This window comes from Marmota flaviventris, chromosome 7, assembly GCF_047511675.1.
Source record: "Marmota flaviventris isolate mMarFla1 chromosome 7, mMarFla1.hap1, whole genome shotgun sequence".
NCBI classification, from domain to species: Eukaryota; Metazoa; Chordata; class Mammalia; order Rodentia; family Sciuridae; genus Marmota; species Marmota flaviventris.
Window position 1 is genome coordinate 38,696,269 of NC_092504.1, and position 72,089 is coordinate 38,768,357.

The following is a 72,089-nucleotide window of genomic DNA, read 5'->3' on the forward strand; positions in this document are numbered from 1 at the left end:
ATTAACAAAATCAAGAAGGCAACACAGATATATCCGTGAAAGGACGTGAAATTTCTGAACAGGAACCACAGTTAGGAAAGGACCACTTGCTCAAAAGCTCATTGTAGTGCTTAAGAAGCCAGTCAAAAAAGAAAGAAAATCTGGCAAAGAAGAGATAACGTAAGATGCAGTGTCTGCTCCCAATCTAAATTGGATTTCTGCAATCTCAGCCCAGATGACTGTTGCCATGCCCAAAGATACTAAAGCCACAATACTTTATTTAAAAAAAAAAAAAAATAAGTGGTTAGCAGATTTTTATGAGATGGCACAATTTACAGGGATTCGGGCAGGCAAAAAGAGTGGTTTGGAAAAATACTGGCCAAAAAGTAACAAAGGCAATATCAACTACATTCAGATAAAAGGGACTGAAGAAAAGATGCCAGAACGGTCTGAGAAGTGAGCCCAATAATAAACTTCTTTGAAGGAGAATAAAGAAGTGAATGACAAAGAGCGAAGGCGGAGGCAGGAAAAAGCGTTAAGCATCCAGGTGAGTCTGAGGACAGGAGCCATTCTCACCAGTGGCCACAGAAGCCTGCGGTGCTTCAGGTCCCACGGGGCAGCCCCCCGCCGTGCTCGCGGCTCCTCCGGGGCTGGCATGAACTGCACCCCCAGACCCTTTCTCTCGCCCTCCTCCCGCGCCGCGGAAAGGAACTCCATTTCCTGGGGAGGGGGCGGCGGTGGCCCGTCCTCGGGCACGGCCTCGGCCACCGGCCACCTGGCGCCAGGAAGCTTCCATCCCTGCAGAGGAAAAATAAAGGAGTGGAAAAAGCGTCAAAACGACGGGTCCCGCGGAGGAGGAAAGAGGCAGGGGGACACGTTATGCTAGCGGCTGCGTATGGAGGGTCCCAGGGCAGGGTCCCGGGGCGGGGCCGCGGTTTGAGAAGGTCGCGGCCCTGTCTCTCTGGGAGGGCTAGTCCTCGCTAAGCCCGGGCTTGGGAGGTGGACCGAAGAGGGAGTGGACTAGGTGGAGAAAAGGACCGCGGGGCAAGGAGCGCCCAAAGCCGGATAGGAAAAGCCGAGGAGACAGAAAGCGCCTTCTCAGCCTCAGTAGAAGCACGATGAAAGAAGAGCGGCAGACTGACCCGGCGGCTTTCACCGAGAACCAACTACAAGAACGGACCCCACGGAAAGCTACGTCTCCTTACCGACGGCGCCCGCTCGCAACGACTACAATTCCCAGAAGCCCCCACCGGCCGGCCGCAGAACGCGTGGCAGCGCTGGCCGCTTTCTCGTCTGGAGTCCTGGGAGGGGCTCAGTGCGCGTGCGCTCACCTGACTACGCCGACCTTTTGGGAACTACAATTCCCGGCGTGCTCAGGAGCTCGGGAAGGGTAGCGGCCAGAAAGGACGCATGCTGGGGATGTGCTCTTGATTTATGGAAGTCGCTGCCCGGCCATCGCCCTGATTGCCGCTAGGGGTCAGGATTCTGTGCAAGTAGTCCCAGTTGGACTTCCGCTACATCCTTGTTTTGGGGGCTTGAGGGTGTCTTTTCGCTGCCAAAAAAAAAAAAAATAGAAAACACTTCGGAGTGGCCGATTAGAGAGGGAAGGAAAGTTAAGGAGTGGGAACATTTCAGGAAAGTGGCTAGAGTTGAGAAAGTGCCCTTCTGAATTTCTAGAGCGCTCTCAAAATCTGACGCCTATTATTTTCCTAGTTCATTAGAGTTTGCAAGTTGCTTTTTCTGGAGCAATCTGACTTTTTACTTTCAAGACGGCTCCCTCAAGTAGGTTTTATTAAAGAAAATAGTTGAGAGCCAGGACCTAAATCTTGTTACTTTGCTGAGTTTTCTAACAAGATGTACTGAGATATGTAGATTTCAAAAATTAATTTTGAGGTCTGGGATTGAAAAATATATTGATTAATGTTTGGGATTATGCAATCCTTACGCAACACCTCAACATAATTAATTCTTCTACCTTAATCTCAAGTATCAAATATTTAGATAGCATTTATTTAATGGCAGGTACTGTTCAAAGTATTTTATAGATACATGTGTTAATTGATTTGGCACAGTAACCCTGATTATTACCTCTGTTTTACACTGAGGCAGAGAGGCTAAGTGACTGCCCCTGTTCATACAGAAAGGAAAAAGGTGAAAGTAAGCTTCAAAAGCAAGTAGTATGATTTATTGGAAATCATGCTTTCAACCTCTTATACATAGGTATTATAGTATTGCCGGTACATTATCCAAATACAAACATGGTCCTAAGAGTATAGTTTCATTGGCTAGAAATTAACAGATATGAAGCAACAGCTTAACATTGTACTTGGATAAAGACTTTTAGTTTGAAGCTTTAAGAATGGTTACTAGGGGCTGGGATGTGGCTCAAGCGGTAGCGCGCTCGCCTGGCATGCGTGCGGCCCAGGTTCGAGCCTCAGCACCACATACAGACAAAGATGTTGTGTCTGCCAAATACTAAAGGGTAAATATTAAAAAATTCTCTCTCTCTACCTCTATCTCTCACTGTCTCTTAAAAAAAAAAAAAAAAAGAATGGTTACTAATGAGGGAGACTCAGTTGAAAATAATTTTATATGCCAGAGATCTGAATGAGCATGTATTCAACAAATCTGTAGGCTAAACGTCCCCCACCTTTTTTTTTTTTTTTTTTTTTTTTTACTACTGGGAATTGAACTCAGGGACACTCTACCGCTGAGCTGTGCTAAACCTTCTTGAGAACAAATTTCTTCCATTCCCCAAAATTAATAGCTAATGACAATATCCGTCAGGCATTAAGTGCTTTCTGTATGCCAGCATTTTTCTAAACCATTTTTTCTTTTACTTATCTAATCTTTTCAAAAATCCATAATTATTGTTACCAGAACCATTATTAAAATTAGGAAATAAAGGCATGTAAAAATTGTCTTATTCAGCATTCTAACAAAGCCAGGATTGCAATGGGACAGTGCAACTACTGGCCAGTACTCTTTCAACCACCATGATATGATGACTATATAAAGGAATTTAATGTCTACCTGAAAATTTCAATTACTTTAAAATACAGGCAAAAGATTCCTGTAATCCCATTTTTTCCCTGCCACGTTATGCAGAAAATAGTCACAATAATCACTTTGGAATCAGAATCTTGCAAACTCTCTGAATGAGCAGTCATTGAACATATTTTCAATATAAATTTTTGCAGTGGACAACTGAGTGTAATATGAAAGCACATGGAAGTGGAGAACACCTTTTCAAAAATATCCATTGCTGTTATTTTTCCTTTGAAATTTCAGATAATATTTGGAATAAACATGGTTTCACTATATTTATCAAAAGGGACATTGGGTTAAAGGTTGAGAAATATTGTACATTTATAATTAATATTAATTTGCTTAAATGTATCACAAGAATAGCCTTAAAAGAAGGACTGGGGATATAGCTCAATTGGTAGAGTGCTTGCTTTGCATGCAAAAGGCCCCAGGTTCAATCCCCAGCACCAAAAGACTGACTGAATACCAAACATTGACAAGCAATTGGAACCCTTGTACCTTCTAGTGGAAGTGGAAGTTGGTGCAAACACTTCCCCAAAAATTGTGGCAATATGTGCCAAAATTAAACAAACCTTGATACTGAAGTACCATGACTAAGAAATCCCATTTCTGGATATATAACCAGAACAAATGAATGCATACTTCCACAAAAACTCATGTTCATAGCAGTTGTATACAAAATAGCTGCAAATTAAAAATGACCAGTCTTAGTGTATATTTTGCTGCTATTAGCAGAATTATCTGAAACTATATTTGGATCTTTGGTATTCTGGGTAGTTATAAATGACTTAGTGATTTTTATAAAGAACATTCATTTTTACACTTCTGGAAGCTGTGATGTCCAATATCAAGGTACTAGCATCTGATGAGGGTTTTCTGACTGTGTCAAGGCATGTTTGAGGCATCACAGGTCAAGAGAGCAAGCAATAAAGCTCAGATCTCTCTTTCCCTCCTAAGTTCATCTAACTACAATTACCAACCAAAGGGCCTGCCTCCAAATACTATCTGCATACTAGCTCTGGCTACAACAGACTAGCAAACTTTTCTACTATCCAGTGTGTTGACTGATCCCCTTTCCAATAAGATCTAAATTTCAGCCTTGGGGAGGGGGCAATTTGTCCTTCCTTATATACTTTCCTTCAGCTTTAAAATACCATATACAGTTTCCTTGTAATCATTCTTTTATCAAAGTTTAATAATTCTTTATATAAAACTTAACCAATGTAGTTTCTAGTTTTGTTTGGACCCAGACTGATACAGACACTGTATACATTTTATGTCAATTTTCCTTCAAATACTGACATGACCTAACCAAACTGTAGGAGGGAAAAATGTTAAGGAGAAAATAAAGAATAAAACATGCCATCAAACACTGACATTATGAGCCAATAAAATTTTAAAAGCTTTTCTTCTATAGATGGAGCAGAGGAGAATTAGGAACCAGGTTGAGATATTGTTAGACCAGGACGCAAGAAAAGACCACTGACTCCAATTAAAACTAAATTAAAGCAAGCTTATTATTTCGACCGGCCTGGGCTGCCTCTCCCACCCAAAACTGTGGGAACAAGATAGCAGCCGCAGCTTTCCTGCAGCCCAGCTTTATAGCTCATAAAGTTACACAAAGGGGGTTACAAATAACAAAACTCTGACGAGCATAACACTAATGGTAGTTTACATTTTTGCTGGCCCTGACATCAGAATTTATGAAGGTCATTAGAGCCTCAGAGAGGGTCGTTATCTGGCCAGGGAAGGCCAAGATTTGTGAGGCTTCACTAAAGTTTCAGAGAGGGCTGCTATCTGGCCAGAGAGCCAGGCATGGGTGAGTTCAAGGCAGGGGCAGGCATTCCAAGCAAGGTCAGAATTTGCAGTAATTTATAGTAAAGCCAAAATTATCTTTTCATGGCTTTGTGGCAAGATGGCTCCCAATTTTAAGAAAAGATCAGGTTGGGTCTATCAATATAACTTTAAGAAATAGGTCCTATTTTTATGTACTTAGTAAAACTCAGAAATGAATGATTATGATTATCTACTAGGCTATCATTTTACTTTTTCTAGAAAAAACCTGAAAACAGAAGCTAAACCAAACATTCTTCATATTTAATGTAAAATTTTTCAGATTTCCAGCTAAATAGTCTATCAATCCATAAGTGAGGCTAGCAGTTAGTCAATACTGTCAACAGCAGACCCACCTTATACTCAGAGATGAGAAGGATTTGCTGTTTTACCAGGGTAAGAATGAAGAGGTCATGGATGCTGAGAACTGAGAAAGGTAAGATTTGAATGCGATAGAAGAAGGCATGCTGAGAGGTAGGGACAGCATGAACCAAGTGTTAGAAGTGAGAATAAGCATGGCATATACTTGGATCAGAAAGGAAAAAATAATAATAATAAAATCTGTTGCATCCTAAGGCAAAGATGATAAAGCTGAAAAGTTTGGTTTCAACATTGACAATAAGCGGTCACAATGAGGTTCAAGAGAACAGAGATGGCATCCTAAGCAAGATTTTTCAGAAAAACTAATTTAGAAATAATAGGATGATTTAAGATTGGAAATGGCTTGGATACAATGGCCACCTAGTATTAAAATTGCTGTACATGTGACTCCTAGTTTAGAAACTTGGATATGCAAATGATCACATTTTTGTAGTCATAGTCATTCAACTTAATTGAACTCTGAGTTTTATCTTCCCAGAATTGGTTGGGAAATTCACCTGTCTATTAATTTAGTCAAGAAAAATTATTGAGACCCTATTATGTCCCAGGTACTTTGTAGGCAATAGAAATAGAGTAATAATAATATGGCCGGTTATCGGTGATGAGTTCAGCTCCCTTAGTGGTTGAAGTATAATATTAGAGAAGCAGGCCGAGGCAAGCATGAAAAGCGGGGTTTATCTAAAAAGGGATAACATAGGCTTTCCCCAGGAGGGAGAAGGAGGCCATAGCTGGTATCCTGGTATCCCAGGAAGTGAAGGTGTTCTGCCTTTTTATATGACCTAGGCTTCCTTTGTTCTCCTGCACTCTTCCCCCTTATCTCTCTCCTTCCTACTTTTGTGACTAGGCCCAGGAAATGCTTGGTGGGACGGCCAAAAGGTGGGAAACAGATGGGCTGGAGGGGCCATGGAGGAGTGATCCAGCCAGGAAGGGGGCCCAGAGCGAATTAATCAGCAGCTCAGAGTTGCTTCATTAACAATTCTTTAGGATGGGCAGTATAGGCCAGGCTTTGGGGACTTTAACATTTCAGTCTCCCATGGGTGCCGCAGTCTGTCTGGGGCGAGTGACAAGGAACTTGTGAAGGTTGATACAGCGGGAGCCGCTTTATTGTCGGACAGTAGAGTTATATATACACTTAACTGATTATACACAGCTTGTTTCAATTAACATCCAGAAACATCAATTGGTCATTAAGGAATCCTCATCATCTTAATAATTACACACAGCTTAACTTAATTGACATAATCTAGACACAGCAGTCAGTCATTAAGGAATCTCTATCATCTTAAAGGCTCACTGGCGTTACTTCTCAAACCACTCCTCTTAGCAAAGTGCCAGGCACCATCTTGACTTGTCTGTGGCTCTCAACACATGGGCATAGTTTTAGGCTTTGGACCCAAACTCGTTTGGTCTATTTTCTTCATACTGGCCTGTCAGGGACTAGAAGGAAATTCTCCTTCAAAGATTAGCCTGACAGCCCCCTGGGAGACATCCTGCCTGGGAGGCATCCTGCAGCTACTTATCTCACCTGAGACATCCTGGGGCCACCTATCTTCCTGAAACCTATCTTCCTGAAACATCCTGCGGTTATCTCACCTTGTGCAGACATCCAGCAACTGCCGATAAGAGAGCTTCCCCATCCCCAGCATATAAATACCCCTGTGTGAACAATAAAAGTTTGCAGCTTGATCAGAACTCTTGTCTTGCTGTCATCCTTCTGTGTCTCTTGTCCCTTCATTCCTCCCCATCTAGGTTCGCTGCCCACGTTGATGTGTCCTGCCGGTCGGGACACTGGCCCGATTTATCTATCTACATTGACTACTTGGTTGGTTTTTTTTTTTTTTTTTTTAATTCTGGCTTCAATTAACTGGGTACAGTGGTGCACACCTGTAATCCCAGTGGCTCAGTAGACAGAGATGAGGATCTTGAGTTCAAAGCCAGTCTCAGCAAAAGTGAGGCACTGAGCAACTCAGTGAGATCATGTCTCTAAATAAAATACAAAATGGGCTGGAGGTGTGGCTCAGTGATTGAGCGCCCCTGAGTGCAATCCCTGGTACCCATCCCACCACACCAGAAAAAAACAAAAAGGAAAAAAAAAAGGAGTAATAAATGAAATTAAATACCTGTCCTAATATAACTTTCATTTTAAGTGGAGAAAACAAATCAAAATATAATATCGAGTAGTTTTCTGTGCAGGCAGATAAGGTGATAAAGGATTGGATTCAGATCAAATAGTCAGGGAAAGTCCTCAAAGGGGATGACATTGGAGCAGAGTTAAATGAAGAGACAACATTAACCATTGGATACTGTGGAGACAACTTCCCAGGAAAGGAAGAGGAAACTACAAGGACCCAGAAAATGGGAAATGGAATGTATGTAGTGTATTCAAGGACAGTAAGAAGGCCAATATTATTGAGAGAGATTGAGTGGGTAGAAGAATGCTGGAAAATTAAATCAGAGAGGCCAGGAGCTACTTGATGTAGAGCTATGGTGAAGATTTGGGATTTAATTTTAAGCAAGCTAAGGCCAAGAAGTCATGCTCTGATTTTGATTTTAAATGATCACAGTGGGAGCTGGGGATATAGCTCAGTTGGTAGAGTGCTTGCCTCAGGTGCACAAGACCCTGGGTTCAATCCCCAGCACCACAAAAAAAATAAAAAATAAAAAGATCACAGTCATTACTGTATGGAAATGGACTATTGTGTGCAGAGGAGCAAGAGTAGAATTACAGAGACCAAGTAAGAGGCTACTCTAGTGAATATTATAGCTACAGGACCCTGTGATAATTAGATCTCTGAGAAGGGCCAGGGGAAATGGAATTTTAGTCTGAAAAATAACTGAAAGCCAAGTGTTCTGACAGTCAAGTAAAGAAGCAGTTCAAGGTCAAGCACAGTGGTGCAAGCCTATAATCCAAGCAACTAGGAGTTTGAGGCAGGAGAATCACCGTTTCAAGGCCAGGCTCTATGATTTAGTGAGACCCTCAGCAACTTAGGAAAACATTTTCTCAAAAAATAAAAAGGAAGGTTGGGGCTGTAGCTCAGTGGCAGAGCACTTGCCTAGCATGTGTGAGGCACTAGGTATGACCCTCAGCATCACATAAAAATAAACAAAGGCATTCTGTCCATTTACAACTACAAAAAATATTTTTAAATAAATAAAATTTTAAAAGTAGTGCTCTTCTGGACTCAATTTCCTGTACCAAAAACAAAGTCATTCAAAAAAAGTGGGTGAGATTAGTCACTTCTGCCAAATGCTACCAAGAAGTCTCATAATTCTTGGGCTGAGAACTGACCCTTATATTGGGCTATGTAGGAGTCACTGTTAAGATTAATGAGAGGTTTCAGTGGAGAGACAGTAGCAAACTTAATTATATCAGATCCAAGAAAGAACAGTAAGAGAGAAATTCTACAAGGACAAATGGACAAAAGAGCCTTACAATAAAGAGGAACAGAGAAATGAGGTATTAACTGGAAGCAGAAACAGGTCAAGCAAGTGTTTAATATTTGACTATTGCATACTAATGCAACTATCCCATAGAGGAGGAAAAAGTAGTAATGTATGGGAGTAGAATGGGAGATAATTGAAGAGCAAGACTCTTGAGTCTGAGTATCTAGGAACTTGTCCACTGGGAAGTGTTGGGAAAAGTATAAACGGCAGCCATACCCCAGAAAAAAAAAACCCCAACATGGCGCCTAAGCACCTCTTCTTCCTACCTTCTTCTTTTCTGCAGTGGCGCGAAAAGTTCCCGCCCGTGTGAACTCTCCCGCCGGCGCCAATTTCAAATCTCGCTGGCGGGGAACCTTAGCCCCAATGAGAACTAATTCCTGGGCTCCGGAGCTGATATCTGAAAGAACTTGCCAATAAACGGGTTGCCTGCCATTTATCTAAGCCCTACCATCTCCCCCTTAGTTCTATATAAGCACACTGCTTTTTGCAATAAAATTGGAATTTTCCCGGCGAAGTGTCTTTGCGTGGGGAATTCTTTCAGGAAGATTTAAGATTAAGATAGAAACTTGTAGTGTTTGTCCTTTACAACAGACACATCTCAGACCTGCTCCCATCCCAGATACTACAAAGAAAATTCCCAAAAGACTAAAGTAGTGATCACTAATGATTCAAAAAATTTAATGCAGTGCCCTGGAGAGTTCTCTTTGGTTATTATCATCAGAGTGTAGAGAACTGCATGATCCAGATGGTTCCTTCAGGTCTATGGCTCTTTTTTTCAAGGCCATGGTTAGGATATAAGACTCGTGGAAACTGCAACACCAGGTCTGCAATCCAGTATTTCCATACTGCTACCTGACTTTCCTTTGAGCAAGTACGATATCCTTGGGGTGCTGCCTTAGAACATTCAAGGATGGGGCTGGGGATATAGCTCAGTTGGAAGTGTGCTTGCCTCAAATGCACAAGGCCATGAGTTCAATCCCCAGCATCAAAAGGCACATTCAAAGAATGAACGGAGTTAGAGTCTAACAGAAATATGTGGGCTGTGGAATATGTTGAGCATAGTAGCTTAACGAGGGGAGAAGTCTGGCATTGGGAATCTCCGATGGCACCCCCACAGGGATTGATCACCTGATGCAAGTGAACTTCCCCCTCAAGCTCTGCCAGAGATACTACACAGCACCAAAGATGGGTGTGACCTGCCAAGATGTCAGTCAACCTGCAAGATTGCAAGACACCAAGAAACAAAACTTTGCCCTTTGAAACCTTACCCCTACCTCTGATGTCCCCTGATATAAATAAAGTAGGTGCAGGCTCCATTTTGCCAGAGTATAGACGCTCAATCAGTCTGATAGGCTTCTGCCCTGCCCTCGTTTTTGAAACTACTTCCTGTGTCCTGTGGTTTTCTTGTCATTCTGTTTTCTTACCTTTTATTTCTCAGCCAGCCCATTCCACCGAAGGGAACCCCACTTCCACAGCCTGCATAGGACATGGACAAGAACGCCCCTGATTTTATCTGTAAGGGTAAAAGAAATTGAAGTTAAAGCGTAAAAGTTAAAGGGTAAAAGACCGGGTGTTGTAAAGTTTCTAAGCTGCAAGGTCTGAGTTAAAATGTAAAGGATTAGGTATTGTTAGGTTTCTATGCTACCTGCAAAACCTGAAATTTCTGTAGCTGTTAAGACAATGCTTGGAACTGCCCAGTAAATATTTCCCCTGACTATTTGGTTGTTTAATAAGGGCTCTGTGTGGTCGCACGTAGGCATTGCAGGGCCTGGACCAATCAGTTTAAATGTAACCCCCTCCTTAGGAATGACCTATCACTCCAGCCTGACCTGTTCCCGCCAATGAATGAACTAATCATGTTTAGGAGTTGTTGTTCAATTTTCCCGCGCCTCATGATGATTTGTTCTGATGTATACAAAGCCCTCCGCCCTCCCCAAAAAGTGTACTTAAGCAGTGCTCAGCCCCTGCTCGGGGCTCTGGGCTGCTTTCCCTTCTTGAGTGGGCACGGAGCCCCAGCATGCTGGTTCAATAAATCCCCCTTCTGCCAATTGCATGAGTGGTCACTTGGTGGTCTCTTTCTCTGACGTTTCGCGGGACCCTTACATATCCATATATTATACTCCATATATGGTATAGGTCTTAAGATAACAACTATAGTAAGCCAGTCATAGTCACACAACTATGTTTTTGTCCATGAGATATAAATGGAAGTGGGTTTTATGATTTCTGGAAGATGTCCCGAGAGGGAGGTAGAATGCCCTTCTTTCTGCTTTCCTCTTTCCTAATGCCTAAAGTGTAATGTGATGTCAGGAGCTGGGTTAGCCATCTTGGACCATAATGTTATCAGGGGAATGGAAGTCAGACCTGTTGAAGTAAGTAGAAGGAGTTTGTTTGTACCCCTGAGAATTTCACTGAAAAAATGTTTTGGAAATCCTCATGAAGCCAGATTTAAAGTTAGGTAGTCAGTGTAGTTAGATAAATCGGGTCTAATGCTGAGTGAAATCTAAAATGGAGGCCATGCTGGCAATGATTCCGGGAAACGCAGGACAACTCAAGGAATGTTAATGAAGTCCCGAAAAGGCCCTAGGCCAAAGTCCACCTCAAAGAAATGTTAATGAACAGCCCCCAGCAAAAAGGTGCTGACTCAGAAGTCCTTCCTGACCAGATTACTTCTTTGGCCCACCTGTGTCCCACCCCTCGGGCCTTCCAACCTACATTCCATCACCAAAACTATAAAAGGGGGAAACAACCGCACTTCCACGGATTCCACCTCTTGGGTCCCCTTCTTCCTCCGGGAGAAGTCTTTTCTGCTGTCCTTTAATAAACTTCTAATTTCTACTCTGACCTTGCCTCGGTGTGCTTCTTTGGTGTTATTCTTCAACATTGGGGAAGCAAGAACTCGTCACCGGTCAACAGCGGTAACACTCATACATATTCCTGCATCTGGACGTTAGTGTGAGAAATATAGACTCTATTATACTTAAACTACAGTTCCTGAATTTTACTAAGTCACTGTTATTTTGTTTGGTGGTTCAACCTAATGATAAACTAATACAATATGAAAAACCTAGTTTTGAGAAAGAAAGTTGATAATTAAGTTTCAATAAATTTTGTAAGAAAAGTTTATTAAAAATTCATTAAAAGGAAAAGGAAAACATTACAAAGAAAAGGATATGGTTGTTGAAGAATATATTCTCTGCTAATAGCTAAAGAGGTGATAAATTTTCAATTTCTTGGGGTCTTTAAAAGTGGTTAGGTATCATCTTGTCAGCTATTACTCACTCAGGTGAGCTCAGCAGTAGTTTAGCTGACTTCTGAAAATCTTTTGCAGACTTATTACTGGATTATTCTGTTGAGTTTATTTTTCCAGAGTTTTAATACTAGGAAGACAGAAACATAATATTCCCTAATACGGACTGGTGGTGCCTCAAACAGCACCTAATGCTCCTGAAGTTATTAGGCAAATTAATTTTCATAGCTACTGTATTCTCCCCTTAAAGAGAAAACATTTAAAAATTCTAGTGCTGAGCAAACTCAATGTACCTTATGAAGGATGCTTGCTGTTTATCTGTTATCTAATAAAAGATTCATTATGTCTCTAAAGATTTTGATGAAAATCTTCAAAAAATTAGGGAAAAAGAAACCCTTGTAAGTGAGATTGACATTCAAATATCATATTAAAAAAAACAATGAGCTGGGAATAGGATAATTCATTAGTGGGTTATGGTCTCAAGAAGTAACGGGCCACCACACTAAGTAAAGCATGTTTCATACCTAGTGGCAGCTAGCGTGAAGAGATACTGCCTTGACATTTTATATGATGAAACCTCCAGAACCTCCACTCCTGGGTATTTTTCACTCCCCTTGATTTTCCTCCTCTCTTGCATAGGCTAAAGTGAATTCTCTCTTCTAGGCAATTCTACTTACCATTCTCTGGGAGAGTAGTTTTATTTTTTCTTTTTGATTGCCAGTAATGCTCCATTAATTAAGCATGAGATCAATTTAGCAGTTTGCAACAAGCACTTTAGAAAAAAAAAAAAGCTAAAATAGAATAGAGAAAACAGAATGTTCCCTAGTGCATTGCATATTTTAAGAGTCATATTCTTTTCTGAAAGGTTTGTGTGTTTTCTGGGTCACAATACAAAATGCACTTCTGTGGCTCGTAATCCAGAAGGTTTTAATAGACTGCCCCAGAAACAGTCACCTTTGTTATTGTACCTGTCCTCAGTCCTCGGAATCATTGGGTCCCCAGTGAGAATACCTTTCTGGAATTTGTACCACATTTGTTGGGTGTCTTAAAATTGCAGAAAACATTATGGGAAGTCCAGACAGCAAAGCAAATTCAAGGACAATCTAATGACTCTATGTTTAGCTTTAGAACTAGGTGAGATTTCAGGTTTCTTTCTGCCATGAGATTCTGTGTTGTTTTTCTTGCACTTAACAAGGAGAGGTCTATGATTTTTCAGCCTTCAAGGGTTCTTTTATAGATGGAGTGTCAGAGATGTGATGAATTAGTGAATATTGTCTTTCTATCTCTTAGTAAGCACCTAGGTTTTTTGTTTGGTTTTGTTTTTTGTTTTTTGGTGTTGATTGTTTTTATAGCACTTTTCTCTTAGCCTTTGTCTTTCTTAATCTGGAGCCCTGTGTAATCACATGTGGAACTGGGTGCAGGCAGCAAATTTTCAGTTGACATCTCTGATACCTATGCCATACTATATATGATTGTGAATAAGTGTTTGAAATACAGTAAATCTGCATTTTGTATTTTAATAGTTTTGTGATTTTTTTTGAATTTTTTTTTGTAGTTGTAGATGGTCAGAATGCCTTTATTTTATTTATTTTTATGTAGTGCTAAGGATCCAACGCAGTGCCTCATACATGCAAAGCGAGTGCTTTGCCACTGAGCTACAGCCCCAGGCCTGTGATTTATCTTTGACTCTTTCTCTGAGCTGCAAAAAAGTACATGGCTTTTTAGCTGGATGTGGAGGCCAGAGAGCAGGTCCTTTCAGGTAAAAGAAATGAGACTAGGTCCATGGTATGGAGTCAAGAGGGCTATACTAAAGAGCTTTGTATCAAAATCAAAATAAGAAATTTCTAAGAAAGGGAAGAAATTTCTATTATTCCAGTTTGGTAAAAACTAACCCATTTTTCAATCACTAACGAGTCTTATTTCTCTTTAGTCAAGAAATTTCAAATGTCCAATTATTTTAGACATATAAATGAAAGGAACATAATCAGAAGAAATTTCACATTACTTTATTGTGTAATTTTTAAAATAATTTTATATATTTTATGCTCCTTGGGCATTGGTGAAGTTATATCTGAATGGTGTAAGTCCTTGTTTAGCATCTGGATGACCACCTTAAGAAAAAGTTTCACTTTCCCACCCAAGGGCATTTCTGAGAAAGGTTGACCACTCCCTCATACCAACCCAACCCTTCACTGCCTGCATTAGGACCACCTGGCTCTAATTCTTGAGCCTGATCCATAAATGTCCCAGAACTCAAGCCTGATCCCCAGCACCACAAAAAAAAAAAAAAAAAGAACTCAAGCCTGTTTTGCCTCTCTCCTTGTATGGAGAGATGGCCTTTATTTGTCAGCTCTAAAACTAAACTCTTGTGTCTATCTCTGCCTGGTGTCTTTCATTTCTCTCTCACCTACATCCCAGTTTCTCACTTTCCTTTGATTGATGCCAAAACCCAGGATTGGTTTCCCACATTGGTTCCTAGTGTGCCCACTCCCTTCTTTGAGGGTCACTGAGCATCCCCAGGCCCCCATCCATATTCCATCATGGGACCAGGCCCTCCATTCTGCTGAACGCCCTCTCTGTACCCACCATTGGACATTTCAGGTAAAACCCCTGTCTCTGGTCGTCCTAAATGACATATAGGTCCTGGGAAGTGGCCGTTGATTGTGCAGCACTCCCAGGGTTACCATGTGGTTGGGGACACCCCCAGCCACAGCTTTCACTGCTACTGCTACTGTCAACTGGGTCTATAGGTGGTCTTTTATTGGGATTCTGTTTTTGAGAAAAATCACCAAGGGTGACTGGGAGTTGTTCCTGGTGAGACCTCTCAGCCCTGCGTTCATCTCTATGGCTTCTGCCCCTACGTAGTTCTGGTCAGGCACTTAAGTGCTCTATGGGCCCTGCCCCTGATGCTTACCCAGCAGTGGTGATGACCCCCTGAGCATAGCCATCCTCTCCACTGGGTGACAATAGAGACTAGGGGACACCCCACCTCTAAACTCACCTCCTACATCTCACCACAGGTGGCTCATCATCCATTCCCTCCCATAGATCTCCCCTGTCCATCCATAGTCCTCTAGGCTGCCTCCTAGTTAACCTAGGCTCTCACCCTGGACTTAAACCCCCCAAAACTTATTTTCTTGTGCAATCAGTTCTGGCCTCAATAACCTTTAGACTCTAAATGGTTGCTTAACGGCACTCTAGATCCCAATATTATCAGAGATCTTTTCAACTATTGTGAGCATTCAGGAAAATGGAAAGAGATATCATACACTCAGACTTTCTCCTCTCTATGTTCTAAGCCCTCTCTCCCACACAAATCCTCTTAGCTCTCACCTCCCCTATGCCTGCTTCCAAAGGGACAAAAGATCCTACCCAGGACTCCTTCTCCTTTGACCAGTGGATGAGCCCACGGCATTCCACGATTCTCTTTCTAATGAAGTGTCCGCAGCAACTGTCTCCTCAGCCCCTCCATCCTCCTTTCCTGCCACACGCTCACAGACTACCACTGCCCAACCCACATCTCTGTGTCCTCTACGCTAGGTGGCTGGGGTAGATGGTATAATTCAGGTTCATGTGCCTTTCTCTGTGTCAGATCTTTCACAGATAGAAAAGCAGCTTGGCTCCTATATTTCAAGTCCCATTACATATATCAAAGAGTTTCAATATCTGATTGAATCATATAATATGACATTCCACAATGTCCATATGACCTTGTCTAACACCCTCCTGCCTGAAGAGTGCAGGCAAGTTTGGGAACAAGCTAGAAATTATGCTGATGAGGTATATCATATCTCCCCTGCTCAACCGATTGCACTGAAGCAGTCCCTGATCGGAACCCCAACTGGGATTATAATTCGCCTGGAGGAGTAAGTAGTAGAAACCAATTCATTATTTGCCTCATGCCAGGACTTAGAAAGGCAGCCCATAAGGCTATCAATTACGAAAAGCTCCAGGAAGTCATCCAAGATAAAAATGAAAACGCTTTAGTATTTTTAGATTGCCTGACCAAGGCTTTATTACAATAATAATCTGAACCCTGAGACTCCAGATGGAAGACAACCACTAATGACCTACTTTTTTCTCCCAGAGTTTCCCTGATATTAAGGCTAAACTAAGGTGCCTCAAGAGGGGGTCCCTAACTCCCCAAGCTGAAGTTCTGGGAGTGGACTCTAAGGTGAATCACGGGAGAGATGAGAAGGCTCAGAAGCAAAAATATCAGATGCTGGCTCAAGCCATCCATCCAGCCTCAGCATCTGTCCCTGGTTTCACTGACCCATGGAAGGGTCCCTCAGGACCAACCAGACCCTGCTTTAAATGGGGTCAGATGGGTTATTGGGCTCGTACATGTCCCAAGCCTCACAAGCCTCCAGGCCTTTGTCCTAAATGCCATCAGGAGGGACATTGGGCCATTGACTGTCCCTCAGCCCATAGTGGCCCCTGGCCATCCAGCCCATCTAGTTCCCCTTTCCAACTCTTAGAACTGGCTGCAGAGGATTGAAGAGGCCCAGGTCCCCATCACCTGACAACTATCATAGCTCCGCCGGGAACCCAGGGTAACTCTGCATATTTCAGGTAAGCCTGTCTCCTTCCTCCTAGACACCGGGGCTACATATTCAGTCCTCAAGGAGTTTGGGGGCCTACCACTCATTCTGTGACCTCTATTGCCGGGGTAGAGGGCAAACCTTACCAGCCCTTGCAAACATCTAGCCTTGTTTGCGCCTTTGGCTCTCTAGTTTTCACCCACTCCTTTTGGTCATTCCACAGCGCCCTGTTCCCCATATGGGAAGGGACATCCTCACAAAGTTGGGAGCCATATTTTCCTTCTCCATCCACACTCACCTGCTGCTCCCCTGATCCTCACCCTTACCTTAGGACCATCCTCTATTCTGTCTGTAGTGCCTCCCCATTACCCCCTTTCGAGGTGGACCCTACTGTCTGGGATGTTTCAAGTCCTCCTATCACCTCACATAACACATCCATTCACATCTGTCTCAAAAACCCCCTCCATTTTCTGGCCAATTCTCAATGCCCTCTCTCCTGACAAAAACTCCTAGGCTTTCAGCCTATCATTCAAGACCTCTTGAAAAAGGGATTCCTTAGACCTACTCATTCCCCTTATAACACCCCCATCTTGGCAGTAAAAAAGCCTAATGTTTCTACCACTTGGTTCAAGACCTCTGTTCCCTCAGCTCTGCAGTCATCCCAACCCATCCAGGGGTAACCAATCCTTATACCCTTTTCTCCAGCATTTCTTCTGGGACTTCTTACTTCTCAATACTAGTCCTGAAAGATGCCTTCTTCTCTATTCCCCTCCATTCTGACTCTCAAGACATATTTGCCTTTACATGAACAGACCCTGAGTCTTATAATTCCACTCAGCTGACATGGACAGTTCTCTCCCAAGTGTTCTGGGACAGCCCTCATATTTTCGGACAGGCCTTGGCTAAGGACCTAGCATCCATACATCTCATTCAGTCTACAGTGCTACAGTATGTTGATGACCTCCTTCTTTGCAGTCCCTCCTTTGAGGTCAGTCATCAGGACACCTGTAAACTTCTTAACTTCCTTTTTACCCACAGCTGTAGGGTTTCTCCATCCAAGGTACAGCTTTCATTGGCAATGGTAACATACCTAGGCCTCCTCCTGACCCCTACACACAAGCCATTACAGTTGATAGAAAGGGCCTTATTGCTAATATACCAACACCCTCTACTAAAAAAGAAATTCTCTTCTTTTTAGGTATGGCAGGATTCCTCAGAGTTTGGATTCCTAACTACTCTATATTGGCTAAGCCTCTATATGATGTGGCCCAGGGCCCACTCTCTGAACCCCTATTGCACTCTGTTACAAAGCCCTTCACCAGGCTCCAGCAGGCCCTCCTCCAGGCCCCTGCTCTCCATCTTCCTCATCTCACATTCCCATTTCACCTTTACATGGCTAAATAACAGGGATTTGCTCTAGGGTTCCTCAGATACATGCTGGGGCCAAACTTTGCCCCTGTGGCTTATCTATGGAAGGGTCTTGACCCTACTACCATTCAGGGATGGCCCCTTGCCTACAAACGTCGGCTGCAGCCTCTCTACTCATTAACAAGTCAAAGAAACTCACCTTTGGGGCCCCACTCACCATCCTGGCTCCCTGTAACCTAAAGGAACTCCTCACCTACAAGGGTTTACATTCCTTCCCCACCTGTCACCTTTTATCTCTAGAGGTTTCCCTGGTGGAAGATCCCAGTCTTACTTTCCACATGTGATCTTTAAACCCTGATACTCTCCTCCCCACTCCTCAGGACTCTTTCACCTCTTCTCCTCTAACCCATTCAAGCACTGAAACTCTGGAGGAGCTTCCTCCACATCCCTCCCACATACAGGAAGGTCCCTTGCTCCAGGTAACATACACTTGGTTCACAGATGGCTCCTCCTTCCTTTAGGAGGGAGTTTGTCAGGCAGGGTCTGCTATAGTCTCTCTCGGTTGTGGAAGCAGCTCTCAAAAGACCAATAATATATCCAATCAGCAGGCTGAACTTGTTGCCCTCATCAGAGCTTTCACTTTGGCAAAAGGAGCCTCCCTCAATGTCTACATTGACTCTAAATATGCTTTTCACATACTTCTCTCCCACTCTGCTATTTGGAAGGAGGGCGGATTCCTTACCACCAAAGGAACTTCAATTACTAGTAGCTCTTTATCTCTGATCTTCTTGAGGCCTCAAAGCTTCCCACTGCCATTGGACCCACTGGACCTGGAAGAACATTCTCACTAAAGTATCCCTTGGTTACATTTAGATTGGACTAAGCTCCTTCCCTTGGCTCTTCTCAGAATACGGGCCCTCCCAAAGAAGCCACTCAACATCTCTCCCTTTGAGCTTCTAAATAGATTGCCTGTCTCCCTGCTCAGCTCATCACCCTCTGACTTTCTACTACCCCTTGCTCCTCATCTTTTCTGGCCCCTTCTTACATACATTATGAACCTTCTTTGGCAATATAGTAATGCTGTTCTGGCAAAGTCTAGTTCTGCCTCTTCTCCTTCTCCCGCTCTCTCTCCTGGTGACCTCATACTTTTTTACCTCTCCAAAAGGCTCCCCTCCTCCTCTTAACTCTCCACAAAATGGAGGCCACTCCCTCCATGGCCTGCCTTGAGGGCATCCCATAATGGGTTCATAATTCCCATTTAAAACAGTTTTCTCCACCCTTTTACACAGTGACACCCACAGGCCCTCTCAAGCTGTGTTTCTCCCAGGCCAGAACCCCCAGTCTTCCTTCCATCTCTGAGAACCATGAGTACACTGCAGAACCACAACTTCTGTTACAGGACTTTCAACCCTCACCAAAATTGGGCCATCTGGAGTCAGCATTGCCCAGTACCATCTGACCATCACCATTGCCTCAATGACACCCTACACCCTTAACAAGGGTCCAGATGCGGCCCCTTCCCAGCAGAAAGAAGCTACAGAAGATTGATCTACACCCCTATCCCTTCAGGGGTCCAATAACAAACAAAAAAGGGGGGAATGTAAGGTCCTTGCTTAGCATCTGAATGGTCCTCTTAAATGACAGCCACCATCTTTAAAAAGAGTTTCACTTTCCCACCCAAGGGCATTTCTGAGAAAGATTTACCACTCCCTCATACCAACCCTATCCTTCATTGCCTGTATTAGGACACCCCCCACCCCAATTCCTGAACCTGCTATATAAAAGTCCCAGAACTCAAGCCTGTTTTGCCTCTCTCTGTCTACGGAGAGATGACCTTTTTTTTTTTTTTTTTGGTCAGCTCTGACAAATAAACTCTCATGTATATCTCTGCCTGGTCCCCATCTTTCATTTTTTTGCTTGTCTGTCTCCTGGTTCCTCACTTTCTTTTTAAATGGAACAATAGAAACACCTGTAACGTAGATCTATTAATTATCAGTATTTTTGCAAAGTAAGGAGTGGCATATTACATTCTAAAATGTACAGGAAAAAATATAACGCTTTTCTAGTGACACACTGGTAATGGTCAGCAAATATTCATTCCTTAAGTAGTATGAGTGGTTCAGATGTCATTCTTCCTGTGGAAAGTAAGTGTGAGGCTGATACTGCCACTGATCAGTGATGAGTCCTGCTTCCTCACATGTTGAAGTTTGAACATTAGAGAAGCACACCAAGGCAAACATATAAAGCAGGGTTTATTTAGAAAAGTCTATGTTTATTTAACATAGACTCCTCCCGGGAGGGAGAAGGGGGCCATAGCTGGTATTCTGGTATCCCAAGAAACAAGGCATTCTGCTCTTTTTATATGTTCTGGTTTTCCTTTGTTCTCCTGCTCTCTTCCCCTTATCTCTCTCCTTCCTACATACGGTATGTGACGAGGCCCAGGAAATGCTCGGTGGGATGGCCAAAAGGTGGGAAACAGGTAGGCTGAAGGGGGGAGGGCAGGATGGAGCAGCCCAGGACACATTAATTAAAAACCTTATAGCTCCCTGTAGGGAGGGGCAATTCCTGGGAGAGGTTACCTTAGCAATAGGTTGGAGCAGGGGCAGTTTCCTGATTTGATAAGGGTGGAGGAAGGACTCAGAAGGAATTAACATTTCAACCCTTCTGGGGACAGTCTCCAACTTGCCAGACTCACTCAAAAACTGGCCTTCCTGATGCAACCTGACTCAATTTATCTATCTATACTGACTGCCTGTCCGATTCTGTCTTCAAGGCCACTGGCAGAGATTGTGGCACACCGTGGGCTTTGGTACCACCAGGGTACCAATGCTCCTCAGCATCATGAATCCTGGACAAACCCAGGAAACAGGCTCTCTACTCTCTAAAAACTAGCCCAAGTAGCTTCCTGGACTAGATCCAGTTGGCTGAAACTCAGCCCAGATAAAACAAAAATGAACCTAGTTATAAAGAGGAAAATTGGCAATCTGACAAGAAATCCAATATTAACTCTTTTTAAGGGTCAACATTGACAGGCTGGTGAGTAATTTTGTGGTAAATTGCTATTTTCAGATTCTCAAAGTGATTGATGGGTGAAAAAAATACATTCTTTCACTTTTAACCCATCAGGAAACCAAGAACCAAACATGAAATATAATTCTAGAAAGTATTGTCTCAAATTTACTCAGTATGCACTCAGACTAGTCTAAAGTGGAAACAGATAGTTAACAGGCATGATATTGATACTGCAGGTTACTGGTGACAAATCCTCAGATGTTGAAGTATAACATCAGAGAAGCACGCCAAGGCAAGCATATAAAGCAGAGATTATTTAAAAGGAGGTAATATAGACCCCTCCTGGGAAGGAGAAGGGGACCATAGCTGGTATCCTAGTATCCTAGTATCCCAGGAAGTGAAGGTGTTCTGCCTTTTTATATGACCTAGGCTTCCTTTGTGCTCTTGCTCCCTTCCCCCTTAGCTTTCTCCTTCCTGCTTTTGTGACTAGGCCCCTGGAGAAGGGGCCTGTTCTTTTTTTTTTTTTTTTTTTTTGATGCCAGGGCTTGAACTCAGGAACACTTTGTCACTGAGCCACATCCCCAGCCCTATTTTGTAATTTTTTTTTTTTTAATTTAGAGACAGGGTCTCACTAAGTTGCTTAGCACCTTGCCATTGCTGAGGATAGCCGTGAACTTAAGAATCTAATGTGACTCCATTTTTGAGAAACCAGCCTCTACCTCAGAGCAAAGCCTGTCCAAGGAAGGGGGTGTGACACTTGTCCTGGGAAAAAACCCACAGAGCACTCCTAAGCACATACCCACCCTGCTGAGTAGTTTGTCTGCAAATAACAGGAGAGGTCTGAGGCGCCAGGTGTCCTTGACTCAGCTAGGCTAGGTGAAGACCCATAGCAACCCCTAGCAACCACCAATCAGCATGAATACCGGGGATGCCAGATAACCCCCCAATAGTTTATGGTGGTTGATAACATGTTGGGAAACCATGTAGTTTAGCACACACACCCCTCGTGGCCTAAACCAATCAGTTCAAAGGAATCCCTGTCTTGTACTAACCAATCACCCCTACCCAACTTGTTCCCACCAGTGAATGTGCTAATCAATGTTAAGAGTTGTTGTTTGACTTTCCCGTGGTGTGGAATGATTTGCTGTGTGATGTTGTGACGCATAGAGTATCCCCCCAAAACCTGTAAAATCTCATTGAACAAAGGACCAGGACTCACTCCCTGGGACCGCTGCGTCAGGAACGGTTGTGAGTCCAGGCTCCAGCTTGCAATAAAGACACTTGTGTGATTGCATCAGAATCGGCTCCTGGAGGTCTACTGGGGTCCCACGAATCTGGCATAACAAACTTCTGAATTTCTTCTGCCTCAGCCTCCAGAGCCACTGGGATCACAGGCATGCACCACCACCCCAGCTAGGAACGTGTTCTTGATAGGGTGGAGGAAAGGCTCTGAAGGAATTAACATTTTAATCCCTTCATTCTCTGGATCTGACTCTGCCTATCTGCCTGTCTAATTCTGGCTTAAGTATTGTTATATTGGAGTTCGGGACCCCCAAAAGACCACCAGAGACCAAGACCGATGTAAGCAGCAAAGAGGTGTTTATTGTGAGCTAGCTAGGTCCTCCATGCACACACAGCAACAGGTGACACTGAGAGGCCCCGAGCCCAGGGTTTGCAGCAGTTTTATACATTCTTTGGAGAAGGCAGGGACCCCCACATACATCGTAGCATCTCCTAGCAAATCATCACACACCCGCGGGAAAATCAAATAACAACTCTAAAACATGATTAGCACATTCACTGGCGGGAACAAGTTGGGTAGGGGTGATTGGTCAGTACAAAAGGGGTATTCATTTGAACTGATTGGTTTAAGCCAAGAGGGGTGTTCATGCTGAATACATGGTTTCCCAACACGTTATCAACCACCATAAACTACTGGGAGGGTCATCTGGCATCCCAGGTATTTCCCTGCCTCATGCCAATTGGTGGCTGCTAGGAGGTTGCTATGGATCCTCACCTAGCCTGACTGAGTCAGGGACACCTGGCGTAGCAGATCTCTCCAGTTATTTGTAGATAAACAACTTAGCAGGTGGGAATGTGCCTAGAAGTGCTCTGTGGGTCTTTTCCGAGGACAAGGGTCATGTCCCTTCCTTGGACAGGCTTTGCTCTGAGGTACAGGCTGGATTTTCAATACTTGTCCATAGCTCCTAATATTCTACAGCCTCACGGATTTTGGTGTTGACTGACCATCATTTCTGTATTTCTAAAATGTGAAGGGATAAACCACATATTTTTCTTCGCCTGTAGATACACTAGCCCAAGGAATATCAAATTATTTTCCTGAGTCCTGTTGTTTGCTATTATTTACCTATTTATTTTTATCTATCTATCTATTTATTTATTTTTGCTATTATTTATTCTGAACAGTCTACAAACTTGGACATTCAATAAAACAATTTAAGAAATTATCAGGAAGAATTTAATCTAAACAGACAGTGTCTGTTTTAGTTAGATTTTTCTCACTGTGACCAAAATACTGAAAAGAACATTTCAGAGGAGGAATTTTGGCTCAATGGTTTTAGAGGTCCAGTCCATTGTCTGCCAACTCCATACCAATGGGCCAGGGGTGGTGCAGAACATCATGGAGGAAGGGCATGAGGGAAGAAAGCAGCTCAGGACATAGAAACCAGGAAGCAGAGAGAGAGATACCTCTGCTCACCAAGGACAAAGTATTGTACTCTAAAGGCATGCCCTCAGTGACCTACCACTTCCAGCCCTACCATACCTGCCTATGGCTACTACCTAGTTAATCCATATCAGTGATTAATCCACCATTAGGTTACGGTTCTCATCATCTAGTCATTTTGTTACCGCTGTTGACCGGTGACGAGTTCTTGCTTCCCCAATGTTGAAGAATAACACCAAAGAAGCACGCCGAGGCAAGGTCAGAGTAGAAATTAGAAGTTTATTAAAGGACAGCAGAAAAGACTTCTCCCGGAGGAAGAAGGGGACCCAAGAGGTGGAATCCGTGGAAGGGATGTTGTCTCCCCTTTTTATAGTTCTTTCAGTGATGGAATGTAGGTGGGAAGGCCCGAGGGGTGGGACACAGGTGGGCCAAAGAAGTAATCTGGTCAGGAAGGACTTCTGAGTCAGCACCTTTTTGCTGGGGGCTGTTCATTAACATTTCTTTGAGGTGGACTTTGGCCTAGGGCCTTTTCGGGACTTCCATGAGTTGTCCTGTGTTTTCCCTGAGTCATTCTCCACATGGTCTCCATTTTAGATTTCACTCGATATTAGACCCGATTTATCTAACTACACTGACTACCTAACTTTAAATCTGGCTTCAATTTCACCTCTGAACATTCTTGAACTGTCTCACATATGAGTTTTTAAGGGATAACACATATCCAGACCATGATTGTGTCTTAGCCAGGCTTACTGCCACACTGTTAAAACAAACCCATGCTTTTAAATGTTTTCAAGCAATGACATTTTTAAAAAATAGAAATTCGAACTGAATTTTAAGATAAATGCTGCCTGCTCCTTCCTTCCCTTTAGCTGATCTCTGGTACCTATACATTAGTAAAAAGCTTCTTGTAATTATTATTATAATTCCCCTTATGAACTTCCTGAAATTAAAAAACCTTGAAATACTTCAATTTGTTGTATTACTTTATTCATTAAATTTACCTTTTCAACCTTATTTGATCATATTTTTATTTTAGACTGGTGTGTACTTTGTTATTCTAAAACCTTTTAGAAGTACTCATGTTAGAAATACTACTCTTCTGCTGGGCACTGTGGTGCACACCTGTAATCCCAGCAGCTCAGGAGGATGAGACAGGAGGAACATGAGTTCAAAGTCAGCCTCCGCAAAGGCAAGGCACTAAGCAATTCAGTGAGACTCTGTCTTTAAATAAAATACGAAATAGGGCTGGGGATGTGACTCAGTGGTCCAGTGCCCCTGGGTTCAATACCTGGTACCAAAAACAAAACAAACAAACAAAAAAACCCCCTACTCTTCCTTGCCAAAAAGCACTGGTTTTAGTACCTACAATTTCTTTCATTTTAAACCACTGAACCAAATTTCCATTTTCAATTGTTTAGAAATAAAAAGTGAATAAAGACTTCTGAAATCCTCAATCCCAGGATCAGACATTTATGACACATTAAGAGGATAGAATTCTGAGAGCTTCAAGTCATTCATAAAGATGGTCAGTCCTCTATCTGGCCAGATTGATGCAACAAACTGGCATTAACATCCAGATCAAAAAGTCTGCATTCCTCCCTTCTCACTTCCTCTTTCAATGTGAGGAAAACCAGAGGTCTGGATGATCCACACATTATATTGTTATTCTTTTAAAAAGCAACTATTTTTTGTCTGGCACCAGTAATTTTTCCATCATCATCATCATCATCATCATCATCATCATCATCATCATATATTAGTAGTGCTTAAAATTTGCTTTGTTCATCCTTGAAGGCCATCCAACAAAGAATAATACACATATTGCATTTTCTTATCTGATATTGTTTAATAGGGTATGTGCACAGCACCAGCTCCATTCCACATTTGCTTAGCATCTTTTATGTGCAGAGTTTTATGAGCACAGTAAAGATGATGCAGTCTTTGACTCAAGAATTTCATAATCTGGGTGGGAAAGAAAGCTAAGAAATGATCATTGGGAAGCAAGTAAGTGGTAATAAAAAATATTGAAATATCAAGCTGGAAACTTCAAAATGTCACATAGCAACATTATACTGCAATATGGTTTGAGTTCCTTTCAGCTTGTATATGCTAGTGATTTTTAGAGAAAAGTCTGGGTAATGTGTACATTGTGGCTGGGTAACTTAAGGATTTGGTGTATTTCTGTAACAATTACTTATTTAAGGATTGTGCAGGAACTGTTTCATGAATTACATGGTTTTATTTTCAAGTCAAGATATCATCAGTAAAACTGAGCCAAATGTATATGTTTGCATGTGCATGCTTGCGTGTATATGTGCAAGCTGCAAGATTTTTCCTTTATTTTTATTTTTTTTAAAGAAAGAGAGAGAGAGGGAGAGGAGAATGATAATTTCAATATTTATTTTTCAGTTTTTGGCAGATGCAACATCTTTGTTTGTATGTGGTGCTGAGGATCGAACCCGGGCAGCACGTGCATGCTAGGCGAGCATGCTACCGCTTGAGCCACATCCCCAGCCCATTTTTTCCTTTCTTTTGTGATATGCTCAGTTCTGCATAGCAATGCTGTTATTATGAGAAGTAAAGTCTATCTGTTATTATGACTACTAAAAAAAAAAAAAAAAAACACGACACATTTCCCAGGACTCTGGCTAGGCATGGTAGCTTATGTTGGCTTATTAAACCAAACCAGAGGTCTTTGGCAAGTGACCCTTTGAGTCTCAAACAAAACTCAAATCTGTCAAGCAAAAGCAGACAACTGTCATAGGTACTGAAATTTTTGGTGCATGCCTCTAGTAGAGAAAATTGATTCATTAGTGATTCCTCTTCTATTGAAAAGTACTTTCTAACGTCTGAGGAAACGTGAATTTTACACATTAATTAAGGCAGCCTAGATTTTCACAAATTTACATGTGTTTTATAGAGTTCCTTCTTTAAAATATTTAGCAACTTTTGGAGATGAGTCATTGTTTAACACTGCATCATGATTGAGGTTTGGGTATGAATTACAGATATACTATGTATAATTTCTAAGGAGAAAAAATATACAACTTCAGGCTTCGAAGGTTATAATTGTAGAGTAACACTGCCACCTAAAGGCAAGATGCTTAATCACATAATATTTTAAGTTGGAAATATTGCTATTTTTAAAATGCATTCAAAATAATGAAGCAATTTCTTCCTATATGAATATCACATTATAACAGAGTGGGGGGCAGAGTAAACACTCCTCAGACATATTGCCAATACCAGGAACTTGGGTTTCTACTCCACTGATCTGCCATCTTGGAATCTCAGAATTCTTTGTCTCATCCCCTCATTTGCAAGCACTAAGGATCTTCAAACTTCAGCCTTAGCTCCCCTTCACCCTCTCCTGCCCCTGTTCTGGTCCTAATATGGTAAGATGCTTATTCTGGAAAACTAGTTGGAGTGCAGAATCAGGGATATGGCTGATAGCATTGCTAAATGTGGATTTGTACTTTGGCATCCATGGGTATCCCAATCAGCACTCTTACAGTGAATTTCCCTAAAGCAATGTTTCTAGTTTTTTTCCAAAACAAAAAATAAAAACAAGTTTCCTTACGAAGTTGTAAATCTCTGCACTGTACTCCTTCCAGGAGTCTAATCTGTAACCCAGCTTAGTCTGTCAGAGCCCTTGACCTAGAGGAGTTAATGAAAAAGGAATTGGCTAACCTTCCTTCCCTAAGCCTTTGAACTCAGAATCTGCCACCTGTCCAAAGTAAGCATCAATGAAGCTCCCAGAGCTTGGGGTCAGAGGTCACCAAATCAGAACTCTTGGCTACATATCCAGCACAGATCAGACTCAAAGCACCTATCCATCCCCCAGGTACTATTATTGAGGCTGCTGCTTCTTGGGGAACCAGCCTTGAAATAGTGTATAACCCTCACTCATTCCTATTCTATTATATCTATAAGTCTAGTCTACAGTGTCTTAGAGGTTTTTATACGGATGAAAGAGAAGGAATAACCAAAAAGAAAAGAAAGGAAGAGGAGCCCTTGTCTCAGAGACCATATTGCATATTACATTCAATGCACCAACTTAAGGATCAAACAAACACTTCCTTTATTGTGAAGAAATACTTGCTGGCTGATATTGAAGAAATAGATAAAATGGGGCTTGGGATGTGGCTCAAGCGGTAGCACGCTCGCCTGGCATGCGTGCGGCCCGGGTTTGATCCTCAGCACCACATACAAACAAAGATGTTGTGTCCGCCGAAAACTAAGAAATAAATATTAAAAAAATTCTCTCGCTCTCTCTTTAAAAAAAAAAGAAATAGATAAAATGTAGAAGGAAGTAAAGGACTACAAAGACATAGTGTATAATTCAATGTGTATTCTAATGATGGAATAAATTATAGTGTTGGCATTCACTGATTCAGGTCCATAAAAAATATCTGAAATGTCATAACAAGAAACCATGTAGAGTAATGTCATTATAGGCAAGGATAGAAATCATACATCAATTCTAATGAGTTATGCTAAGAATGATTTTTTGAACCATATCTGGGTTTACAAGCACTGAGTTGTGTGATTAATTAGCAATGTGTTCCAATGTGTTCACACATTTGTTAGAAAGTTCCCTTTTCTTTTCTTTGTTTTTTTTCCCCTTAGAACTATCCTCTTATTACCCCCTTTATGATTCCCTAGATACATGTTTCTCAAGCTTCAATGTGGATATGAATCATATAGGGATCTTACTAAAGTGCAGATTCTGATGCAATGGGTATGGAGCAGAGCCTTCCTCTTTCTCTTTCATGCTCTCTCCCTTGCAGTGCTGGGGAGTGCATCTAGGGTCTCCTAAATGTTAATCAAGCACTCTACACTTAGTTACATCCCCAGCTCTGGGATTCTGCCTTTTTAAGAAGCACCTAGATAATGCCCATGCTGCTAGTACACAACTTCTAGTTCTCCTTTTCTAACATTACCACAGCTTTCCCTGTTAATCACTCAACACTACTATTACTTTTTTCTGTTTTTCTCACTACTGGCCAGGCAAAGAAATAAGATAATAGATGTCAGGCCTTAAGACTCAAAGAATTTAAACATTTTATTATAAAAATTTCTAGGGCTGAGGTTGTGGCTCAGGGGTAGAGTGCTTGCCAAGCATGCAAGAGACACTGGGTTCTATCCTCAGTACCACATAAAAATAAAAAAATAAAAATATTGTGTCCACCTAAAACTAAAAAATAAATATTTTAAAAAAGAATTTCTATAACATTTTATGATTTTCAATATTATATATTTCAATATTTGTGTGTATGAATATATTCATATAGTGAAATCTGACTTTTCATGATTTATCTGTAAGAAGTTTCTCCCTACTACCCTGAGTTCTAGACTATCACAATGGCTAGTGTCCTTAAAATGACCTTGAAAAGAGTTAAGATCCTAAACTCCCTACTAAATTATCAATAAATTCATATTCACTATAGTTTCATAATTCATGTTACTTTATTGCATTCTAATTCTTCTAAAAAATGGTATACCCGACATGATACACACAGTAACTCCCAGTTACTCTGAATATATTTTATTCCTCAACAATGCAAATAACCTGCAAGTGAGGGATACTTATTCACTTTTATAAATAATATTACATAAAAGGAACATAGAAGGCTGCATTCATGTTGGAAATCATAAAACTATGTTACCAACAATGAGAGCAAAAAATGAAAATTCCAATTAAGAAATTAGCCACCACAAAGACATACTCAGAGTTCAGCACAGGAAGTGATATGAAAAAAAATCAGAAGATACAGACACTGACAAATTTATCAGTTTATGTCCTTGCACATTATACACTGTGAAAAATCCTGAGATACGATAATTTCATAATCATAGTTCCTTACAGTGAGTATAGGGCCTTGTGTCATGCACCCAAGCACAATTTTTCTTATGGAAAAATTTCCCAACTGTGGCTTCCTATTCTTCCAAATTTCATTTGCCTTAGGTCACATGATTAAAAGGATCACAAGATGTGTGTGTTCTTGTTAATGATCAGTTTTTCAGTCCTGTGTAGAGTCTATGGGTCCACTTTCTACCTCAGCTCCCTCAAGAGCTGAAAAATCTGTGTCAATGACTGGTTTCAGAAATTTCTCAATCTTGGTTAACCTTTGCTTCAGTTTCTGTTGCATTGACTCATACTCAGCCAGGATCCTGGCAAACCGTGTTTGCAGGAGATCTACTGACCCCTCCATTCGAGTGACCTTCTCTTCAAGGTCTTTAGGACTACTACCAGCATTTGCAATGCTTTCATCCAGTAGACCATCTTTCATTAGGATTTGCTTCCCTTTCTCTTCCAGCATAGTTTTGGCATCCGGGTACTCAGTTAGAGCTTCCATGAGGTCATCTTTTGACAGACAGAACAGGTCTGAGTAGCCAATACTTTTGATATTGGCTGTTCTTCGATTACCAGCTTTGCTACCTTTAATGTTAAGAATGCTAATCTCACCAAAGTAGCTGCCATCACTCAACACCACAAACTGAGTGATTCCATCATCTGCCACCACAGCAAGTTTACCTTCCTTGATGATGTACATCTCTCTTCCAATATCCCCTTTCTTGCATATGTAGTCTCCAGGACTATAGACTTGGGGTTGTAATTTCAAGACCAACTCCACCAACAAACCAGCTTCACAGTCAGCAAAAATACGCACCTTTCTTAATGTGTCTAAGTGAACATTGATGGCAATTTCTGCCCTTAGTTTATCAGGCAGATACTTCAAGACTTCTTTCTCATCAACTGTTTTTTTGTTAGTCCACAGGTAGTCAAACCATTTAATTACCCTCTTCTCCATATCTTTGCCTACATTTCGAAAATTCATGTATTGCTTGACAGCATCAACTCTTGATTGAAATTCTGCCCTTGCTGCATTCATGTTGGAAATCATAGAACCTATGTTACCAACAATGGTAGCAAAAATTAAAACTCCAATTAAAAAATCAACCACCACAAAGATATATTCAGAGTCCAGCACAGGAGGTGGTGTTTCACCAATGGTAGTCAAAGTCAGTGTAGACCAGTAAAGGCTGTATACATATTTTCTAGACAAACGGCCAAATTCAGGATCATTAATATCAGGGTAGACCCATGTATCATTACCAAATCCAATAGCTTTCGAAATAGAGTAGTACACACATGCATTCCAATGGATAATGATGATGATATACATAACAAGGTTAGAAATCCTAAAGACGTTTGGATAGTTTGTCCTTGTTTCTGTTCTCTGGAAGAACTCAAACATACGAGAGATCCTTAGCAGCTTATTCAATCGAACTTCGGGATAGTTCCACCCTAACTTAAAATATATCAGATCAGTTGGTATCATTGACAGTACATCAAGTTTAAATTGCAAACCTGATGTATATTTCTTTATGAGTTTTCCTTTTTCTTTCACCAGCAATCCTTGTTCTAGATAACCTAAAATAAAAGGAAAAAAATCAACTTGATTTTTTTTTTTTTCTTTTTTAGGCTGTTGTGAATTTTTCTAAAGTAACTCTCAACTTTGTTAAGGTCAAAACAACAATCCAATTGCCTTCATTAATGTAATATGTAACCTGAGTATCAATCAATGTATGCCTGTGGACAATAGTCTGTTGTGGAAATAAAAAGTGGAGCTTTGTAAGTGTGAAAGTGAGAGATTTGTATATATATGCACAAATCTCTCAGGATTCAGAATCCCCATTCAAGTGTTCAGGTAAAGTCATCTCTTTCATAGAAAGCATTTATATTCTTGATAGTGTGATATAATAAATTACATATTTGGTTTTTGTCCTTGTTTCTGGTACAGAGTTCTTAAAATCCTTATAATTTTCTGAGCAACAGGAATGCTAGTTGCAGCTTTTGTTCTGATATTTGACCTTTGACCCCAATTCCTAACACTGAGATACTAATCCCTTGGAATTTTCTGGGTGATAAGAGTCTTTTATTCTAAGAAAGCAACTCCTAGAGGGGGCTGATCACCAGAAAGAATAAGCCATGTTTAGAAGCTTGGAACTTTCAGCCTCAACTTTCTCCAGGAAGGGGAGAAGGGGTAGAGATTAAGTTAATATATTAGGCATTTTTTGGGAGGGGGTACTGGGGATTGAACTCAGGGGCACTCGACCACTAAGCCACATCACTGGACCTATTTTGTATTTTATTTAGAAACAGGGTCTCACTGAATTGCTTAGCATCTCACTAAATTGCTAAGGCTGGCTTTAAACTCGTGATCTTCCTGCCTCTGCCTCCCAAACCCCTGGGATTACAGGCGTGCGCCACTGTGCTAGTCAATATATTAGTTAATATATCTAACTATGGGATTCAGAGAGTTTCCAGGTTGGCCAAGACGTGTATGGTGCATAAAGAGTTGCATGCCCCAATTCCATGGAGACCAAAGCTCCTGCTTTAGGACCCTTCTAGACTTCCAGACTTCGCCTTATGAATCTCTTCATCTGACCATTCATCTGTATCATTCGTTATATCCTTTATTAATACAAAAAACTAGTAAATGTGTTTCCCAGAATTCTGTGAGCCATATGAACAAATCATTGAAACCGAGGAAGGGATTGTGGGAACCCTGATTTTATAGCTGGTAGGTCACAAGCACGGGTCACAAGCTGAAGCTGTCATCTGAAGTGGGGGAGCATCTTGTGGGATTGAGCCCCTAACATATGGGGTCTGCACTACTTCCAGTTAGTGTCAGAATTGAGTTTAATTGAAGAATACCAACTGATGTTGCAGAATTGCTTGGTATGTGGAGTTTCTCCACATACATTTTGGTAGACACAAGTGTATTGTGTTGAGAGTACAGTAAGAAAAAAATAGTTTACATTTCCTAACATACACAGATCTTCAAAAGTGTCTTGAACACCCTGGCCCTACACCTAATAACTCATGCCACTCTCTTGACAGAATCCTAGGCCTACCTTGGAAACTTGGGTGTCTGCTTGGGTATCTGCCCTGCTGTCCATTTTGCATGTGTGCCCTGCCCCTTTCATGTGAAGCATAAGTCTCTATGAGGCTGCATTTTCATCTCTCATCTTTTCCCTTGATGGGGGCGGGGCATTATTGTCCCTCATACCTAGTTACTTGGGATCTTTCCTTCTATGCTATTTACCATAGGCCTTGTTTTTGTTAAACCCAGAATTTCAGTGCTGTAATACATCACATTAGGACAAAATGTTTGTTCCTCTTTCTATAATGGAAAAAGGACAGAATAATTGGAGCATTACACCAGGGCACTGATATTTAGAAAATGCCTCAATATTCTATAATAGTTCTCAAAAGCTTCTCCTCTGCATACACTAGTTACACATGCATGTGGAGAGCAATGTAAAATACAAGGAACTTGTAACTTATACGCCAAGAGCGCGTGAAATAAGAAGCTGCCCCTGGTCAATCATGCCCCGCCATGAATCACAAAGTTCATGTTTTCTACAAAATATCTAATATGGCTCTGCTGGTTAAAACAATGTTTCCCCTGCCTTTCCAAGGGATTTCCTAATTACATAGTCATTATCCTTTCCCCAGCAAGAGTTGGCAGAATATTTCTGTTCTCTCCAGTCCTCTCACCTGGCATAGACCTAATGAACAGGAAAATGGAGGAAAACCACCAGTTCCTGCTCAAAAGGTTACCTAGCAACTAACATCTTTCTGAATCACTTGGAGTGGCCTGAGATGGCCAGTGAGTACATAATTACTCTTATTTTTAAGAGTAATTGTAATTTTCAAGAGAAGTGCTTTTTCCTCTAAAACAGATTTTTGTGAATTTATTTTAAAGAATACTCAGATGGAGAAATTTTAAATCTTTTAATAGAGGAAAAGACATTAAATTCTAGAATCTCCAAAACTGAACATATTTACCTGTCCTTGTTCGTACAAACATATCAATAAGATAGATTATATCTGATATGTAATCCAAAACAAGCCAGTATCCTAGGTAATCAGATTGAAGTTCATCAAAACATGCTCTGTAAAAGAAAAACTTATATAAATAAAGTGAAGTGGAAACTAACTGAAGTAAAATTTGTCTATTTATAATTTTGAGAAGTACAATACGCTAAGACTTAGGAGGGATTCTTGGAATGTATTTGATCAATCATGGCTTTCCCAAATCTTTCCTTGAGTAGTTCAAATATTTTTCTCATATTTTTGAACTCCAACATTCTTCTCATTAACCCTAGTCAGTAAAAATATCAAATAAGAATAAATGGGCTCAAGTTAAAGTCAAGATATATCAGATGAAGTACAGTGATCACCAGTTTATATTCTCTCTCTGAATACAAAATGTTTAAGGAAATCATGCTTGGTTGTGGATGGCTGAGGTATCTATCGTCTGAAGACACTAGACTCTTGATATGTTTCCAATATTGGCAACATTCTCTCTCTATATATATATTATATATATATATATATATATATATATATATATATACACACACACACACACGCACGCACGCGCACGCACACACACACACACACATATATATATATTTCTCCTAATCTTCTAAATACATGATAGAGCAATCAGAAGTTTAAAAGTACCCCCCACTTGCCATCCCCAATACTGAAGGCCAAGTATATTGAGAACCAAAGCACCTTCTCCTGATCTCAGGAAAACACATTGAGAATAATTCAGACTCCCTTTATAACCTGTGGTAGAGAAGGTGTGTCCTGAAGAGCTCTAGGTCAAATTGTTTAGTCAGTAAACTTGGACATTAGAAGTGGACTGAGATTCACAAAAAAAAAAAAAAAAAAAAAAAAAAATGAACACCTTGCAATAAGCATCGTCCAGTTGTACATCACAGGTAAGGAGATGCAAAGAAGCCAGTTGTAGTATGAGTTTCCTGAGGGATCAATAATCACAACTTCTTTCTTCTCCCTAGCAGCAAGTAGAAATAAAGAGGAAGGTTACCAAGAAACAAGAACATGTTTATTTACCATATTGAATGTGGTCACGCCTACCTCCCACAATTAATGAAATAGGAGTAAGCTGAATAAGTTTACCCTGAAGTCAGAAGGTTAGCTTGGTAAGTGCACTAGGCATAAGAAACTGATTAGCGAGGGGTGGATAGATAAACTACCAGTATTATGTTAAACCATATATTCAATTTTATTAAGGCCCTGGTTTTACTGTAATGCTGCAGTCACTTCTATACCCCATCCCCTAAGAGGGAAGAGTAGCACAGATTACAGAAAACCACAGATGTTCCGCAGACTCGTTGGGAAGTTTATGGGTGGTAGAAGAATAGTGAATTTGCCACCCCTTCTCAATCACGTAACAAAGTGATTAGAAACACTTTGTGTGTGGGGAGGAAAGACTCCTGACTTCTTTCTCATCTGTAAAGAAAGAATAATCTAACACAACCTAATACAAAGGCCTTATTCACCAGCATGGAGGAAGATTCTTTAAGAGTGGTGATAAAGGGCAAGAAGAAGGCAGGAAGGAAACATATGGTGAAATGGACACTATTTTTGAATATTCTGGTCCAAGCTTGTATTTTTTTTTTTAATTTTTTTAGTTGTAGATGGACATGATACCTTTAATTAACTTATTTATTTTTATGTGGTGCTGAGGATCAAACCCAGGGCCTCACTCATGCTAGATGAGCGCTCTACCGCTGAGCCACAATCCCAGCCCTCATATTTTTTTTTATTCTGGTTTGTTATGTATGACAGCAGAATGCATTACAGTTCATATTACACCTACAGAGAACAATTTTTCATATCTCTGGTTGTACACAAAGTAGAATCACACCTTTCATGTCTTCATACATGTACTTAGGGTAATGATGTCCATTTCATTCCACTGTCTTTCCTACACCCATGCCCCCTCCCTTCCCCTCCCTCCCCTTTGCTCTATCTAGAGCTCATCTAATACACCCATGCTCGCCCCCCAACCCCATTATGAATCAGCCTCCTTATATCAGAGAAAACATTCAGCATTTGGTTTTTTGGGATTGGCTAACTTCACTTAGGATTATATTCTCCAACTCCATCCATTTACCTGCAAATGCCATGATTTTATTCTCTTTTAAACAAGACTGTATTTTTAAGGACTTGTCTCCTTATACAAACCTCAGCGCCATCCTAAACAGTCACAGGACAGAACCTTTGTTTGGTAAAGAATTCAAAGTAAGTTCATAAAATAATTTGTCTTTAATAGAAAGTAAAAAGAGCTTTCAAATGCCACTTGACCTTTGCCTTATGAAGTTTTAGCTTTCAACTGTTTGTTTTAGAAAGAATACAAGAAAGAGGCTGTGTTTTGTACTGCTCTCAAAAGTAGGCATGCTTTTGCAATAATCATTCTTTACTTTGGAGTATTTACCATACAGTATTTATTACTCAAAAGCACTAATGAAATTATTAAATTCTTATTTCAGTTTGATGTAAAATTCTAGGTAGCCAATTCTCCTCGAACCTAAGTATTTCTCAGTGATGTTTATCTTCACCAATGCTCGTAGAAGACTTTTGCAGTTATCCATAATTGCAAAAAGTCTTGATGAGAAAACTAATAGTTGCTAATTTTAGGGAATTTAGAAAAAAGTTTTAATTCACATTTAATAATAATTAATTTTAAATATTTAGAGACACTTATTCTTTACACAGGGATTCTTTATTATAAACTTTCTTCTACTTTATATTATGGGAAATTATTCTTATATCTAAAACCCACAACAAATTCATTTCTAATTTCAATACTATTAAAAATACTTACTCTTCTTTTTTATCTTTGTTTTTCTCCTCTTTTTTTTTCTTCTCTTTTTTCTTTTCCTTCCTCTTTTTCTTCTCTGGCTCCTTTTTATTTTTATCATCAGACTTGCTGAAAGGTTGAGTATGTAGTATTAAAAAATGAAAATGTATGGGCCAAAAAATATGGGTACATTTGTGCCAAAGTCTCACTTACTTCTTCTTTTCTTTTTTCTTTTTATTTTTTTCTTTTGGTTCTCTAAAAAAGAAACAATACCTCTGTCACATAATCATATTACACTCTGACTTTCATTCTGTTTCACTTTTCTATAAAGAAAATTCTCAGCCTTGCATTTAAAAACCTGGCCCAGTGCTCATAAACTAGAAATTTAGTCTCTTAATGGAGATTTCTATCAAAAAAAAAAAGAGTGGACACTTACCCAGATAATAAAATAAGCAAAAGTTCCCAGGTTAATTGATATGGGAAATTAAAGAAAATGGAAGGAATTAAAGGCAAAATTCCAAGAAGTCAACTTAAGAAACAATAGTTCCAAGAGAGTACACTTCCAAAATATTGATTTATTTTAAAAATAGTAATTTAGAATTTAAGCCTCTTGATATAATTTGTATTTATCCTTAAATAAAAGCATAGAGAATTTTTTTAAAATTTTTTTTAGTTGTCAATGGGCCTTTATTTAATTAATTTATTTATATGTGGTGCTGAGAATCAAACACAATGCCTCACACACACAAGGCGAGCACTCTACCACTGAACCATGACCCCAGCCCGAGGCACAGAGAATTTTAAGAAAATGCCACAAATTTTCTTTAGAGAAAATAATCATAACTAAAGTAATTTTTTCATGAATAGTCAGAAAGAGCTTTGTAGGGCTAGGGATATAGCTCAATTGGTAGAGTGCTTGCCTCACATGCACAAGGCTCTGGGTTCAATCCCCAGCACCACCAAAAAAAAAAAAAAAAACAAAACAAAAAAAAAAACAGCTCTGTGTGTTAATCCATCCAAGTTGTAAGATTGGGCATCATATGATTGAGTAGTGTAGCTAAGATTAAGCATGAAACAGAGGGAAGAGGTAAACTGTCCAAGCAGATTTTAAGAGATCACATCCATGGGAAGCCAAGGATTGACCCATGGATTTTGTTGACCCGCCCACCCACCGTCAATTACCATGGTTATATCATTTCCTATCTCTAAGTTTCCACCTAGGACCATATTGAGAGTTCTTTTTTTTTTTTTTTTTTGGTCTTGCTGGGGATTAGAACCCAGGGCCTTAGTGCATGCAAGGTAAGCACTCTACCCAGTAAGCTATATCCCCAGCTCTATATGTGTAGTTCTTTAGGATCAACTGATGGAGCACGGTATTGGCACATGAATGCAAGATAAAAATAAGCTGTATCTATACTATAACCTCACTTAGAGGTAGCCTTGAAATACAGTGGTAAGAATAATCTCCCCTGTGACACATCTTCAAACAATATAGTCATTTACTTTTTTTTTTGGTATCAGGGACTCAGTTTCACTAGACCACTGAGCCACATCCCCAGCCCTATTTTGTATTTTATTTAGAGACAGGGTCTCACTGAGTTGCTTAGTGCCTCGCTGTTTCTGAGGCTGGCTTTGAACTCTCGATCCTCTTGCCTCAGCCTCCTGAGCTGCGGGGATTACAGGCATGTGCCACAGCACCCGGCTGCTTTTTAAAATTAATTAATTAATTTGTCCTAATGTGTTATACATGACAGCAGAATGCATTTCGATTTATAGTACACAAATGGAGCACAATTTTTCATTTCTTTGCTTGTATGGGTCATTCACTTTTGTATGGAAAAAAATGATTTAGCTTAAGAATATGTGAGGATTTATGGGCAGTCACAAATGCCTTGACTGGTTGGTCAAGTACTTAGATGAAAAAAGATTGAAAGATCAAGAAAAATAGTTCTGGAGAAGAAACAGAATGAATAGATTTATGAACACATGCACCAAGACTGAAAATCTTTGTTTTGTTTTTTTTTATTGGTTGTTCAAAACATTACAAAGCTCTTGACATATCATATTTCATACATTTGATTCAGGTGGGTTTTGAACTCCCAATTTTACCCCAAATACAGATTGCAGAATCACGTCGGTTACACATCTACATTTTTACATAATGCCCTATTAGTAACTGTTGTATTCTGCTACCTTTCCTATCCTCTACTATCTCCCCTCCCCTCCCCTCCCATCTTCTCTCTCTACCCCATCTACTGTAATTCATTTCTCTCCTTATTTATTTTCCCATTCCCCTCACAACCTCTTATATGTAATTTTGTATAACAATGAGGATCTCCCTCCATTACCATGCAATTTCCCTTTTCTCTCCCTTTCCCTCCCACCTCATGTATCTGTTTAATGTTAATCTTTTCTTCCTGCTCTTCCTCCCTGCTTTGTTCTTAGTTGCTCTCATTATATCAAAGAAGACATTTGGTATTTGTTTTTTAGGGATTGGCTAGCTTCACTAAGCATAATCTGCTCTAGTGCCATCCATTTCCCTGCAAATTCCATGATTTTGTCATTTTTTAGTGCTGTATAATACTCCATTGTGTATAAATGCCACATTTTTTTTATCCATTCATCTATTGAAGGGCATCTGGGTTGGTTCCACAGTCTAGCGATTGTGAATTGTGCTGCTATGAACATCGATGTAGCAGTATCCCTGTAGTACGCTCTTTTAAGGTCTTCAGGGAATAGTCCGAGAAGGGCAATAGCTGGGTCAAATGGTGGTTCCATTCCCAGCTTTCCCAGGAATCTCCATACTGCTTTCCAAATTGGCCGCACCAGTTTGCAGTCCCACCAGCAATGTACAAGAGTACCCTTTTCCTCACATCCTCGCCAGCACTTGTTGTTGTTTGACTTCATAATGGCTGCCAATCTTACTGGAGTGAGATGGTATCTTAGGGTGGTTTTGATTTGCATTTCTCTGACTGCTAGAGATGGTGAGCATTTTTTCATGTACTTGTTGATTGATTGTATGTCCTCCTCTGAGAAGTGTCTGTTCAGGTCCCTGGCCCATTTGTTGATTGGGTTATTTGTTTTCTTATTGTTTAATTTTTTGAGTTCTTTGTATACTCTGGATATTAGGGCTCTATCTGAAGTGTGAGGAGTAAAAATTTGTTCCCATGATGTAGGCTCCCTATTTACCTCTCTTATTGTTTCTCTTGCTGAGAAAAAACTTTTCAGTTTAAGTAGGTCCCATTTGTTGATTCTTGTTATTAACTTTTGTGCTATGGGTGTCCTATTAAGGAATTTGGAGCCCGACCCCACAATATGTAGATCAGAGCCAACTTTTTCTTCTATCAGACGTAGAGTCTCTGATTTGATATCTAGCTCCTTGATCCACTTTGAGTTAACTTTTTTGCATGGCGAGAGGAGGGGATTCAGTTTCATTTTGTTGCATATGGATTTCCAGTTTTCCCAACACCATTTGTTGAAGATGCTATCCTTCCTCCATTGCATGCTTTTAGCCCCTTTATCAAATATAAGATAGCTGTAGCTTTGTGGATTAGTCTCTGTGTCCTCTATTCTGTACCATTGGTCCACCCGCCTGTTTTGGTACCAGTACCATGCTGTTTTTGTTACTATTGCTCTGTAATATAGTTTTAAATCCGGTATCGCTATACCACCTGATTCACACTTCCTGCTTAGAATTGCTTTTGCTATTCTTGGTCTTTTATTTTTCCATATGAATTTCATGATTGCTTTCTCTATTTCTACAATAAATGCCATTGGGATTTTGATTGGCATTGCATTAAACCTATAGAGAACTTTTGGTAATATCGCCATTTTGATGATGTTAGTTCTGCCTATCCATGAACAGGGTATATTTTTCCATCTTCTAAGATCTTCTTCTACGTCTCTTTTTAGGGTTTTGTAGTTTTCATTGTATAAGTCCTTCACCTCTTTTGTTAGGTTGATTCCCAAGTATTTTATTTTTTTTGAGGATATTGTGAATGGAGTGTTTTTCCTCATTTCCGTTTCAGAAGTTTTGTCACTGATATACAGAAATGCCTTTGATTTATGCGTGTTGATTTTATATCCTGCCACTTTGCTGAATTCATGTATTAGTTCTAGTAGTTTTTTTGTAGACCCTTTTGGGTCTTCTAGGTATAGAATCATGTCATCTGCAAATAGTGATAATTTAAGTTCTTCCTTTCCTATTTTTATGCCTTTAATTTCTTTCGTCTGTCTAATTGCTCTGGCCAGTGTTTCGAGAACTATATTGAATATTAGTGGTGATAGAGGGCATCCCTGTCTTGTTCCAGATTTTAGGGGGAATGCCTTCAATTTTTCTCCATTCAGAATGATACTAGCCTGAGGCTTAGCATAGATAGCTTTTTCAATGTCAAGGTAAGTTCCTGTTATTCCTAGTTTTTCTAATGTTTTGAACATAAAGGGATGCTGTACTTTGTCGAATGCTTTTTCTACGTCTATTGAGATGATCATATGGTTCTTATCTTTAAGTCTATTGATGTGGTGAATAACATTTATTTATTTCCATATATTGAACCATCCTTGCATCCCAGGGATGAATCCTACTTGATCATGGTGCACAATTTTTTTGATGTGCTTTTGTATCCGATTCGCCAGAATTTTATTGAGGATTTTTGCATCTAGGTTCATCAGAGATATTGGTCTGTAGTTTTCTTTCTTTGAGGTGTCTTTGTCTGGTTTCGGAATCAGGGTGATGTTGGCCTCATAGAATGAATTTGGCAGAGCTCCCTCTTTTTCTATTTCCTGAAATAGCTTGAAAAGTATTGGTATTAATTCTTCCTTAAAGGTTTTGTAAAACTCCGCTGTATACCCATCCGGTCCTGGGCTTTTCTTGGTTGGAAGTCTTTTGATTGCTTCTTCTATTTCATCTATTGATATTGGTCTGTTTAAGTTGTGAGTATCCTCCTGATTCAGTCTGGGCAAATCATATGACTTAAGGAATTTATCGATGTCTTCACTATCTTCTATTTTATTGGAATATAGGTTTTCAAAATAATTTCTAATTGTCTTCTGTATTTCTGTAGCATCTGTTGTGATATTGCCTTTTTCATCCCGTATGTTAGTAATTTGAGTTCTCTCTCTTCTTCTCTTCGTTAGCATGGCTAAGGGTCTGTCGATCTTATTTATTTTTTCAAAGAACCAACTTTTAGTTTTGTTAATTTTTTCAATAGTTTCTTTTGTTTCAATTTCGTTGATTTCCGCTCTGATTTTAATTATTTCTTGCCTTCTGCTACATTTGCTGTTGTTTTGTTCTTCCTTTTCTAGGGCTTTGAGATGAAGTGTGAGTTCGTTTATTTGTTGGTTTTTCCTTTTTTTGAGGAATGACCTCCAGGCGATGAATTTCCCTCTTAAAACTGCTTTCATTGTGTCTCATAGATTCCGATATGTTGTGTCTGTATTTTCATTTATCTCTAAGAATTTTTTGATTTCCTCCTTTATGTCTTCTGTAACCCATTGATCATTCAGTAACATATTGTTCATTTTCCATGTGATGTAGGATTTTTCCTTCCTTCTTTTATCATTGATTTCCAGTTTCATTCCATTATGATCAGATAAAATGCATGGGATTATCTCCACCCCTGTATATTTACTGAGGGTTGCCCTATGGCATAATATATGGTCTATTTTTGAGAAGGATCCATGTGCTGCTGAGAAAAAAGTATATCCACTTGATGATGGTTGATATATTCTATATATGTCAGTTAAGTCTAGGTTGTTAATTGTGATATTGAGTTCTATAGTTTCTTTATTCAACTTTTGTTTGGAGGATCTGTCAAATGGTGAGAGAGGTGTGTTGAAGTCACCCATAATTATTGTGTTGTGGTCTATTTGATTCTTGAACTTGAGGAGAATTTGTTTTATGAACGTCGCAGCACCATTATTTGGTGCATAAATATTGATAATTGTTATGTCTTGCTGGTGAATGGTTCCTTTTAACAGTATATAATATCCTTTCTTATCCCTTTTGATTAACTTAGTCTTGAAGTCGATTTTATTCGATATGAGAATGGCCACCCCTGCTTGCTTACGAGGACCGTGTGCGTGGTATATTTTTTCCCAACCTTTCACCTTCAGCCTGTGTATGTCTTTTGCAATCAGATGTGTCTCCTGGAGGCAGCATATTGTTGTATTTATTTTTTTAATCCATGTTACCAGCCTATGTCGCTTTATTGGAGAGTTTAAGCCATTAACGTTTAGAGTTACTATTGATATATGGTTTGTACTTCCAGCCATGTTTGATTATTTATCTTCTTTTTTTTTAATTTAATTTAGTTTGTTTCTCCATGGTTAGCTTTTCCCCCACCCTCTGTTTTTATAGAGGCACTTCCCACTGATGGTTTTGGTTATTGTTTTTCATTTCTTCCTCGTGTAGTGTTTTGCTCAAGATGCTTTGCAATGCTGGTTTTCTGGCTGCAAATTCTTTTAGCTTTTGTTTGTCATGAAAGATTTTTATTTCGTTGTCATACCTGAAGCTTAATTTTGCTGGATACAGAATTCTTGGTTGGCATCCATTGTCTTTCAGTGTTTGAAATACATTGTTCCAGGATCTTCTCGCTTTCAGCGTCTGTGATGAAAAATCCGTTGTTAACCTTATTGGTTTACCCCTGAATGTAATCTGCCTCCTTTCTCTTGTAGCTTTTAATATTTTCTCTTTGTTCTGTATATTGGATATCTTCATAACAATGTGTCTTGGCGTTGGTCTACTGTGATTTTGTGTGCTCGGTGTCCTGTATGCATCTAAAATTTGTATATCCGTTCCCTTTTTTATTTCTGGAAAGTTTTCTGTAATTATTTCATTCAGCAGGCTACTCATTCCCTTGGTTTGAATCTCTGTACCTTCTTGTATCCCGATGACTCATAGCTTTGGTTTTTTTATGTTATCCCATATCTCTTGGATGTTTCTCTCATGATTTTTAACCAGCCTTTCTGAGTTGGCTAGGCTCTTTTCAAGATGATATATTTTGTCTTCATTATCTGACGTTCTGGCTTCTACTTGCTCCACTCTGTTAGTGATACTCTCAATTGAGTTTTTAATTTGGTTTATCGTTTCCTTCATTTCTAGAATTATTGTTTGATTTTTTTTATAATCTCTATCTCCTGATAAAGATGCTTAACTTCTTCTTTTATCTGTTTATGTAATTGATTTTCAAAGTGTTCTTTCACTGTTTGGATTTGCTGTCTCGTATCCTCTTTAAGGTTCCATTCCATCTGTCTAAGGTGTTCCTTGAGTTCTTTATATGACCATTTTTCTGCTGACTCTAGGTCCTCCTGAATATTTAGGCTGTCCTTCATTGTTTGTACCCCTTTTCTTCCTTGCTTTTTTATGCTGCTCATGTTACTTCTTGTTCTGCTTGACTGCTGAGTTACTGTTTACTCTTATAAATTTATTTGATGCTTGGGAGGAAAGATATTAGAAGGGAAGGGAAGAAGTCACTAAAGAGAATGAGAGTAGGCAGGTAGAATTCAAGGAAGGGGGAATAAGAAAATTGAAAAGAAATGAAAAGACAAAAGAAACAAAAACAAAACACACACAAAGAAGTTAGAAAATAAAGAAAGAAAGAAAAGAAAAAAATTTTTTTACAAAAATAATAATGATAATAAAAATAATGATAATTAAAATTTGAAAAATTATAATAATAATAAAAAAAATTAGAAACATTAAAAAAGTTAAAGAACAACAACAATAAAAAATTGAAAATGAAAGAAAAAAGAAAAAGAAAAAAATGATAATAATAATAATAATAATAAATGCAGTCATAGAGTTTGATTAATTTCTCTTCTAGTAGGTGGAGCTGTGCCCACTGGGTCAAGCTTCTCCTCTCACTAAGTGGGAACCAATCACTGTGTAGCAGCTCTTCCTCACAGACTGGGAGGGTCTCCAATCCTGAGTGCCTAGGGCCTTCTCTTGTGTTTCCTCAAGCCAGGCCGCGCTCACCTGTGACGCTCACCACAATACTGGCTACACGCCATGTCTGCTGCTCCTGGGAGCCCTGTTGCGCTGGTTTCAATGCAGTTATCTCCTCCGTCCGTGACCTCAGTTCTCTGCCAAGGTGGTATCACATGTAAATGGTGACCATTCGTTCCCTTTGCCGGGTGACCAGTGCAACGGGTGGGTCCTGACTGTCTCTCCCAATCCCCGTTTCAATCCTGTGGCCACTGCCTATGAAGGCTCGGTTGGTTTTTACCTCTGAAAGTTCCTAAGGGCCAACCAGTTATTTCAGCGGGATTGTTAGTGCTGAGTCACGAGAAGCAGGCGAACCGGAGCTTGGATGCAGCCGATCCGGGCTCGGTGTGTGTGTTCTGAGGGGCCCAGACTGTACACCCCAGATCCACGTCAGCTCAGCATTGCCTAGTGATCCTGGGCAAACAGCATTTATACAGTTTACAGCTCCCTATGCCCGCGCAGTTGAAGCGGTCAGAGACTTGATCTCTCCCCGCCCGCTGCCATGTTAGATCTCCTCAATGATATTCATGTTGCCCTTACAGCTTCCTGGCATAAGCAAGTTCTTGGGATTATACAAACTGCTGCTTCTGTTTCCAGTCCAGATTTCTAGAAATTAAACCCTGCCGCCGTCGCCTCTTCCCCGGGGCCACGCTCAGGGGCGCCACTCTCGTCCGCGACCGTAGCTGCGCCAAAGAACCAGTGCCCAGCCCCCAGGGCCCAAGCGGCTGCCGCCGCGGCTCTCCGGCTCCTTCCTCTGAAGCACGGGTCCCCTCGCAGGGGCATGCAGAACGACCCCAGAGCAGACTCTGCCCGAGGGTGCAGCGGCGAACAGGCGACCCAGGCGCTCAAGGCTGCGGTCCAGCCTTTGGAGGACAGGGCTCGGCACGCAGCCCAGCTCCAACCTCTAGGTGCGGCTGCCGGACAATGTAGCCATAGCCATCAAGACAGCCGGCAGAAAGCAAATGGCGGCTCCCGCGGAGTGGATTTTCGGCACAGAAACCGCAGCCCAGCCAACGATTCCAATCCACAAACTCTCCCTGTATAAAAAATATTCAAAAAAAAAAAAAAAAAAACAGGGCAGGGCGCACTGAGCTTTCTTTGCCTAGGGTACTTACAATCAACTGCTGATTACACATTCACCTTTTCTGCCCAGAGCGAAGCGAAAGAGGAAGCAGATGGGAGCAAAGCGCCCACGGCTTTGGGCGGCAAAGCGTCCGGGAGCCAAGCGTCTCTTTTTCGATCTCTTTGTTCTTCCTGCTGCTTGGCAAAGTGGTCCGCTACAGATTAACGGTGAAAGGGGTTCTTACACGCTGTGCGAAATCTCGATTAAAGCCGCTGCTCTGAGCACCACGCTCAGCACTTCAGCAACCCCCGTGCGCAGCGGCCGACTGAAAATCTTTGTATCCCTTTTTAATGTCCATCAAGTAGCAGGTACCACAGAAAAGGTACAAAACAAACAAGTAGACAGACTGACTCAGCCAGTTGATAAAGTCAACCTCTTGCATCAGCATTTTCAATGCTGGCAGAATGTGGATATAAATGGAGCCACAATGGTAGCAGAGATAGGTCCAGCATGTGGCTTCCCACTCACCAAGGTTGAATATTCAACCTGCCAGTTACAGAGGCCAGTGCTATGATTCTAATACAGCACTCTTCAAGATAACTACACTGGACCCTTGCCACTATGAAGGGACACCAAATATATAGATATAATTTTTATATATATATATATATATATATATATATATATATATATATATATAATTTTATTTTGTTTTGTTTTATTTTATTATATTTTTAAATAAAAATTTTATTTTTGGTTTGTTTGTTTTGCTTTGTTTATCACAAGCTTTAACCAGTATCATTATTTTAACGGCTTAATCATGAGTTCAAAGTCAGCCTCAGCAACTTAGCAAGACCCTAAGCAATTTAGTGAGATCCCTTCTCTAAATAAAATATATTTAAATGGGGGGGGGGGCGGTAATCTGGGAATGTGGCTCAGTGGTTAAGTTGCCCTGGATTGAATCCTCAGTACAAAAAAAAAAAAAAAGCTATGATCCACTTAAATAGAATATGGTGCCTCGACACAAAACTAATCAGTCAGGATTACTCCAGGTGAATTTGGGTTGGCACAAAATAATTACAGACAGAAAATACCTTTTTCTTTGGCCTTTTTCTCGACCTTAGGGGTCTATTGAAAAGATAGAACACCACCTGAATTCTTTATTCTTAGGTAGAGGGAACACACAAAGAGAGGTTCCATGGAATGTTCTTTCCAAAAAAGGTCAGGGGTAATATTACAAAGAACAAGAAGGCAGCCCACTCCATTGGGTAACGCCCACTCCCAAAGCTTTGCTCCTCTGCTCAGTGAGGATGGGGATCCACCTGCTTCCTGGTCAGGGAAGCCAGTCTCCACATTTCCATCGCTCAGAGCTAGGGGCCACTCAGGTCCTATGTGGCAGCTCTGACAATACTGCATAACATTATTTTGGATCAGAGGATCTTCTTTACAGCAAAGGAAATGTGGCATTGAACTCTGAGTATGGATTCAGTAGTCCTATCATATGCTGCCCCACTCAGAAGCTGATGATGTGATAGAGGTTTGAAGTGGCCTTTTAAAGGCAAAGCTGAAATGCCATCTTAGAGTTCAAACCCCAGGAAGATGAGGTGGCATTCTCCAAGATACTATATAGATGAAGGATCTATGGTCTTTAGATGATGGCCTATGCTTATATAGAATGCATGGGTCTAGGAACCAAGGAGTCTAAGTAAGGGTGACTAATCGAGAGACAACATACTTTCCATTCCTGCAACTTTAGGCTCTGTGAGTGTAGAGGTCCTGGTTTCTTGGGGAGAGGGGGCAGGTGTCATGCCTCTCCCAGGCTATATGATTGAAGTTCCATTAAACATCACGCTATCACTATTCTCAGCCACTTTGGATCCCTTATGCCAAGAATCCAATAGGCAATGCTGAGTCATTGACCTTGATCATCAGAAGTAGATAGTGCTGCTGGTATACAGTGAAGGAATGGAAAATATATGTGGCACCCAAGTGATCCACTGTGGTATCTTTAAACATTCTCCAGATTTGGTAGTAAGTGGACGAGTATAGTAGCCATGACCCAAGAAGGGCACCATGCCCAGTAGCTCAAATCCTTCAAGGATCTGTGTCTATATTATTTCACCAGGTAATTCATGTATGGCAACAGAGGTTCTGATGAGGGCAGAAAGGACCCTAGAATGAGTTGGAGGGGATGGGGAATTTTAGTCGAATCTTCAAAACCAGCTGCAGTTGCCAAGGACCTTAAGGTATCCCATTAACCTTCCTCTTATCAGCTTCCCCAGGAAAAAAGAACAACTAGAATCCTGGAAGAGATATGCCCAAATGAGTAAATTTTCTACACAAAGAAAAATGAATCTGAGCCATGCACAGGGGGGCTGGATGGATGCCGTGGTTCACAGATTTCAGGTATTCATTCTTTGCCTGCCAAGACTATTGGTTGCTAATAGTTGACAGTTTTTCCTATCCCTTAGTTGACTTTGGCTGAAGGAAAACCATTATGCTCAATGTTATGCCCCCACTTCCTAGGGCCAGCCCTTATCCAATGACTGTATATGGGTGAAAGGCACAGTCCTTTAATCTAAACATGGGACAACTCCGAAAGGCCATCCATGATCCAAAGCTCCTCATAGGATCACATCGTATATTAACTATTCTCTGAAATTCAGCTTCTTCCTCTGCCCAATTCTACCCCCCAACTCCCTTCCAGATATTGTCCCCCAAAGAATTCCTAATAAACATCTGCACACAAACCTCTATCTAGATCATCTCATAAGGAACTTGACCTAAGTAAGATACATTGGTTCAGACTGGAAAGAATTAATCAGGTTTCATGTCCTTTTGTCAGCCACTCTACCCACCAGGGAGAGCATTTGAATGCATATGGTAGACAAAGGTTTTCTACAGACATTCAAATAAATGAATAAATAAATAAATACTACTTTTAATATGAAATAAATAACAACAAAAACCCAAATAATAGAATACCATCACTGTTATTCTATTAGATGATTTGCCTGATTTGCTCTGTATCAGATTTAGATATACTAAATATCAGATTTACTGTTTTTCTTTAAGACAAACTTTTATTTTTCTATTGTAAATTACTTACTGTTCCTTATTGCTGCTGTTGTTGACATTGAAAAGTGCCATCGCACCAGGCAGGTATTGCTCCCTGGGAAACAAAATATACCGTGAAATCATGATTGCCACCTGTATAATTTCCACTGTAAGCAAAAGGGTTTAAAGCACAAATACTTTTCAGTTTCTACTCACTATTAAAGATTTCCTAGATGATTTTTGAAAATATAGAGCCTCTGTGAAGCACATGTTTCCCAAATACCAGTGTTTCGAACAAGAGTGTTTAGTTAATGACTGTGGGTAAATGTTTATATCAAGAATTAACATCTTCCTTGGCCTTCAAGTGAAACAAGTTTTATGTCACTAACTCCTAACAAATGATTTAAGATAGGTCAGGGAAGATAGGAAAAGGAGAAAACAAAAACAGTGGGAAAACTGTGGGAAGGAAAAAAGCAAAGTAAAAGTACATAATTTTCATAGAGTGGGAACCCCTGATTCACAGCAATGCCTCCTTCCACACTCTCACAGCCCCATGTTGCACCATGACTGTCTTACTTCCTACTAAGGAAGTGTAGCTCTTCTCTTCTAGCTGTTCACTCCTCTGCAATGTTTCCTGGAAGTAGAGTCAAATGGCATAGAACAGGTGAAAGAGTGACAGCCAACCTTCTTATGTAAAATTGCTTCAGAACCCTGAAAAATTGTCCTTCTTCCCTTCAGAAAACCAAAGAGAATTAGGGCATGATGTTTCTTAAAAATTGACAAGAGTCTCAGGGGAAATGACCAAGTGTGCTTGTGTGACTTGGAATCCAATGTGCAGGCAGTGGCAGTTTTCCCATAGAGGGCAAGGATTGGAACTGAAGGAGCAAGTTACTCCTGAGATCCTGTATAGTATCTGGACACAGGAATGTTTGCCCAGCCCAATCTTTGAATGGAGTAGAAGACTTCTTGTCCAAATAACAGTTAAAACCATGTCCTCAGGGACCGGATCTACTGCTCACCTCTGTGATGGTTCTCCCATTCTGCATGAGTTGTTTTTAAAGGAGCCTCTTGCCTGGAATCTCTCATTCTCTGATTCTTCAGATATAGAGGCACTGTCATCATTGTCAGAAAAGGAGCTACAGTTCAACAGGAGGCAAAGATGTATTCAATTAATTTTCAACCTTGGAGGAGGAACAACATTTCTCATAAGAGGGACACATGCCTCACTTCTTTCTTTCCCTCTCAAACTAACACAATTTTAAATTAGATTGGGCTGAAAACTGTCCAGAATACACAGTATTCTATAGAGCATATGTATAATACAGTAAAACTCATTTAATTAAGAAACTCTTTACTAGGACTTCCACATTCTTATTCAATGCATTGGTTGATGTTAATATTTATCAAACAGAAAGTGAGATATCTGAGTTTTAAATCTTATTATATAGTTGTATGAACTCTCTTAATATTCCCTTCTTTCCATACACACAAAAAATTCAACCACATTTACACACACCTTCTGTTAGTTTATAGGGTGACCACTTTATACTTTTAAATCATATTAGTAACATTTCTACTCTATGTACTTTTTCACATTCATCTATGGCAATGTCATCGGTTTAAATTTGAAGTATTTCATGAGGAAAGTACCTGTCAATGACTAAAGAAATATTTGGTGTGCTTTTGAAAAATTTATCACAATATTATCTGTGTTCATTGGCTATACAAGTTATACTGTTTCAAAGTATACATAAATTAACAAAATTATATTATAAAATATAAGGTTATGACTTATAAAGTTAAATTGAAATTTAACCTAGGTAAATCAAAGAACAATGGCTGCTATGAGAAATACGTAAGAAAAAGTACAGATTTACCTGCATGCTCCATTTTCCATCCTTCTTATTTCCTTTTCAATATCTGGAACAATCACGCTGGGAATATTCACAAAGGAATGCCATGTGTTGACAATGTTTGTCTTCATGGTTAATTAAATATCTGAGGGGAAAATAATTTAATAGTGGGAAGACCTTTTTTATGTATATTATCAAAAGTTTGACTTTATCATTCTTTTTCAAGTTTGTGATAACACTCATTTACAATTATACAGAAGAATTGTTCTTTAAAAGAATACAGATGTGACTTAGCCCATTTATTGATTGGGTTATTTGGATTTTTCTGGTGTTAAGCTTTTTGAGTTCTTTATATATCCTGGAGGTTGATGCTGTATCTGAGTTTCATGTGGTAAATATTTTCTATAATTCTGTAGGCTTTCTGTTCACATTACTGATTGTTTCCTTTGCTGAGAAGAAGATTTTTAGTTTGAATCTATCCCATTTACTGATTCTTGATTTTACTTCTTGTGCTTTAGGAGTCTTAAGGAAGTTAGATTCTAAGCCGACATAATGAAGATTTGGGCCTACTTTTTCTTCTATTAGGTGTAGGGTCTCTGGTCTAGTGCCAAAGTCTTTGATCTACTTTGAGTTGAGTTTCATGCTAGGTGAGAGATAGGGGTTTAATTTCATTTTGTTACATGTGGATTTCCAGTTTTCTCAGTACCATTTATTGAATAGGCTATCTTTTCTCCAGTGAATTTTTTTTGCACCTTTGTCTAGTATGAGATAACTGTATGTATGTGGGTTTGTCTCTGTATCTTCTATTCTGCCCTATTGGTCTATACCACTGTTTTGGTGCCAAAACCATGCCATTTTTGTTACTATGGCTCTTTAGTATAGTTTAAGGTCTGGTATTCTGATGCCTCATGCTTCATTCTTCTTGCTAAGGATAACTTTAGATATTCTGGGTCTCTTATTTTTCCAAATGAATTTTATGATTGCTTTTTATAGTTCTATAAAGAATATCATTGGGATTTTAATTGGAATTGCATTAAATTGTATAATGTTTTTGGTAATAGACATTGCACAGAAGAAGAAATATACTTGATCAACAAGTATATGAAAAAATGTTCAACATCTTTAGCAATTGGAGAAATGCAAATCAAAACCACTCCTAAGATTTCATCTCATTCTAGTCAGAATGGTAATTATCAAGAATTACAAACAACAATAAATGTTGGCAAGGATGTGGGGGAAAATGTACACTCATACATTGCTGATGGGAAGGAGATTTCTCAGAAAACTTGGAATATAACCACCATTTGACCCAGTTACCCCACTCCACTCCTCAGTTTATACTCAAAGGACTTAAAATCAACATATTACAATGATGCAGCCACATCAATGTTTATAGCAGCTCAACTCACAATAGCTATACTATGAAACCAACCTATGTGCCCTTCAATAGATGAATGGATTAAAAACATGTGATACATACACACACACACACACACAATGAAATATTATTCAGCCTTAAAGAAGAATGAAATTGTAGCATTTGCCAGTAAATGGATGGAGCTGGAGAATATCATGCAAAGTGAAATAAGCCTATCTCAAAGAACCAAAGGCCGAATATTTTCTCTGACATGAGGTTGCTGATCCACAATAAGGTAGGGAGGGGGGGTGGTGTGGTGGGGATGCTGGGGAGGAATAGAATTACTTTAGATTAGATAAAGGGGAGTAGAGGGGAGGGAGTACGGAGGCAGAAAAGATAGTAGAATAAATCAGACATTATTATACTATGTATGTATATAACTATATGACTAGTGGGATTCTACATCATGCACAACCAGAAGAATGAAAAATTATACTTCATTATATTTGATGTATCAAAGTGCATTCTACTGTCATGTATAACTACTTACAACAAATAAAACAATTAAAAAAAAAGAATACAGACATGGTCTATCCCCTTGGCCAGTTTTTTGGTGTACATTGTTTAATTCAAAAGTACCAGAGTCAGGTGTGATGGTGCCCACTTTTAATCCCAACGGCTGGGGAGACTGAGGCAGGAGGATCAAGAATTCAAAGCCAGCCTCAGCAATTTAGTGAGGCCCTAAGAAACTAGTGAAACCCTGTCTCAAAATAAAAAATATTTATAAAACAGACTCAGGATGTGGTTCAGTGGTAAAGTGCCCCTGGGTCCAATTCCTGTACCAAAAAAAAAAAAAAAAAGGTATCAGAGGATAGGGGTTTTATTCAAAAATTTGGATTTACCCCAGTTTTGAAATATTCAGGCAGGGTAGTTGTGGAGCAAAACTGTAGAGGTCCTACATGACACCAAGCAAGTAAAGTAGGAAATAGCAAAATAAAATACCAAAGTGTGCTTAATCAGCTGTGGATTCCTACAGCATTCAAGAAAAAGCATTCACTAGCATTCTGGGTGCTGAAGGCAAGGCCTCCAATTCATGTTGTACTGGATCTTGCAGAAGTTGGGTGGCTTTAAGCCCAGTTGATAGGAAATGGCTTTCTGATCCTTGGCTCACAGTTAAGGTGATTCATTCATGAATAAAGAATTCCACTGAGCTTCCACACTACCCACCTTCCAGAATGTGAGAGAGAAAGAAACTCCCCTGTGGAGTTTAACATTCTGGGATGTTATTCTGGAATCATGCTTGGGGTTTAGTCTAGAATATAACAGGGTTGGGACAATAAATACCATAATTTACTGTAGATTAAAAGAAATTTAGTTATGGGTGGACCCAATACCTTTTTTTATTTATATGTGGTGCTGAGGATTGAACCCAGGGCTTCACACATGCTAGGCAAGTGCTCTACCACTGAGCCACAACCCCAGCCCATTACTGCAAATTTTTACATTTGTCTAACCTTTCAAGACAATGAAAGTATTGTCTCCTTAAATGTACTCATGGATCTTTTATTAAAAGAGTAAAAATAACTGCTGTGAGTGCCCTACTTCACAAGTACTAAAAGACATTTAAAGAAAGGCAAGGTTAAAAGTGATGCGGAACACTCTTATGCTATTTTAGGGATCTCCTATTAGACATAGAACTGATCTCACTAGATGCAAAGAGTGTGGAGGTTTCTAACAATCCAGGAGCCTTAATGAGCTTTGACCATTCCTCTACACTACAAGAACTTGATAGTGTATCAGGCAGATGTGTTTATCACTGTGTTTATGCTGGTCCCTTAACCCAGAATTCTACACCCTTTTCATTTTCAAAGGAAAATCCTATTGGTCTTTCAAACATCAGTTCACATATGACCTCTGTGAAGACTTTAGTAATTACTCCAGCTTAGGAAGAATTCATCACATCCTCCTTTTTGTTCCCATAGTTATTTATACCTGCCTCTTTACACTCTGGCTGATATATAGGTACTGACATGTCTGGCTCCCTGGTTAAGTTGTGAACTCTTTGAAAAAGTTCACGGGAGAGCTGCTGTATACCATATCTGGCACATACTTAAGTTCTTTAAAATATTAAAGTGGATTACTGTACCAAGTCCTAACTGTGTGCCTAAAACATAAATCTTTATTATAATTATCTTATGTTTTGGTAGAAACATGAGTTATAAAGTAGGAGCTAAAAATACATTTATTTTTATTATAGAAATAAAATCACTTGCTGTAACAGAATCATCTTGAATTTTACATAAGAAATTAAAAACATAGAACTAGGGACGTGGCTCAGTGATAGAGTACTTGCCTGGCATGCATGAGGCCTTGAGATCTATATTCAGCACCTCACACACACACACAAAGAAAAAAAAAAGAAAGAAAGAAAGAAAGAAACTAAAACAAAAAAAAGAAAGAAAATTTTATGTGACCAACTAACAAAAACATAAAGCGATATTTTGAGAAAGAGAGTAGTCAGTCATTAGAAAAAGAGTTGGGGAATTAATGAGTCCTAACACCTGCAACTTGGGCTGGCTACCTCCTAAAACAACAACAACAACAAAACAAAACAAAAACAACAACAAAAAAAACTGTCTTGCTTAATCAGAGGCCAAAAAATATAGAAAATATAGAGAGTAGACACCAACGACAAAAATTAATAGTATGTAATCACCCAGGAATCTTTGTACCACCAAGAAAATGCCAAATTCATTTACTCTCATATTTCACTTTGGGAACTTGAATATATTGTGGCCTCAATGTGCAGATAAAGTAAGTTCTAATTTTAAAGTATGCAGAAGAAAAACAAGACTTCTGCCTCTACCTCATAACACCACAAGCATTCAGAGTGGATTATAGGCAGAAACATAAAAACAAAATTATGAAGCTTCTAAAAGAATGCATAGGAAAACGTAGTCATGGCTTAATGTGGGCAAGATTTCTTAGAACACACAAAAAAAGGTAAAAATAATTTTGATGGGTTGGATATCATCAAAATTCTAACATTTTGCTTATTAAAAGACAAAAAAGATGTAATGGCAAGCCATAGATAAGTGTATTCATAGTAAATTTGTCTGATGAAACTTATATATGGAATATAAAAGACATTTACAAGTAAATATAACAAGAAAAATAATTTTATTAAAAAATGGCCAAACACATCCTTTCTAAAAGAAGGTGTGAAAGTAGCCCATGAGGCAGAGCAAGATGGCAGCTGAGTAAGACCTGCCAGTGACCATCACCCCATAAACAAGTTGAATACCTATGCACCAAGTACCTTCAGAAGAGTCTAGAAAATTAGGTAAGAGATCATAGTGTCTGCTTTCAGTATAACAAAACAAAAAGATGCACTGCAGAACATAGTAAAGGGTTAACCTCAACCCCAAGCCCTCCTCCAACTCCAAACAATCCAGCATGAAAAAAGAGACTTCCCTCTTGGGTGAAGGAGAGTGAATTAAGTCCAGGACTTAACTTGAAACCCAGCATGGACCTACCATGCAAAACTCAGTGTTGAGCAAATCCCTGGGACCTTTTCTGCCAGACCAATACCCATAGACTGAGCTGCCAAAATTGTATTATAGCAGGCAACTGACTATATCCACCACCCCTCCTCCAATCCCAAGAAGCAGAGGTAGGCACAAGAGTCCATCCACTGGGAAACGGGGCATTAAAGCTATCACAGGGCTTTGTCTTTGAGCCAAGGGCCAGATCTGCTACATTTTCTACCTGGGAGAAAATGAAGGACCTATACTGAGGCCAAAGCTCACAGACAGAGCCTCTAGACTGGCTGTTGCATCAAGTAGAAACCTGTACACTGGGTAAAACAGATGTGAGTTTCAGTCTACATCATTTCCAGCTTTAGAGTGGGTCTAGCATAGCTCTGCAAGACTGTGCAAGCCTATGTGGCTGTGAGACTCAGAGGTGACCCACTGTCAGTCTTAGTGACCAAGAGACTGTGTCTAACATTGGTCTCCTAACCTCAGGCAGTACAACTATCATCAGGCCAGTGCTCACAGATGTGGCTCTCTCTAACTACCCTAGTACAAAACAGAGACTGTGAGCCCCCAGTGGGATGGATTCATGTTTTGGTCTTCATCACTGCCAGGTGCTGCCTGGGACTCAGTGCACCCCTGATTTGGTGCAGGTCCTTGTGACTGTAAGACTTGAGCATGACCCAACTTAGAATCAATCTAAGAGGCCAAAGATCTGCCTTCACAAGCACTACCCAAACTTGAACACATTATATAGTACAAAGACCCCATTTACAGGTGGGATACAGCCCTAGAACTTAGTGCTGAGCTGGTGAAACCTAACACAGAGTAGATTCTATCCATCCCCATCTTCAAGCCTACTTGTGGGTGGAGCCTATGGAATACCTCTAGTGCCAAGGGAAGACACATGGCTCCAGTCTATCAGACTTCTATTACAGAGAGCATGACTTGTGGCTGGTAGCAGCAATCTTGGGTTACAAATGCACCTCAATAATAGACATCCTATGCAGTGTAGGCCTTGATCTTACCCCAGTGCTGTGCAGGTCTGGGTAAGCTATGGGCTTCAGGTGCGACAGGGCCTTGTGATATTGGTAGTCACAGGAATGACACAGGAACCAAATGTTGTCCATCCACAGTGACTTCCCATAGCTGGGCAAAATCCCACAGTGCCTGATCATAGGCCAGGAACTATGGTAAATCATGTGGGTTTATTTTAGTCCCAAGAAGAGGTTTGTGGGGACACTCTTTCTAGATACTCTGTTGGTTCTTTCTGAACATACCAACATGTATGTGGGGACAAACCTGAAATAGTGACCACACACCAATGGCAGACTCCAAAAAAATCTGGATCTGAACAACAAAGCAGTGCTGAAATAGTAGAAGTCACTACAGGTTTAGAGAATATAAGCAGTTGCTCAGAATTTCTGGAAAGACAGGTATAAAATCAGATCAGGAAGACAGGAATAAATGCTTAAACCTTCAATGCCTAGATGACATTGCATGTCAACAAGTATCAAGAGCTTTCTGGAAAATGTGACCTTGCTAATAAGGTACCAGAAACTCTCAGGCAGAGAACTTACAATAGCTGTTTTAAGAAAACTCAATGATCTTGAAGAAAACACAGAAAATTATTTTAATACTTCAACAGAGAAAGTTAGCAAGAAGATAGAAGCAATCTTTAAAAATAAAACAAATTCTTGTAAATTGCAAAAAAGGAATTAAGAAGAATGAGGAAATTTTATGGGAACTTTGAGACAGAATTAAAAGAGAAACTATTTGGGTTATTGAGGTTCAAGAAAGACTAGATTGCCAAAGGTGTAGAAAGTTTATTCAAAGAAACAAGAGCAGAAAACTTCCCCAAACCAAGGAAAGAGTACAAATATCCAGGCACAGAAAAGCCAAAGATCACCAATCAGATTTAACTCAATAAAGTCTCCCCCCAAATATTTTGTAATCAAGCTCTCAAACGTGATAAAGAGAAGATTCACAAGGTTATGAGATAAAAGAAACAGAAAATATATAGGCATGTCTCAGTTTGCCTGACACCAGACTTCTCAGCAGAAACCTTACAGGCCAGGAGAGAGTGGCATGAGATTTTCACAGTACTGAAGGAATATAAAGCTGTCAGTCTAGAATATTGTACCCAGAAAATATATTCTTTGGAAATGAAGAAGAAATAAAGATATTCCCAATCAAAAGCTGACAGAATATACCTTCATCAGACCTCCTCTACAGTGTTAAAGGAAATTCTTCAAACTGAAAGAGAGAAAGACAGTAATGACTAAGAAGAATATATGGAATTGTATAAATACACACTTGTAGGAGCAATTATACAAACAAATTCAGAATGCTCTAATATTGTGGGTATGGCACATAAACCAATCATGTCTTTGATATACAGACTAAAATCAATCAAAAATAATAACTACATTAATATGTTAAGAGATAGGCAATATTGAAAGATATAAAATAGGATATAAAAAATTCAAAATGTGGGGTGCAAGTGTAGAGTTTTCACATCATTATATATATTGTCTCTTGATCTTGTATGTGTGTGTGTGTATGTGTGTGTGTGTGTGTTCCTGAAGATTAGAATCCAGGACCTCTTCATGCTAGGCATGTGCTCTACCACTGAACTAACATCCATAGCCCTTTTTATTTTTAATTTAAGACTGGATGTCACTTAGTCATCCAGGCTGTTTTGGAATTTGAGATCTCCCTGACTCAGCCTCCTGAGTAGTTGGAATTACAAGCAGGTTCCATGATCCCCAGATTGTTTCTTTATGATCATATTAAGTTGCTATCATTTCAAAATGGCTCATGATAATCAAAAGATGTTTTTTGAAAACTTCATAGCAAAAACAAAGCAAAAGTCTGTAACAGACAAACTAAAAACAATAAGCAAGGAATTGAAACACACTAATAGAGTAAATCCTTTAACCACAAAGAAAGATTGTAACAGAGAAAAAAGAAAGAAAGATACTAAAAAATAAGTTACATAATATCTTTTAAGACTTTAACCTTTCAATAATTACTTCAAATGTAAATGAATTAAATTTTCCAATTAAAAGACATCACATCAAGTAAATTAAAAAATAAAACAAGACCCAACCATATGCTGCTTACAAGAAAATCGCTTTACCTATAAGGACACATAGACTGAAAGTGAAGGATAGAATAAGATATTCCATGCAAATGAAATCTAAAAGAAGCAGGGATAGCCATCCTCATATAATATAAAATAGACAAATATAAGCAAAAATAGACAAAGGGATTACATCAAACCAAAAAAGCTTCTACACAGGAAAGGAAACCATCCAAAGAGTGAAGAGCTAAACTACAGAATGGGAGAAATATTTGCAAACTATATATTTGATAAGGGGTTGATATCCAGAATACACAAGGAACTCCAAAAACACAATAGGAAAATATAATAGTAGTAGTACTAGTAGTAAGGATGATCCAGTTCAAAATGAGCATCTAAAAAAAGGTAGCTGGGCATGGTGGTGCACCCCTATAATTCCAGCAACTTGGGGGAGGCTAAGGCAGGAGGATCCCAGGTTTGAGATCAGCTTCAGCAACTTAGCAAGACCCTAAGCAACTTGGTGAGACCCTCTCTCAAAATGAAAAGTTTTTAAAAAGAGTTGGGGATGTGGCTCAATGGTAAAGTGCCCCTGAATTCAATCCCCAGTACCAAATAAATAAAAACAATTGATCTAAATAGATGTATTTCAAAAGACATACAAATGGCCAACAGGTACATGAAAAAATGATCAACACCACAAATTATCAGGGAAATACAAATCAAAACTACACAAAGATATCACCTCAACCCAATAAGAATGGATATTTTTCAAAAAAACTAAATATAACACATGTTGGCAAGAATGTAGAAAAAGGGAACCCCTGAACACTATTGGTGGGAGTGTGATGGCACAGCCACTGTGAAAAATAGAATGGATTTTCCCCCTCAAAATTAAAAAAAGAACTACCAGCAATCCCATTCCTGAGTATATATCCAAAGGAAATAAAATCACTATGGGAGAGACCTCTCCATTCCCATGTTCATTGCAGTACTATTCACAACAGCCAAGAAATAAAAGCAACCTGAGTGTCCATCAACTTAAGAATGGATAAAGAAAATGTGCATATACACAAGGGCATACCATTCACTGTCCAAGCACATACACACACACAAAATCTGTCATTTCATTCTAACATGAGTGGAACTGGAAATCATTGCTGTAATAAGGGAAATAGGCAGGTACAGAAAGGCAAGTACCACATGATCTCATGCATATGTGGAATATAGAAAAGTTGATCTCATGAAAGTTAAGAGTATAAAGGTGGTTACCAGAGGTCAGGGAGAGTGGTAGCAGAAGAGCCATGTGGAGAACATTTATCAGTGGTACAGGTTACAGTTGGATAAGCGTATTCTGGTGAGCTCTTGAACAGTAGGGTATCTATGGATAACAACAAAGTACTGCACATTTCAAAAAGCCAGAAGGAAGAATTTGGAAAGTTTTCACCATAAGCAAATGATTCATATTTTAGTAGATAAATAAGTTTAAAATGACTCGCTCATTACACAATTTATCTGTGTTTTAAAACATTACACGGGCCAGGCGTGGTGGTGCACACTTGTAATCCCATCGGCTTAGGAGGATGAAGCAGGAGGATTGCAAGCTCAAAGCCTGCCTCAGCAAAAGCAAGGTACTAAACAACTCAGTGAGACCCTGTCTCTAAATAAAATACAAAATAGGGCTGGGGATATGGATCAGTTCAATTGAGTTTTCCTGAGTTCAATCCCCAGTACCCAAAAAATAAACCAAAAAAGCAAAAAACAAAAACCCATTACATGGTACTTCATTGAGATGTATAATTATTATGCTTTTGTGTATCAGTTAATTTTTTTTAATTTTTAAATTTTTTCTTTATAGTTGTACATGACAGTAGAAAGTATTTTGACTTATCATACATATGTGGTATACCAGTTATTGTTTTTTAAAAATTAAATAGCCAATGAACACATGAAAATGTGCTTAATATTACAAGTCATCATTTTCATTTATAACCATAATTAAATACCATTTCATGTCGAGTACAGTGGCTAAAATTTAAGACTGACAACACCGAACGATGTATCATTGATGGGAGAAAAGCCTGTGGTCAGGAATGAGATGCAATAGTAGAGGTTATGATGGCGAAAGTGAAGCATCTCTGAGTCAAGTGCTCAGGTGACCAGAGTAAAAAGGAAAACATTTGACTGTTGCCTACAAAAATAAACACACACCTGCTCTGCAAGACTCTACAACATTCCAGCTATGTAAGTCTGAAACATTTGATGGATTCCTACAGAAAAAAAGTCCCAAGCAACTATTACAACTTATAATAAAATAAGTTAGGTTTAACTTTGAAAAACAATTGGTAAAATTCAGTATGTTAATAAAAGATACAGAGAAACAGCATATGCTCCATTTTAGCAGATATAGAAAATGAATTTGACAGTATTCAACACTGCTTAAAATAGAAAGGCTTAGCAAACCAAGAATAGAAGGGAACTTCCCCAATCTGATAAAGAGCATGTGCCAAAAACCATACAATTAACATTATGTTTTAATGATAAAAGACAGAACATTCTTCCCCTAAGATAAAAAACTAATTAAAACAAATTTAAAAATTAAAAAAAAAAAATCAAGGCTATTCTAGAAATGTTCGACATTGTACTCTAGGTCCTAACCCTTGCAATAAGGCCAAAAGGAGAAATAAAAGGCATTCTAATTGGAAAGAAAGAAGCTAAACTATCTTTATTAGCAGAGGACATAATAGCATACATAGACAACCCTAAAGAATCTACAAAACATATTAGAACAAATAAGTGAAATCAGCAAGATCATAGGATTTAAGGGCTGGGATTGTAGCTCAGTGATAGAGCTCTTGCCTAGCATGTGTGAGGCACTGGGTTCGATCCTCACTGACACATTAAAATTAATAAATTAAACAAAGTTTAAAAACAGTCATTGTAAAAATGAATTTTCTTTCTAGACACCAGCAAAGAGCAATTGGAATATAAAATGAAAATGAAACCCCAACAACTAATCACCATCGGTGCTCAATTAATTAATAAATTGCAAAGATTACCAGAGCAGGTAGGAGTGGGCAATGGATCTCAGAGCAAAGAGAAAATGGGAGGCATGGGATCTTGTGGGAATTTGAGATAAAGCTTCCTGAAAAGACAAGGCTACAGCAATCTTGGGCAGAGTAAACCGTTATCTGAGCACATTATGATGTAGAACAGGATTCCAGGCAGAAGTAGAGGAGGATACAAAGAAACTCACATGAAAGAACAAGGTGCTTTCAGCAACTGCTGCAGGTCAGATGGTGAAGAGTAGTTTATGGGAATAAATGGCAAAGAGAGGGGTGGGAGGGAAAAGCTGCAGGAGTTAGGTCACTGAGTTGTTGAATGTTCTATTGTCCAAAAGAAGATGAGGACTGGAGGGCTGGAGGGTTCTAAGTGTGACACTGACATTTTTCAATGCTGTGAGAACCTTGAGATGGTAGCACAGGTATGTGACTGCCACCACTGGCAAGAGAGAGCCAGAGTAGTAATTTGTAGGCTCTCGTGGTATCAATGGGATGCCAGTGATGTGACAGTGCACCACGGTGCTGTGACACTGGATTTTCTCTCACAGAGCTCAGTGGTTCACGTAAAAAGAACCAAAAATGTGGGTCTCTGATATAAGCCAAGATTGCACAATAATCTTGAGATTAAGGTGTAGAAGAACAAGGGAACAAGGGAGATTAGGAGATTGTGAAACAATCATTTGTTCTAGGCTGCAGGGAGAAGAAGGAAGACTGGGAAAAGAACAGATTAGCAAATTAAGTCAAGGAGACAAATATCTCAATATGGTTGAAGAACCAGTATAGTAGGAAAAAAATATAAAGAGCTGGAAGCAGAGGAGCCTGTGGTCAGGAATGAGATGCAATAGTAGAGGTTATGATGGCGAAGGTGAAGCATCTCTGAGTCAAGTGCTCAGGTGACCAGAGTGAAAAGGAAGAGAAAGTCACCAGAGTCGAAGAAGGAACAAACCTGTGATTCAAGGGACTCAGATGTCCCAGATGTGTCAGATTTCACAGCCATGGAGTTTGTCAAGAATGACAGTGAGACTCAGGAGGAAGAGGAAGTCAGAGGAGCATGCACCAAATAATTTGATAAATGTGGAGATAGCAGCGAGCATCTCAATGGTTACTCATGACAAGGAGTAGAAGAAAAACCTCAATGGGAAAAGATAAAGGTATAGTGAAGGATTTAGAGGTGGCAGTTGGAAGGCAGGAAAAATAAATCAGCCTCCCTAAGAGGATAAGGTGCTTCCGATCAGCATCATTAGAATCTTCCCAAACTCTGAGCAGTTCTTCAGACTTAAAGTGAAACATTTTTGATTGCCTCAGAGAAGGCCTCTGGGAATTGTTAGTGACAGGCAATTGAGAAAGGCCTTCTGGAATCTGCCTTCCGCCTCTACATTCACAGACCATAGGGACACAGAAAAGAGGGAAAGAACTGTTTATCAAATGCCTTACAGCTTGGGCGTTATGTTAGGTACACGTTAGTACATTTAATCTGAGACATGGGCCTCACAGTTTTGAAGCTCAGAGAAGTAAAGTGATTTGCTCATGATCATCTGATTTTATTGTAGAGCTGGTGTGCAGAAACAAACTGAAAAGTCCAAACCCTTTCCATGCAATGCAGAAAGGCATGGTAGAGGAACACTCACCAGCTGCCCCAGTGCTGCTTGCTAATCCCTGCTTCTTTCCTGTTAGTGTGGCAGCCTCCATAAAGGCAGAGGCCAGGCCTTTCGGACTTAGTCAAGTGCTTAAAATGCAGGGACATATTTTTAACCTGCATGTCTTAAAACATCAGCTAAGCATTAAAGGAGTCGTCTTGAGACGTTTACCTTCTAATTTACCTTTTAGGATTCCCAAGCCACCCCCAAATAAAAACAGTCTTCTAAAAAGTAGGTTTGGTAAGTAAATGCAGACTTTAAGGATAAGTCTAGGCTCCTTCTTACTGGACGGCTGCTCCTAAATCCCAACTGTACAGAAATTCTGGATCTCTTACTGTCTTTAGGGAAAATACCAGAAAAGGTTTTTCATGGAATTTCACTAGACTGGGTTCTTTAAGGGAAGGAATAGATCTGGTTGAGTTTTTATTTTGTTCATCTTCTTAGCATTTAGCACAGTGCTTAGCACCTAGCAAGTACCCCATGAATTTTGTGGAAAAGGAAGGAAGGAAAGAATGGAGGGAGGGAGCAAAAGAGAGGGAGGGGGAGAAGTAGGGGTGAAAGTAATGAGGGAGTGAACCCCAAACCTCTTTTCTACCTCTCCAACTCTTTATTGAAGCCTCCTTCCCCATCTCTTCCGCTTATCACTTTCTCCCAACTCATAAGATCCTGCTGTAGCAGGTCAGGATTGTAAGGACATTCAGTTCTGATGATTCTGTGGCCAATAGAGAGGTGCATGGACTTGGCCTTCACTTTTTCTTTGATCAGTAGTAAGTTCAGGACCACCAAATTATAATTAGTTCCTAAGCACTGGAGCTTTCTCTGTTCCAACATTTTTTTTTCCATTCTTCTATGTGTAGTAGTGGCACCATATATTATATAAAAATTAGTGGTCTACACGGTTCATGTTCAGCATCCTGCTCTGCTGAGGAACAGGAGGCTCCTGCTTTTACCCATCTTTCTCAGAGTTCAACCTTCACCTTTATGCAGGTACCTCCTAATTCCACATATTTGGCCTTCGCCACCTTCATTAGCTCCTGTACCACATTTTACTCATCCATTCATTCCAAATATTGTACAAACTTCCTACTATTCAAGCATCTTTAACTTCGTTTCTTAAGCAACTATATCAGAGTCCTGTGTCCAATATGTCCAAAGTGACTTTCACTTCTTTTCCCATTAAACCAGCTGTTTTTCTGACTTTCCATCTCTGTTCACAGAATCTCTGCTTTTACTTAGAGTTAGTTATTTTTGACTCTCCTGCTCATCCATCCTCCATGTTAAGTCTTGCCATTGCCTTGCCTTTACTGTCATCTTTTCATTTGAATTTCCACTAAATTTGTTAGTGCTTGTTATTGCTTGTCTTTGACTAAGCCTTTTAACTGGTTTATTCAACTCCGGTCTCATTCTTGCCAACTCATCAGAAAAATTACTCCCAAATTAACCTTCTTAAGGAGCATCTACTATCATTTTCCTGTTCTAGAATAGTCAAGATATCACCATTGTCTAGTGAATTAGCATCCTTTTTTTCTGCAACAGAGACCCAACTCTCCTTCCTCCTATCCTCTTCCTTTCTTCCTAACCTTTTAAAAATATTTTTTTTTGTTTTACCAAAAACATGTCCCATCGGATGAAATACTATGAAGTCATTAAAAATAATAGAGTGTGTGTGTGTGTGTGTGTGTATATATATATATATATATATATATATATAAACAGGTATCAAATATATCTCAGAAATATAGTATGCTATCATTTTTAAGGGGAAAGAACACATATTTGCATGTGTGTGTGAGTGTGTGTGTGTGTATATATGTATGTGAGAGAGAGAAGAGAGGGAGAGGGAGGGGGAGGGGGATCACACACATATGTGTGTAAAAAGACAGAAAATCATTTCTGAAAAAATGCAACCATCAGTGGTAATAGTGATTTCCTATCTCGGAGGGAGATGAACCATAGTATTGGAAAACAGAAGGAGTAGAAGGGGGAATATTTTCCACTGTGTATCTTTTGAGTTTTATATAATGAATTACTTAATGGACATGTATAATACCCCTCATTTCAAAATGCAAAACAGTTTAAAATTATATCATCCATATTTCTACCATCAGGAATTAATAATGATTGACTTTTGTCAAATAGGCAGTCTTTGGAGATGTGAAAAAATAAAACTTTATGACTAAAGTTAAAGCCTTTAACAAACAGTAACTCCTCAGGTCCGTCCTTGTCTTCCCTTTCTCTAGCTCCTTAGAAACAGCCTGGACTCTAAGTCTGTTGTGTATCCTTCCAGGTCATTCCTCATCCTTTTACCTACATAAGCATCCATAACCAACATATAGTTTGCAGTACATATTTTAAAGTTTACAAAGCAGTATCTTGCTCTCTGCATACTTCTGAAACTTTTTTTCCACTCAAAAGAATGTTTTGAAAACTATGTACACTAATAGGTATAGAGCTATCTCATTTTATAATATTGTTTGTTAATATTGTAGCCGGTAAGTACTCCATAATTTTTCTATTTCATTTCCCTTTCTACTAAAGAAAAATGGGTTGGGGGTTTGGAGTTTTTTCCTTTGTTTCTTTTTCTTTTTTTTTTTTTTTTTTTTGCTATTACATTTCCCCCTACACACTGATGGACTCTTTTTTTTTTAAATTTTTTATTGTTGGTTGTTCAAAACATTACAAATTTCTTGACATATCATATTCCATACTTTGATTCAAGTGGGTTATAAACTCCCACCTTCACCCCATACACAGATTGCAGAATCACATCAGTTACACATCCATTGATTTACATATTGCCATATTAGTGTCTGTTGTGCTCCGCTGCCTTTCCCATCCTCCACCCTCCCCCCTCCCCACCTCTCCCCTCCCCTCCCCTCCTCTCATTCTACCCCCTCCACTGTATAACCCTGAGGGTCTCCTTCCATTTCCAAGCAATTTCCCTTCTCTCTCCCTTTCCCTCCCACCTCTCATCCCTGTTAAATGTTAATCTTCTTCTCATGCTCTTCGTCCCTACTCTGTTCTTAGTTACTCTCCTTATATCAAAGAAGACATTTGGCATTTGTTTTTTAGGGATTGGTTAGCTTCACTTAGCATAATCTGCTCTAATGCCATCCATTTCCCTGCAAATTCTATGATTTTGTCATTTTTTAATGCAGAGTAATACTCCATTGTGTATAAATGGCACATTTTTTTTATCCATTCATCTATTGAAGGGCATCTAGGTTGGTTCCACAGTCTTGCTATTGTGAATTGTGCTGCTATGAACATCGATGTAGCAGTGTCCCTGTAGCATGCTCTTTTTAGGTCTTTAGGGAATAGACCGAGAAGGGGAGTAGCTGGGTCAAATGGTGGTTCCATTCCCAGCTTTCCAAGAAATCTCCATACTGCTTTCCAAATTGGCTGCACCAATTTGCAGTCCCACCAGCAATGTACAAGTGTACCCTTTTCCCCACATCCTCGCCAGCACTTGTTGTTGTTTGACTTCCTAATGGCTGCCAATCTTACTGGAGTGAGATGGTATCTTAGGGTGGTTTTGATTTGCATTTCTCTGACAGCTAGAGATGGTGAGCATTTTTTCATGTACTTGTTGATTGACTGTATGTCCTCCTCTGAGAAGTGTCTGTTCAGGTCCTTGGCCCATTTGTTGATTGGGTTGTTTGTTCTCTTATTGTCTAATTTTTTGAGTTCTTTGTATACTCTGGATATTAGGGCTCTATCTGAAGTGTGAGGAGTAAAGATTTGTTCCCAGGGTGTAGGCTCCCTATTTACCTCTCTTATTGTTTCTTTTGCTGAGAAAAAACTTTTTAGTTTGAGTAAGTCCCATTTGTTGATTCTAGTTATTAACTTTTGTGCTATGGGTGTCCTATTGAGGAATTTGGAGCCCGACCCCACCGACTGTAGATCGTAGCCAACTTTTTCTTCTATCAGATGGCGTGTCTCTGATTTGATATCAAGCTCCTTGATCCATCTTGAATTAATTTTTGTGCATGGCGAGAGAAAGGGATTCAGTTTCATTTTGTTGCATATGGATTTCCAGTTTTCCCAGCACCATTTGTTGAAGATGCTATCCTTCCTCCATTGCATGCTTTTAGCCCCTTTATCAAATATAAGATAGTTGTAGTTTTGTGGATTGGTTTCTGTGTCCTCTATTCTGTACCATTGGTCCACCCGCCTGTTTTGGTACCAGTACCATGCTGTTTTTGTTACTATTGCTCTGTAGTATAGTTTGAAGTCTGGTATCGCTATACCGCCTGATTCACACTTCTTGCTTAGCATTGTTTTTGCTATTCTGGGTCTTTTATTTTTCCATATGAATTTCATGATTGCTTTCTCTATTTCTACAAGAAATGCCGTTGGGATTTTGATTGGCATTGCATTAAACCTATAGAGAACTTTTGGTAATATCGCCATTTTGATGATGTTGGTTCTGCCTATCCATGAACAGGGTATATTTTTCCATCTTCTAAGATCTTCTTCTATTTCTCTCTTTAGGGTTCTGTAGTTTTCATTGTATAAGTCTTTCACCTCTTTTGTTAGGTTGATTCCCAAGTATTTTATTTTTTTTGAGGATATTGTGAATGGAGTGGTTGTCCTCATTTCCATTTTAGAGGATTTGTCGCTGATATACAGGAATGCCTTTGATTTATGCGTGTTGATTTCATATCCTGCCACTTTGCTGAATTCATTTATTAGCTCTAATAGTTTCTTTGTAGAGCCTTTTGGGTCTGCTAGGTATAGAATCATATCATCTGCAAATAGTGATAATTTAAGTTCTTCTTTTCCTATTTTTATGCCTTTAATTTCTTTCGTCTGTCTAATTGCTCTGGCCAGTGTTTCGAGAACTATGTTGAACAGAAGTGGAGAGAGAGGGCATCCCTGTCTTGTTCCAGATTTTAGAGGGAATGCCTTCAGTTTTTCTCCATTCAGAATGATGCTAGCCTGAGGCTTAGCATAGATTGCTTTTACAATATTGAGGTATGTTCCTGTTATCCCTAGTTTTTCTAGAGTTTTGAACATAAAGGGATGCTGTACTTTGTCGAATGCTTTTTCCGCATCTATCGAGATGATCATATGGTTCTTATTTTTAAGTCTATTGATGTGGTGAATAACATTTATTGATTTCCGTATATTGAACCAGCCTTGCATCCCAGGGATGAATCCTACTTGATCATTGTCAGTTTTAACGTTTACTTCAATCCAAAGAGTGAAAACATTTTTGCACTATGGTTTTGATTTACATTAACCAATAAAGCTAGATAAACTCTTATATTTATTACTCATTTGGATTTCTTTTTTTAATATTTATTTTTTAGTCATAGGTGGATACAATATCTTTAATTTTTTGTGGTGCTGAGGATTAAACCCAGTGCTTCACACATGCCAGGTGAGCGGTCTGCCTCTGAACCATGACCCCAGCCCCTTGTATTTCTTTTGTGAATTACATATTTAGATTCTTGGTTCATTTTTTTTCAGTTGAATTATTTTATTCATTTAATATTTAATGCATATTTAATAAACACTTGCTAGATATCAGGCATTATTATTATCCTACAAGAAACTAAGTACCACTAGTCTTCTGACTACTAATTGTACTTTCATTTTACATTTCTTAACTAAGCATAAAATTCTGCCAACTATTTATGTCATTTATGTACTTTACTAACTTGTAAATCCGTTAAGTCATATAGCAATATACTCTTACCAGTTTATAGCTTGTACAGCGATTTAACTCATATAACCTCATTTGATATCTAATCATCATCACAACTATGTAGTGATTCATATATATGTACATATTCATATATACGTATGTATATAAAGTAAAATTTGTGTAAAATCACCCAAACAGTGAATACTTCTGTATAAAATTGAAAACTAAATTGAGGATCTAGTTTGTAAGGTTGGCATAACACAAAGATTCTAAAGAATCACTTTTAAACAAAGATAGTTATATTATGCATCTCAGAACACTCATAACATCTAAATATTTGAAGATGATCAAAGATGTACTAAGATGATTCAATGTATGCAAAGTGTCCTGTATGTTTAGGGTTTCTAGAATAGAATTCTGTGCAAATGTTCCTAAAGATTATTATAAACAATATATTTATTATTTATATATTATTTTGTGTTGAATTTTAAAAATTCAATATGCATATTTTTTAAAAAACACTGTTCTCTTCTCCATTAGTTCAGTTTTTATAAAGAAGATATTCCACTCATCAGTGCAACCAATAAAATTCAAATGTCATTTGAACAAAAAAAGTACAGAACACTAGGCACTAAACTATAAACAGTAGTAACTTCTGGAGAGAATAGAATAATACACCTCTGTATTGTTTGAATTTTATATAATGAGCACATATTCATTTTATAATAAAAGGATACACTTCAATATTTTTTCCTTAAAGAATATTATTTAACAATGTGGAAAAAAATGTTCACAATATATTGTTAAGCAGAAAAAGAATGTTGCTAAGCAATATTTATATTGTCATAGCATTCTACTTAAAAATTGTGTATATGTACACAGAAAGGATAAGCACTTTAAAGACATTAAATTTGTAGTACTAGGATGATTGATGATTTTGCTTTTATCATAGCATTCATCTGTATTTTTTCCTACTTATTTTTTAATGAGGAAATGTGTATTTTTTAAGCAGGATTCTATTTAACAGGAGAGATCATTTGTGTCAGCAACTTTGCTCTAAAATATTTTCCATTGGTGGAAAAATACATGTTGGTGACATGGTACAGAATGTCAGACAGGAGGATTAAGTTCTGGAGATCTATTGTAGGAACATGGTAAAATTTGATTCATCAGTCAATCCCATATTTCAGTCTTTGCCCAATCTCAGTATTTAAAGGTAGAGCTAAGTTTGTTTCTTCGTATTTAACAATGCTCAAGAAATTGTGTAACACTCTGGAACCGGCTTTGCCTGCTCTGCAACAGAGAGGGCAACTGAAAAACAGCAATCACCTGCTCAGCAAGGTCTTAATTTCTAGCTCCCAGCACTTCAGCCAATTGCTGTGAAACCTTGGCAGAAAGCTTTCTGGGCTTCAGTTTCCTCTTCCTGGTCTGTTGTAAAGAGTCTCTGTGGAGAGCTAATGAGATATATATAAAGATTTATTGAAAGCCATGAAGAGTTATACAAACGTAAGTACATACTATTATTATAGAATCTCCAAAATGAGAGAGAGAGAGAGAGAGAGAGAGAGAGAGAGAGAGAGAGAGAGAGAATCATCAACTTTTTATGGAGTCAAGACAGCTAACATGATTAAAATAATCTTTCTTTAACTCCTCCCATTGAACCACCACTTTGAGAAGTCAAAATTGACAAAGCAACTATTAAGAAAATAATGATTAGCTCCACAGGATCTGAAGCCAGCTATAATTCCCATGAAAAACAAAAACAGAGCTGACACCACACAGTTGTGATGTATGCTCACACAAACACAGGGACCTGTCAAGCTTGTTAAGTCAATTGTTCTCAGTGTAGGAAGAAATCCAAATTTGTCTTCAGTTCTACCAAGGAGACCATTATTATCATGATCATTATTGTCTTAACGATCTAAGGAAAATTTACAAAGTATTCATCATACAATGAAAATCCTGATCAATCAAAAACAAATAAACAAAAGCCATCAGGTAACCTAATCTGTCTTCCAATATGCATTTTATTAGCCAGAATATTTTAAAAGAAGACAAAGTGACATAGAAGATTGTTTTAAATGTCAGCACAATAGGAGAAAAATTTCTATGTTGCTCACTACTATAATCCAGTGTCTAGAATTATGAATATGTCAATTTGTTAAATAAATATAAAGAATGATTTATAATATATTATAATATATTAGTATTATTATATAATTATATTAATTTTATATTTATGTATATTATAGTGTTAGCTTTAATTACTATAACCTAAACGTATGACAATCAACTTATAAAGAAAAAAGGTTTATTTTAGCTCAAGTTTCAGGTCATATTTAACAATGCTTCATATTTAACAATGTAAAGGTGGACCCATTCTTTTTTGGCCTCTGATGGTGCCAGATGGCAAAGGCAAAAAGTGCTTGGTGAAGCAAAGCTTCTCGCTTCATTGCCAGAAATCAAAAGAGTAAGAATTAGGGGCCAGGGTGCAACAACCCACTCCATAGGCACAGACCCCTGACCGAACATCCCTTCCACTGAGCCCAACTCTTCAAGGTTCTACTACCTCCTAAAAATACCAGCCTGGGAATCAAGCCTTTAACACATGAGCCTTTGGGGACATTCAAGATCCAAACTATAGCATAGATAGATAGATAGATAGATAGATAGATAGATAGATAGATAGATAGATAGATATAGATAGATATAGATATATAGATATAGATAGATATAGATATATATAAATTATGGCCCTAAGGCATCACAAGATACTTCATCATCAAAGAAATTTTTTCTCTAAAATTAGTATGTTAGTATGTCACTTGATAAGAGTAATAACAAAGACTTTGCACAATGTTAGGGGGCTTAATGTGTCATACTTCTTACTTCTTCACCTCTGTTGGGTCAAGAAGTATTCTGAATTCTGAATATTTGATCATAAAAATGGTAAATTCAATTGAGCATGGTGGCACATGCCTGTAATTCCACCTACTCAGGAGGCTGAGGCAAGAGGACTGCAAGTTCAAGATCATCCAGGAATACTTAGTGAGACCCTGTCTCAAAATAAAGAATAAAAAGGGTTAGGGATGTAGCTCAGTGGTAGAGCTCTTACCTAGCATGTGCAAGGCCCAGTAATGGAAAAAAAAAAAGAATTAATTCAGATTAACCAAAAATTTCCCTTCCTTTATATAAGGGTACCTCACTCCAATATCTATTCCACCATGAAATTGCTCCAGATGCATGAGCATGAGCTGATGACAGGTGTTTTGAAAGTCTAACTCAAGGATTCATCTTTCATAAAATCTTTTATGATTTCACCATCCATTGTCTATAGTGCCTGAATTTTAATTTACTCCTTTGGCCCTACTATGGTTTAAATGTCTCCTGCAAAACTCATGTTAAAATTTAATTTCCATTGTTACAGTATTAAGTGGTGGGACTTTTAAGAGGTGATTTGTCCATGATGACTAATTAATGAATTGATTCCAATATCATAGGAGTGTTAGTTCTTCAGGATATGATTCCTAATTTAAAAAAAAAAAATGAGTTCAGCCCACTTTTTTTTCTC

The 72,089-nt window shown here is 39.2% G+C and overlaps 2 protein-coding genes across 4 annotated transcripts in view; both read right to left on the reverse strand.

The window, feature by feature from the left end:
- The window catches only part of Nfxl1 (nuclear transcription factor, X-box binding like 1), a 51,890-nt gene extending 50,632 nt beyond the window's left edge, over window positions 1-1,258 (reverse strand). For 2 of the 3 annotated variants that reach the window (XM_027936573.3, XM_071614261.1), the window contains exons 1-2: window positions 1,122-1,189; window positions 556-777 (exon numbers count right to left, since the gene is read on the reverse strand). In XM_027936573.3, the coding sequence (XP_027792374.1) occupies window positions 556-775 (220 nt within the window). In that variant the 5' untranslated portion in view covers window positions 776-777; window positions 1,122-1,189. Of the gene's footprint in view, window positions 1-555; window positions 778-1,121 lie in introns of all 3 variants that reach the window. The other variant, XM_071614260.1, reaches the window with a different exon arrangement.
- A 28,310-nt stretch (window positions 1,259-29,568) lies between these two features.
- Window positions 29,569-50,331, reverse strand: Cnga1 (cyclic nucleotide gated channel subunit alpha 1). The gene is made up of 8 exons (XM_027940695.2): window positions 50,219-50,331; window positions 49,361-49,477; window positions 48,394-48,456; window positions 36,451-36,492; window positions 36,262-36,366; window positions 34,318-34,425; window positions 33,408-33,514; window positions 29,569-30,983 (listed from the first exon to the last, which is right to left on the reverse strand). The coding sequence occupies exons 1-8, from the start codon at window positions 50,323-50,325 to the stop codon at window positions 29,569-29,571; spliced, it is 2,064 nt and encodes a 687-aa protein (XP_027796496.2). The 5' UTR covers window positions 50,326-50,331.
- Between the last annotated feature and the right edge of the window lie 21,758 nt (window positions 50,332-72,089).

What these genes read in the sequence shown, in the direction of transcription:
- Cnga1 (XM_027940695.2), bottom strand. Translation starts at nt 50,325, where the DNA reads ATGAAGACAAACATTGTCAACACATGGCATTCCTTTGTGAATATTCCC. An exon ending in AACAGCAGCAATAAGGAACA is followed by an intron (nt 36,493 to 48,393) that starts GTAAGTAATTTA and finishes TTTCTTTTTTAG; the next exon opens with AGAACCAAAAGAAAAAAATA. An exon ending in GTTTGTACGAACAAGGACAG is followed by an intron (nt 30,984 to 33,407) that starts GTAAATATGTTC and finishes CTTTTATTTTAG; the next exon opens with GTTATCTAGAACAAGGATTG.